General features: G+C 38.8%; 2 protein-coding genes across 4 annotated transcripts; one reads left to right on the forward strand and one right to left on the reverse strand.

The window, feature by feature from the left end:
• Positions 1-283: 283 nt before the first annotated feature.
• BRD10 (bromodomain containing 10) lies at positions 284-51,247 on the forward strand. 3 transcript variants are annotated; one of them, XM_060762292.2, is made up of 8 exons: positions 284-844; positions 19,877-20,077; positions 26,953-28,340; positions 33,084-33,160; positions 38,519-38,608; positions 43,119-43,234; positions 43,447-43,619; positions 44,178-51,247. In XM_060762292.2, the coding sequence occupies exons 1-8, from the start codon at positions 366-368 to the stop codon at positions 47,825-47,827; spliced, it is 6,174 nt and encodes a 2,057-aa protein (XP_060618275.2). In that variant the 5' UTR covers positions 284-365; the 3' UTR covers positions 47,828-51,247. The 3 variants fall into 3 exon arrangements, with proteins under 3 accessions (XP_060618275.2, XP_060618276.2, XP_060618279.2); XM_060762296.2 differs by lacking the exon at positions 284-844 and adding an exon at positions 12,148-12,231; XM_060762293.2 differs by lacking the exon at positions 19,877-20,077.
• Positions 51,248-53,568: 2,321 nt separating this feature from the next.
• On the reverse strand, positions 53,569-65,412 carry MLANA (melan-A). Its single transcript, XM_060762298.2, has 5 exons — positions 65,328-65,412; positions 58,997-59,091; positions 57,959-58,055; positions 55,751-55,855; positions 53,569-53,904 (listed from the first exon to the last, which is right to left on the reverse strand). Exons 2-5 carry the CDS (start codon positions 59,068-59,070, stop codon positions 53,836-53,838), a joined length of 345 nt encoding a protein of 114 aa, XP_060618281.2. The 5' UTR covers positions 59,071-59,091; positions 65,328-65,412; the 3' UTR covers positions 53,569-53,835.
• Positions 65,413-72,089: the final 6,677 nt, after the last annotated feature.

Below are 72,089 nucleotides of genomic sequence, written 5' to 3' on the forward strand. Positions count from 1 at the left end.
GAGATGAAGTTCACTGCGCCTGGAAGTGCTGGGGCATGCGCAGTAGATGCGTTGCTGTCGCTGCCTTTCCCCCTTTCCCGTCGCGGCTTGATGACGCAACCTCCAGCTGAGGCCCAAAACAACGCAACGGCTCGGGGAGAGGGAGAAGCGGCGTCGGCGCATGCGCAGTGGGGCGGGGAAGGCCCTCCGCCTCTCCGCTCAGTGACAGAGACAGGCAGGCAGGGCGGCGGTGGTGTCCCTTCAGTCCCGCCTTGAGGAAGGCGCCGAGGACCGGGGGACATGTGAGGGGAAGCGGGTCCGTGCGAGGGGAGAAGGAAGGGGTTCCGGGCCTCCTCCGGCTCCCGCAGGCCTCCTCCTCCCGGGGAATGAACCTCCCTCAGCCCCAGGAGGAGGAGGAGGACGGCGACGGCAAGGAGGGAGGCATGGAGGAGCAGGCCGAGGGCCCCGCCGCCCGCGGGGGGGAGCAGAGCCTGAGCCCGGAGCTGGAGCACGCCCACCGCATCCTCGGCGAGTTCCTGCTGGAGAAGCACCGGCCTTTGGCGGCTCCCTTCCTCGGGCCCTGGCCCCCAAGCGAGGCCTCCGCCTCTCCTTCAGGCCGCGAGCAGCAGGCGCCTCTCCTCCCCGCCGGGGAAACCTCGCCGCCGCCGCCGCCGCCCGGGATGGGCCTCCTGAGGATGGAGGAGAAGTTCGCCACCGGGCAGTACAGAGGCATCGCCGACTTCGTGGGAGACTTCCGGCTGATGCTGGAGGCCTGCTACCGGCTCCACGGCGTGGACCACTGGCTCTCCAAGCAGGCCCAGAAGATGGAGGGGATGCTCGAGCAGAAGCTGGCCCTGCTCTCCCGGTAGGCGCCCCGCTGCACCCGGAAACCTTCGGGACAACTTCGGCACGCCCTCCTGCTGTTTTGGACTCCCAACTCCCACAATTTCTAGGCTGGGTTACTGTGAGTTTTCTGGGCAGTATGGCCATGTTCCAGAAGCATTCTCTCTTGACGTTTCGCCCACATCTGTGGCAGGCATCCTCAGAGGTTGTGAGGTCTGTTGGAAACTAGACAAGTGAGATTTCTATATCTGTGGAAAGTTCAGGGTGGGAGAAAGAACTCTTGTCTGTTTCAGGCAAGTGTGGATGTTGCAATTGGCCACCCTGATTAGCATTGAATGGCCTCGTAGCTTCAAAGCCTGGCTGATTGCTGCCTGGTGGAACCTTTGTTGGGAGGTGTTAGCTGGCCCTGAGTATCAGTTTATATCATAGAGAGGTCATGGTAGGAAGACAAGGGAGGAGGACACTTTGGATTAGTCAAACTACTTAACCCTCTTACTACTGCTCACTGTGAGGCATTCTTAATTATTTGGTGTGAAGCATTCTTGCACTTCCAACAAGAGAGAGAGAGAGAGAGAGACATAAATATTAATCTTTGATGGCACAGGAGAAAAAATACAGATGAATTCTTCCTCTTTCTGTTGGAAACTAGGCAAGTGAGGTTTATATACCTGTAGAATGTCCAGGGTGGGAGAAAGAGCTCTTGTCTCTTGGAGGCAAATGTAAATGCTGCAAATTGCCACCATGATTAGCATTTAATAGCCTTATAGCTTCAAAGCCTGGCATGTTGCTGCCTCAGGGAATCCTTTGGTGGGAGCTGTCCCTGATTGATTCTTGTCTGGAATTCCCCTGCTTTTTGAGTGTTCCTCTTTATCTACTGTCCTGATTTTAGAGGTTTTTTTAAATACTGGTAGCCAGATTTTGTTCATTTTCATGGTTTCCTCCTTTCTCTTGAAATTGTCCACATGCTTGTGGATTTTGATGGCTTCTCTGTGTAGTCTGACATGGTGGTTGTGAGAGTGGTCCAGCATTTCTGTGTTCTCAAATAATATGCTGTGTCTAGGTTGGTTCATCAAGTGCTCTGCTATGGCTGACTTCTCTGGGTGAAGTAGTCTGCAATGCCTTTCATGTTCCTTGATTCGTGTTTGGGTGCTGCATTTTCAAGGCTATTCAATGCTAATTAAGGTGATCAATTGCAGCATTCACACTTGCCTCAAACAGACAAGAGTTCTTTCTTCTGCCCTGGACATTCCACAGATATATAAACTTCACTTACCTAGTTTCCAACAGACGTCACAATCTCTGAGGATGCCTGGCCATAGATGTGGGTGAAACATCAGGAGATAATGCTTCTGGAACATGGCCCGGGAAACTCTCAGCAATCCAGTGATTCGGCCATGAAAGTCTTGGACAGCCAGTAGGCTGTTAGGAATTGTGGTAGTAGGAGTCCAAAAAACTGGGAGGGCCAAAGTTTGCCCTTGCTTCACCAATCCAAAACTCCCAGGATTCTATAGCATTGAGCTATGACCTTCAAAGCAGTGTCAAGCTGAGACTACGTACATAAAATGTGTTTTTGGAGGTCTGCATATTGAATTGAAACAGTTTGGCTGTATTCTAAAACCATTATTGTGTGACTTCAATTTGTTTTGAACTTATTGGTGAGCCAAGGCGAACCTATCATAGAGTTATCTTGGCATGATTTGTCCAGAAGGCGTTTGGTGTTTTCATTGAGGTTGACCCTCTGACTTGCCCAATGTCACTCAGTAGGTCTCCATAGCTGAGTAGGGATTCAAACTCTGGTCTCCAGACTCATAGCCCAATGCTCAAAATGCTAGACTTCTGTAAATAAAATACAGTGTATATGTAATAACAGTGAGCTTACAAGAAAGAATTCAGTATTCAGCATTGTGATGAAAAATAAAACAAAACAATCCAATAAGACATAGTTAACTAAAACATAAGTATACATTACAGCAAATACCCTAAAAGCAATTTAAAATACAGTTACATTCAAAATGGCTGGCGGCGGTGTTCATTTAAAATGTATTGTGGCAGCCATATAGTACAAATGGGACTAGCCAGCATTCCAAGTGGTTAAAGTGTCTTAGTCCTCCACCTGAAATGCTCGAGGTCATCATAGGTTCGCAGGTGACTTGATGACACATACACATGCATATTGACAAAATAACATTTATGAATACAGTTAAAAAGAAAATAGGTGACAGAGAAAAATCATATTAAAGGAGAGATAGGAGCTGTCTATTAATGTACAGTATGCTTAAGGTCTCACTATAAAGTGATTTCTGAGGTGGGATTTGATTGTGCATGTGTGTATGCACGTCTGCATTATTGTGAACTGCTGTCAGGTCAACTTCTGGTGAACCCATGAATTGGAGACCTCCAAGTCACCATGTCATCAACAGCCCTGCTCAGGTCGTGCAGATACAGAGTCATTTGGAATATGGTCTTCCTCGTTTCTTACTGTATTCTACCTTGCCAAGTATAATTATCTTTTCTAGCTAGTCATTTCTTGTTATGCTATGATATAATATATATGTTCTTTTAAAAATTTAATTGGAATGTGTGATTTAAGACTACATCACATGCAAATTTACACCCTCCTCCCATTTCTATACACTTTTAAAACAGTTCATAGTATAAGTACCACAGAGCCCATAATGTGATCTGTGGTGTTTCATCAGTTAACTATATCAGAAGTTGGATAAATGGAGGGGAGCTGAAGCTGAGGAAAAATTGTCTTCTGAGCTCCTTATGTGCATGGAAATAGGAGAAAGGGCTTAAAAACATGTGGGATGGAATCTGTCGGATTTGCCCGTGTTGAATCATCTCAATGGGTGCTCCTATGGGAGGTCTCCTATGCTCTACTTCTTTTACAAAATCCTTCTGAATGAGTCAGGAATAGTATTTTTAAAAGTAATGTAATCTTAAGGTGGTGATAACTCAATTGTAAGCTATCACCACTTTGCTTTCACTGCATTTTCTCCTCACAGTCATCTAGGCTTTTGAAATTGTGAAATTGCTAGCTTTGTAACTTTTTTGTTCCCTTTTATCAACTATAGGAAGTTAGAACAGTGCTTTGGGTCTCTTCTAGAGTAAGGGGCTTGAGCAGGAAAACAAAGGATCCCATCGAAATTGTGTCATTCTTAAGAATGGTGCCTTGCACTTTCTCCAGACTGACAGGATTGCGAGAGAAAGTAAAGTATCTCATAGAAGCGGTGTCTTAAGAATGAGGCTTTGGGTCTCCTCTAAACAGATGGTTCAGCTAGAGGTGAAAAAGGAGGCGATCCAGTGAGATGGGGGCAAGTAATTTCTCCTTTAAAGATGGAATCCCATGCAAAGACAACAATTCTACATGCAAAAAAGACAATTTCCCCTGTTTCCCCTGCTCTGTCTGATGAAGACTTTACTGTACCCTATAATAGATGAAAGCAACTTTCCCAAATAACAGACAATTTTCTTTGGTTGTTAGACCATTTGGTTTGAAATCAGTTTGCTACTGGAATTGGAGAGAGGGTGATCGTTGTCTACAAGAATTAATCAGTGGTGTAAATAAATTCAAGAATTCATATAACAAATAACATCAACATGTATCTACAGGTGTCCCTTAAATGGCAGTATCTCTTATATGTGTCCTAATTCAAGAATGTTACACAAGGAAACATGTATGTGTGTGGTTGTATACATTACCACAAAGTACAGATGCTACTATATTTCATTTTTTATTTATAATATTTTCTAAATATCTAATGTGCACATACATTTTGATTCTTGCTTTTAATATTCTTGTTGCCCCCCCCCCCCCAAATACAAAAAGGAATGCATTAAATGATTTTCTTTAAAACTTGCTTAAGTAATCCATCAATCACTTTACTTATATCCCATTTTTCCCCAGGTGCTTTCCAATAAGCATGATATACAATAAAATACATATAGTTAAAAGCTTACAAAATTTAGATTAAATCAATATGTAGAACTGGTGAAGTTATTGATACCAATAATCAAACCACTAGTCTATTATAGAGGTCTTGTAGCTGGTCTAAATGCGCTCTTTGGTACATTATTGCTATTCAAATTTCTGTTTATCATTTGTTGAATTGTTGGAATGCATTCATCACAGTATGCAAGACCTGTACTAGGAAATCATAATAAATGAGGATAAAAAGCAGTATTGTGCCTACTTTGGTTGTCTATCTACACCGCAGAGCAGCAGAAGGTTGGTTAGAATTTCCTGCTAGATTTCAAGGTGATTTGCAGTATATCAGTGAAGGTTTTTAAAAATTTCCGTCTATCTAGTAGCAATAATTAGAAGAGCCTATAAATTTGACTTCTGAAAGTCTGAAGGGGGACCAATACTGAACTTTTTGTCCTAGACTGAACATATTGCCACAAGTACTTGTTTCTCTAATTATGCATGTCCAGTTTCCTGAATAAGTATTTTGCTCCTGGCTGATGGATATCAGAATTGTATGGTTAAAAAAATAGGTCTACAAATTCCTGCTGTACATGGTTGCGCTTGCATGTGAGCCACACATTTAGACCAGCGTGTGACTATTGTAACTATAGTTCGTTCATACAGAAAAGTAGATTTTTAAATAAAGTCTGAAGAAAGCTGTTTTCGATGGGTTTAATTGTAAATACGGACTAGAATCCAGACTTTATTAACCTCAGCCCAGGAGCTTCTTTCATCACTGAAAGATCCTTGAACCTTTGCACTGTTTCCAGTTGTAGAATGGAGAAGGAAATTATATTTACTAATTCCCACGATGTCCTGTTTGCTGCCTTGCAAATCTGCTCTTAAAAGTTGTGAGATGTTCCATAACAATAGTTTTAAACTCTACATCATGCTCATAACTGCAGCTTTGCTTAGCAATGAAATTTCCATATCAGTTCATTCATATAAATGTAGTTAGTTTATTGCTTGTTTCTTTCAGTTGAATAAATCTTTGCTGTGGAGATGCGGTCATATTTCAGACCTAAAAATGTAAAAGGGATCTGCAATAATAAATAATACATATCAAATTGGCCAAATAAATAGATGCAGTATTTTCAATTTCTTACCTTTTTAAAGGCACCAGAACTCTCTAAGAAGCAAAGGCTCAGACACATAGCTTTTCAGGAATACTAAAATTAACAATAATGTTCATCATTTCCTTAATACCCAGTAAAATGATTATTTGTTAAGATTAAAATTCTTTGTGCCCCATTTTTTTCCTGAAGTTTGATACCTATTTATTATTTATTTCTTTACTTTATTTATATACCGCTTTTCTCAGCCGTCAGGAGACTCAAAGTGGTGAACATCGATACAAAACATCACGAGACAAGTATAGGGCAATTAAAAACAATTGTAACATAAATCATTAAACATCAGAATAACAATCATTAGCGCCTCAACAGTAAAAGCAGAATCCAGTTTCATCATCCATTATTCCATTCCTATGTTCAATTACACTGTTTAATCAAATGCTTGTTCGAACAGCCAGGTCTTCACTTTCCTCCGAAACGCCAGCAGGGAGGGGGCCGATCTGATATCTGCAGGAATTTCTTTGTTCCCCATTTTTTTTTCCTGAAGTTTGATACCTAAAGCAGCTCACAACTTTTAAAAAGTATACAATTGAAAATGCACAAAAGATTAATATTAAAATTGAATTACATGTTACAATTATTAAAGCAATCCAGTCTAAATACCATGAAAACAAATAAAAAGCTGTTAAAAACAGTTTACTGACACCATGCAGAACCTCTTGCCCATTCTTAAAAGCTTTCTGTTTTTAAAGCCTGCCTGAATAAAACTTGCTGTTGTTGCCTTCCACCAGAAGGACAGCAGAGAGAGGAGCATTCCAGAGGGAGTTCCAGAGCCAAGGGGCAGCCAGCGAGAAGGCCATCTCTTACATTCCCACAACTGTACTTGCAGTGGCTATGGGACTGAGAGAAGGGCTTCTTCTTAGTATCTCAGGGCCTGGCCAGATCAGTACTGGGAGATACAATCTGCTAAATAGCCTGGATCTGAGCTGTACAAGGTTTTAAAGGTCATAGAATCATAGAATCAAAGAGTTGGAAGAGACCTCATGGGCCATCCAGTCCAACCCCCTGCCAAGAAGCAGGAATAAGGACCAGTTCCTTGAATTATAGTATACCCAGAAACAAACTGGAAGCCAATGGAACTGTTGCAATTTTACAATAATTTATTTAAAAATAAATAAATAAATGCACATAAAGCTTCAGGTGGATTTTAATGTAATATTCAAAACATTTTTGCAATTTACTGATACTTTCTGTTAACCTGAAGCACTTTTTGTTATTAGAAACAGTTTTTGTATTTAGACTGCATTTCAAAGTATTTTACACTTACTGATTTTATATGGATCTCTTCAGAAGTCAGTTCTGTTGAGGTCACTACCGCTTCTCTTAGGTACATGTGCCTAGGATTGTGCCTTCAAAACTAGCAGATGCAATTAAAATAAAAGTGCTAAATCAGATCCTCCATCCTCCTTGATTCAGGAGAATTTTCTCCCCATAAAATCTTCTCTCTAGGAATCTTTCCAGAAAATACAAATGAGTAATTACATCCAATCTAGTGAATCTAGTTAACTGAACCCATGTTCCCATTGCTGTTATGTAGCCAGTATTATTGAAGATATCAATTAATCCTTTCTAATATATTGTAGCTTGTATGCAAACATCTGTAGAATAGAATCAAGACTTGCTGCTATATGTTTTGTTCTGAATTACATTTGACCCTCCACATTCACAGATTCTGCATCAATGTACCCAACCATTCATGTCCTGAAAACATTTTTTTTTTAAATCCAAAAAGAAAACTTTGATTTTGCCATTTTATGTAAGGGACATCATTTTACTTGCACATTCTGGGCTTTGGTATCTTAGAACCAAATCCCATTGAATGTCAAGCATCCATTCTACAGAAAATATACCAAAATTATCATGATTTGTTGGCATTTGCAACATGTCAAACAATGTAATACATGAACAAGGACCTGTGATTTAGCTTGTGTATTCTAGTATGCTTGTGATGTCAGAGGTCAAAGCATCACCTACATAAAATGAAACAAAAAGGAATTTATTATATCTGGGACTATATAAAACGTTGAACAGCTTATGAATGCAGATGTAGGAAGTAAGCACAGTTTTGATCAAAGTCCATAATTTAGTTAGGAATGCTTTGTAGTCATCACATTCTTCATTCTAAAATAGCATATACAATACAAAAGAAAGGAAAAAAAATCCTTTGAGAAAGTGATGGAGGGGTTGATGAAGTCTGAATCCTTGTAATTTTGGTTATGTTATTTATCGGGGATTGGGGGGGGGGAGTGGACTTTTCTGCCCCCAAATTACCAAAACAACTGAAAAGGTATTGATTTTGCCAGCAATAACCCTTCAAAACTTCCAATGCCTTTAAATTGCCAAACATCTCAAAACCAGCCAAAAATGAAATTGACACCACTTCCTAGCATGTCAGACATGAGTGTAGCCCTTCCCCTTCTACAGTCATTCACCCTGACCTATATATTCAACCCTTGTACTGTTCAAAGCACTGCACACACAGAACTCAGTCTCACTGTCTATTCGTAGAAGAAGGTGATGCAAAACTGGCTTTCTTGCATTTCCTGATGGTTGTTTTCACTTCAGATAGTACCAAAACTCTTGACAACAGACCATTTTGATTGTGCTTGAGGAGGTGATGTGAAGAAGAAAGGGGAGGAAAGTCACCTTCCACCAGTCGTCTTCCATTGATGAATCTTGGAATTTTACCCATTATTTTTACAATTTTTACTGTTAGCTATGCCTGTATTGTTGCTTCCATGTTCTAAGAGTGAGATCATCTACTGGACTGATCATCCAGTAAATTTGAATCTGATGACCAGTACAATTCTAACTTTAAACTCAAATTTCTTACTGTAACATATAAAATCCTTTTTGTTCAAACAAATAATCACATCTACCAGGCTACCAGGAGATACTGAAATTACTCAACAGACAAATTTCAGTATCACCTGGTAACATGTCATCTCCCTATGTGTTGTCTAGCACTGTCATTAGATAATCTAAAATGGTAGGTCAGATATCATAATTCACATATAGCTTGTTTGTCATAATTAAAGAGAATGAGAAAACATTTATTTTTGAACATTAAAATAATATGTGGATTATTGTTTGAAGGTAAATAAAAACTTAAAGTGAGAACATTAAATATTAGTGGCTGTCTGTCATGAAAATAATAGTTTACATGTGCCGATAACTTTTGCACTATTAGTGTAACTTGTGTATCTTTCCAGAGATGGGACAAGATATCCCATAAACCACAGATAATTTAGCTAACATAATCCTGACAGTTGCAGTCCAGCCACTTCTGAGGGGGTGGATGGTTCTTGCCACTATCATGACTGGTGTGATTTTCCTAAAATAAATCAGGGGCGAGGGAGACAACATACATAAAATTTATCATTCCTCCTTTAAAGTGCTATGTGTTTTTAGTGGTGGGCCTTAACATGTTGGAAGCCTGCAATTTTTGATACAGGGGATATTCATTTAATATGCATGAATCCTCAATATAGATGTCAAGATACTCACTTCAGGCTGAAGAAGAGGACGATTAAACTTAAAATATAACCAAGATGGATCTAAGGATTTTGTTCTGAGACGTTTTCAATTATATAGCCAATCCCTCTAAATTACAACCCCCAAAGAAATTCTAAATGCTGAGATAACGTTTCTTCTCCACCCAAGTTCAACTCCAAAAATCATGACAACATTTGTTTGATCTCAACGATTGCAACAGTTCCTCTACCTACCTTCTGAAGATAACATACTTTTCTAAAATAAGATTTAAAAAAAACACACACACAATTGAAGTTACCCTCAGTTAACAATGCCTCTGACAAAGAAGCTCCTTTTTACATTTGCCCAGCGCTCTTGCTTTTCCTCCCTGTTCTCTTACTAGTTGGATTTTTTTGGCAGCATTACCATTAAGAGACTGGGGAAGGACAGCTGTAGAAACTATGCTTTTGGTGTCAGGTTGCAACAGCATGTTTTAAGTAAACAATACAATAAAGCAAAAACTGGGAGAGAATGGGATTCTGTTCTAGCCAGTTTTAGTGTAGTTATAGGTGCCTGATAGGTGAGGTAAACAGGTGCTGTTTGCAGAAACCTTTACTGAGTGTGGACAGGGGGGGGGGGGGAACAGAAAAAAGGAAGGCAATTAAGCTTGAATCTCTGGGTATTCCAATATATTATAGATGCACAGATCTGTAAATCTAGCCACCAGAGTGAAAATCATTTAAAAGTAGAGACTAGTGAAAGAAAAAATCATATCTGGATGCATTCTAGAAGAAGCCTTCATTCAATTCATTGTTAACTGATGTCAGGTTGACTTTGACCTAAAAGTGCAAGACCTCCAAGTCACCTCGAGACCTCAACAGCCCTGTTGATATCTTGAAGACTCAGGGCTCTAGCCTCCTTAATTGGGTCAATCCACCCGGAATGCGGTCTTCCTCTTTTTCTACTACCTTCTTCCTTACCAAATGCTATTGTCTTTTCCAGTGAGCAATATCTTCTCACATTATGACCAAAGTATAAAAGTTAATCATCTTGACTTCTAGGGAGAGTTCGGACTTTATTTGCTCTAATAACTATTTGTAGTTTTTAGCACTCCATGTTATCCACTTATTTACTATATTGATATCCCACTCTCTCTCACCCCAAGGAGGACTCAGAGCGGCTTACTTCCCAATTACAACATTTCAAAGGAGTTGATTTTTTAAATCTACCTTTGACAATTGTGCATATAAATTGAAATTACAATAACATGAACCATTCTCATTTTAGTATTCAGTTATATATTTTTACACTTCAGGCTCTTTGGTATCTTCATAGCTGCCTTTTCAAGTTCTAGCCTTGACGACATTCATCTGTTAACCATTTTAAATTATCTTTAATTTCTTTAGGAATGTTCTTTATGTTGTATTTTGGCATGATGGTTAGTTTAGAATTCTTCTTTATCTTTACTTTAATTTTTGATATTAGCAGTTCATGGTTTGTGCCTCAATCTGCTCCCAATCTTCTTTTCTGTAAGGAGAATGGAGCTTCCAATTTTCTGCTTCCAATTTTCTGTTTGATTTATTTTATTAGTCATTAGATGATGCTCTTTATACAGTCATAGATTTGGTTTCCAAAAAATTGTGTGTACTGTGAACAAATTGTTGCCCTGACAAAATCCAATCTTCTCTGTTTCTTGATCCTAACCAAAACTCTCATACAGTATATGTACCGTATTTGCCCTGCTTCTTACTTTTGCTTTCTAATTGTGTATGATTACCAACATGCCATGTCTTGGGGTGTGATTAACTTTCTTCTGGACTCCAGTGTAGAATCTCATTTTTTCTTCTTCTTCTTTTGCCTCTACAGTTGGAGGAAAAACTTGGATTATGGTAATATTGAGGGCTTTCCCCAAAGGGTTATTGATGTGCTTCAGTCAGCTGTTACACTATATCTTTTGGCTATCTTTATCCACTATTAATACCTCTCAATTTTGCTCTTAGGTTTTCATTTCCTGAACTGTGTAATTACCTGGCTCAAATTGTCCCATTCCTATGCAATTTAGCTTCCTGTTTCATGTTTCTCACATTTCATATTATTATAATATGTGTTGTAAAGCGTCACACTTTTCTTTTCTTCTGAACACATTAATAACTGAATGTCCTTATGGTATGAGTCCATTTGTATCACTAGGTACAGCACCAACCATCCTTTTCTTCTGATCTTCCCCTGTAGCTTGATGAGTGCTTTCCGATCTGGAAGTGTCGTCTTCTGATACTTACCAGAGACTGGCAGCCAATAACTGCTGGCACTTATCCATAGATCAACACTTTCAGTAGTGCTGTGTTAAGTGACATATGTCTCTAATTCATATAAGGCCTGATATTGTACAACCTATACAATGCAAAGTAACAGAGCATAAAGATAAAGATACATGTAGTGATGGTGACTTTCTCCACTGTGAGGTGATACTTCAACTTTACACTTGTTACCATTTGCCTAAACATTGTCCCATGCTTGATATGTGTGAGTGGGGAGGCCATGGGCAATGTGGGACACCTGGCAATTTTTGTCTGGCTCTTCTTTATCCTCTGTCCCTATCAAAACGGACAACGACTCACTGTGAGGACTGTAGATATTGTTTGCCTGTTTAGGTTGGAAAACCTTAGTTTATAAAGGCTTCCAGAGATGAGAACATCTGTTGTTTTTGTTTTACCTTGAAGGCCTATGACACCTCTTGGAAATATGGAACCCTTGTAAGACTTCTGTAATTTTGGATTAAGAGGCTATCTACCCATCTTCATACAGAACTTCCTGAGGAACCATACAATCCAGGTTTGCTTTGGCTCTACTTATACAAATCTTTTGAGCAGGAGGAGGGTGTCCCACAAGGCACCATTCCCAATGTAATGCTCTTCTCTGTATGATTTATGGCTTTGCATCACTGCCTCTTATTTTCCAAAATTCCCAGTTTATAGATGACTCCTCTAGTATGCAGTGGTTTTTGTTTTTGTTTTGTTTTTTTTTTAAAAAAAAGATATGTTAATCAAGCCCTTCATTTTGTATACTAATGTCCTGTAGTAAATTAATGTTTTCTTGAAGTAAGAGCACATACCTACCCTCTCCAGCTTACATACTGGCTTGGAAATGAAATAGATTCAGGGGCATATCTCAATACTATCAAACACTTAACTTCTTGAGGGTGATGCTGAACAAGTAGATTTCTCCCCCTAAATATACATGACTATAAAAGACAGAATGCTAAATTAAATGTAAACTCCAGCTCATGGAAATTGACTGAAAAATACACTGTATTATGTGCCTTATTTATTCTAAAATTCTGTCTAAAATTCTGTAGGGCCATCTGTCTGAAAATTGAACCCAATTCATCATCTGGAATTCAAATTGTGCCTTCCTATATATTGTACTTTGTCTCTGCAGATGGAGGAGTGGTGTTGATTTGCATGATTACTTGATGCAGCATTCAAATTTGTTCTGCTTATGGTGCTCACATGGATTGTAAGCTGAACATCATTTCTATACAGCTTTCCGGTATGTGGGCAGCGTAATAGACAAAAGTTTAGCTTCTGCCCAAATGAAGACACTAAAAACAAAACTTCCAGAAAGCGACATTTAAGACTAAGAATCTCCGTGTTAGCCTTATAAATGAAGAATCTGAGCAATTCCTGAACTTGTCTATATATTGAGAAAATCCTTGCCCAAAATAAACTTCAGCTTTATGCAGAATTCTTTGTGTAGTATCCGAAAGTCTTCCCCCAGCTATTTCTATTTTCTTAACTTAAAAAATCAAAAATATTTTTTTCCTAAATGTACACTAGGTGTGTTCACTACTTGACCTATAGTTAAAGTATTGATTTGCATTTTACATGGGATTTTCCAATTTATTTTATTTTGTGTCAAAAGCATTGCATAAATAAACAAGTATAAAACTGAAAAAATAGAGGAGGACTACACAAGCGGCTAAATAATTTTAGACCAAAAATGGGCAACAGCGACTGCTTAGCTTTAAACAGTTCTTCCTCTGTGCACAAGGCAGGGCATTGTGGGCAAGCATACAGATTCTGGGTTGTTTGTTCTGCTTCACAGTCGCACAAGGTGGAGGATTCTTCTAGGTAGTACCATTTAGCCAGGTTGTCTTTTGATCTCCCAACACCACTTCTGAGTCTGTTCAGGGACTTCCAAGTTACTAATTCTTGGTTTGCCCCTGGAAGCAGACCCTCCCTCATGGGGGGCCATCCAGTTGGGATTTCCTGGTTTAGCTGCCCAGAGGGATGCTCTTACCCATTAAGAAGAGTGGTGGTTCTCATGAAACTTTTCCTTGATTTGAGTCTACTGGGAGGAGGCTGATAGCCATGCAGTGAATGGCTTTCACAGGATTCAACCTTATTTCTCTTACAGTTGGCAGCAACGTCCAATCACACATTGGAAGGTGGGGGATGCCAGCTAGCTTAAAGAGTCTATCAACAGGTGTAGGTTTGAGGCATCCTATGATTATTCTACATGTTTTGTTCAGTTCTGTTGAAATATTGGAGAAAAAAGTGATTGCAATTCACATTTCTTTGTTTTTACAAAGTTCTAACAATTAAAACACCTTCTGGTTTGAAAGCAATAAAGCAATATAAGATTATTAACTATAAATTGGACAGGATCTCACAACAAAGAACTCTTCTGTAATTATTACCAATGGAAGAATATTTGTTCATTGTTGTGTAGAATCATTTGAACCGCTGCCAGATATGTCATGTGCTATCTCTGTAGTATACTGCTGAATTGCAAACCTTACCTGACTGCCAACCTGACAGTGCATTGACATCATGGGACAAAAACTTGTTTACTACTCAAGATCTTCTGATTTCAACATTGGTAGTTTGTTCCGCATGTTAGAGAAAAGACTTAATTATTTTGCCGAATAATCTCTATTTAATAATGCCCCCTCCACAGTGAGGCTGAAGGATCCCAGGGATTTTGATCTTTTGTCTGCCCAGCTTCCACCAACTCCAAGCAATTGCATTATAAACATTGTTTGCTGAACAATGATTATGCTGTAATTTTCTTGGCGTTTTCAACGCCAATAATATAGCATCATTTATCCAATTATTTCTCTCTAGCAGAAATAGCATGCATACACTCACCCATACAAATATAGGCTACCTGTTTTATGCAGTATATTTAATAATAACCTTGTTATTTGAATGTTAAACAAATCATCAGCAGGCTCAGGGGAGCCCCCAAAATATGCAAATATCCCCCCCCCCCCAAAAAAGCTTGCTAAGGCAGGAAAACCTTCAAAACAGTTCCAAGACTGAACCTGTTTCTTAGGTGCAGAATGTTGTCACATAATTCCTATATGATAGAGGTGGGCAACTGTAGAGGGGGAAGAAGGCAAGTTTTCACCTGCACATGCCTCCCTTAGAGGTTACACCAATGTGTGCAGACTCTCTTCCCTTCAGAAATTATTTTGACTGCAAAAGTCCCAAAAAGTCTTGCAGATACTCTATTGTCCTCAAGGCGACTGAAATTGAATCAGGAAATAAGCACCATTACTTCTAGTATTGTTTTCAGTCAGTTTTAGGGAGGGTTCCAAGTAGGTTTTTAAGATATGAAAGGATCTTATGCCAAATTCTTTGCATTTTGCAGCTGTTTTGTTGGTGGTGGTGAGAGCAAAAAAAACAAAAACAAACAAACAAACAAAAAACCCCAAACATTTTTTTCTTTATAAGTCTGGGGGTCATGGACCACAGTTTGCAGCCCACGAGCTGCAATTTGCCCACCCTTGCCATATTGTTGGTAGTGGGGAGACCAATTAAAATTTATTGTTCAATACATCCTGAGTAATGCAAACTTTTATATTAGAAGTCAGCTGAACTTGTTTAATGTTTCATAGAGAAGAAGCTGAGGCGATAAATAGCAAAATGGCAGTAACATTAAAGAAAGATCGCAAATTATTTAACAGCTAACATTGGAATTAAAAGCTGAGGTAGTTAAAACATATTGTATAAACACTCAAGAGAAACTCTGAGGCAAGATTTCTTTTGTAAGCCCCCAAACAAATGCTAAGGAGAAAGCTGACAATTTTTTCTGAAGTGAAATGTAGGTCAGCCTTTTTGTAGTTCTGATGTAAAAATCAATGCATAGAGAAGGTTACAGATGCAAAAACAGACAGCACAACTTGAAAGGAATTAGGACTCCCAAAAATCCTTAGCCAGCAAAATCACTCATAATGCCATCTAAGCAGGCACTTCCCGGAAAATACTTCAATGAAAGGTCCTGCTATTTATGGTTTGTAAATATGTAAACGTTCCTGTATGTAATACCAAAGAACAGTGTGAGTAAAAATGATTTCAGAGTTGTCAAAACACTTGCTATTGTACCATCATGAAAGAGAGAATTTCATGATATCAGGATTCTATATAAAGACTTTAAAAAACAGACAAAATCGGGGCTTTTCTATCCAGGTCCTGTGCTAATAGATCTGAGAAAGGGGCTATTGTTTTTATAAGAAAACATGTTTTGTGTGTAACTTGTTGAGCTATGATTGAGTTGTTAGGAGTGCTCATTGGCCTTCAGTTACATTAAATTCTTGGGCTTGGAAAAATATTGTGTGCATATTTAGGATCGTTTAGCTTGCCCAGATTTCTTTCACATAATTCTAATACAGTCCATAATTTTTGTTGAGATCTTCAGTGTGCTGATAACAAAACTATCGGTTTAAATCCAATGAGCAGTCCCAACTAGAGTGTACCCATTGTATCAATTGTTAAATGGTGACCTAACACTTATGCTAATCCCAGTGACGTAATAGGTTCTGTTCTACTTGGGGCTGACAATAGGATTCATGCCATTAATTGTTTGACTGGATTACTTTCTTGGCAAGCCAACTAGATACATGGCAGTCCACCTTTTTGTCTTCGTCTTAGTATGGTTGGAAATACTGATGGGCAGCTGAACTTTTGCTTTGATTACAATAAGGGGATGGTTAAGTGAGTCTTTTACTGTTTGTGTTTAAGAACTCGGGATTGAGAGAGAATGTTGCAGATGGAGAGAAGAAAATGTTCTCTTTGCTCCCAAATTTCACAACAGTATTGATGTATATGTCAGAAAGAAAGTTACGTTAGCTTATTTTCATGATTGCATAGATGTGTTATCAAAATTTATGATGACATCTTGGCATAACTATAATAGTATGTGTGTGGGGGTGTGAGTCATATTTTGGCACTAATTCTGTATCTCTGTCAATATTGAAAAATAATGCAAATTACAGTTTTTCTGTCTAGCAGAGAAGTCTATTCTGATAGATTTGTAGGAAAGTTTCTAAAGTGTATAAAGTGCAAAAAGAAATTAAATGGAATATATCAAAAGGGAGATTAGAGAATAAAGTACTTGATAAGCTTACAATCATAAATTAAATTACTGGATAAGAAATGTAACTCGCTTGTCTTCAGCTGTGTCTGTTAGCTTAATAGAGACTGCTGGCTGAATACAGTTCTGCATCCAACTGAAGCTTTCCTTAACTCTTACGTTTCTCATATAGAAATAGTTCATAAGTAACAGATGCATTATCATATTATTATGCAGTATGATATCTGTACTATATTCTTGCCCTTCCTATAATGATTTTCTTCCAACTTTATGAAGTTTGGGAAGTTAAAAGTGTGCCTTTTTCCATTGACCATAGTCAAAGCCAATCATAAACACAAGCATATGTTTAACATCCTGGAATACCGTAGTGATTCCTTGTCTACCAGCCTAGAAAATGAGCTGTCTCCTGACAGTAGTTCTTGCCCACACAATAATGTACTGTTAGTACACACGGGCAAGGAAATTAGAAATTTTCATATAAGGTTCTTTCAAGACTGTTATTGACGTATGTAAGTAGTAATTTAGTAACACTATACTATCAGATTGAATTCTTACATCATGGGAAACACAAGGTCTCACTATGATAGAAAGGTAGTGCTGAAACCATGATACAGAAGGATTGATTAAATAAAGGAAATCATTGCCCTAGGTTTGCAAGATTACCAGAGCTCCTGGAGATCTCTTGCTCATAGAAATGTCACAAGTTGAATCCAGCTTGATAGCAACAACAACAAAAATTATCAAACAGTAAGTGCTTAATTATAATGAAGACAAACATAATTTTTGAGGGATGTGAATAGGGTAATGATGCTCACAAAGCAAAAGTAGCAGTTAGTGGACACAAGAAGCTAAACCCCAAAATTGTACGTATATAGTCGATTTCCTTATTAAAAGGAGGAAAAAGCAATGGAAAAGGAGACTGTATTCATAGAAGGAAAATGTTTCCTATGTCTTCAAACAGGTCATTTATTTGTACAGTAAAAGCTTTGTGAAACTTTTGGCTGTTGCATGATAAACAGTATGAGAGCAATTGTGGAGAAAAAAGGTTCTTCTTTTTATTTTTTAAAATGAAAACAAGCAGTTATGTGAGAAAAATAACAGTGATGTCTGATAGGACTTCAAGGTAGCAAAACGTGGAAGCATTATGATTGCCCAGATCAAACGGTTCTTCATTAAAGAAGGAGTCGTTTGCATTTTAATAGGTATAATTGGAAGTAATGTGACTAAACTCCTGATAGCTAACAGTCAAAAACAAAAAACAATTCCCAAAGTCCCTGTATTTATTGTGACCAGTGTTTTTAAGCAAAGTATGAAACTGCTTTGTCAGAGGTATACTGCTAAAAGGTCTGTGTATGACTGATTTCAGAGTGCACAAACCTCCCCTTTGTCTAACCATGGCAGAAGAAGCACCAACCTTTCCAAAACAACCATACATTTCAAGAAATATAGGCACTTTGAGAATGTGTTGTTTTCTTGACTTTGCCTTTTTGCCACTGAATGGTCCCATGATCAGTCTGAAGATTTAATGAGCTATAAACTTAGAATGGATTCAAAAGGAGTTTTAAAATGTAAAAGTAATATATATAAAATTCACACTCTTCATGATTCTGTGCATCCGTCAGATGCACGATAGCAGAAAGCAATCCACATTATGGTTCTAGCTAAATGGAGAAAAACATTCCTCTCTCCAAACCTACTATCTCCTAATGAAATGAGAAAAGTTATCAATACATTTCCTTATAGGTGGGAGTGGCCTTCCAGAAATTTTTGAGTGAAACTCTTATTTTTCCTCATCATTGATTACATGGAATGAACTGTCACAAGTTGTCTTTTCCTGCTTTAAGGGAACAGCTCAAGGTGTTACTTGATTTTACAGAAAATACAGAAGAGCAGTTTTGTGTCTTAACACTATGCAATAGGCAGTCATTCCACTAATCCATAACACCCATCTATTGATGATTGAAATCATTCTTGTTCAGTGTTAAAATTAATTCAAACATTCTGATAACTAAAATAGGAATAGTAGTTTGCTTATGAGTTGTGAAAGATTGACTATTACAGATTAAAGAACCATCATTAAGGTGGTTTTAATTTTTTAAAAAGTATTGTAAGTCAAGGCTTGGTTTTGTCATCAAGGTCAGAGCATGGTTGGCCATTATGAATTAACTTGGACATTCTCTCCTCTCACACTCTGATTCCTTACCTTATTTTCTAGTTTGCATAAAAATGTTTACCGTGATATAGCAATTACCGAAACAAGCCACAACTATAGTAAATGACAGTTCGCCTCTAAATCAGAATTTGAAGATATAGATTGTAATAATGGTTAGATATACCAATGATCTAATGCAATTAAGTAAAATGAAATGATATGTAACTTTTAAAAAATCATCTAAATTCATCTAATTTACAAATTGATGTACTGTTGGATCAAAATACAAATGAATATCTATTATAAATGTTTGTGCTGCAAAAGCCACTGAAGCAGGAAGCAGGCAGTAACTTTTTTCTAATGCTATCTTGTTTAATATTTTCAGTGGACGTTGTCCATTACAGAGTGTCAATAAAAATACTAATCCTTGTCTGGAAGTTATTACTGTTAATACGGATTAAATATTGTAAATGCAGTAATACTTAAGGCACATCCTACATGCATTCTTTTGGACAAAGTCCTCTTAAATATAGTGGAAATTACTTATAAATGCACATGCATGTGGTTGCAATTTTAAGGTCTGTTTCAACAGGATTTTGATAATAAACAATATTTCTTGTTTCATATTGATATTTTTGTCTTTTTTAAAAATCCACTTATTTTATAAATGTCAAGAAGATATAATTGAAAATGGCATTATAAATTTGAGTTACCTCTTTAAAATAATATTGCTCAATTATAATGAAAAAAATCTGATTTTGCATATCAAATAACAGCATAAACCTAGACATTTTTTTAAAGTGATGACCACATTGTGCTATGAATGAAAAATACATACAACAATACAACTTGAAGAGTAGCCTTGTGAATTTCTTTTAAAATGTAGCTGTTGGATTACTGCTGGTCAGGAAAAATATGATTGTGCATTGATTTGGTTTTTCTTTCAAGGCATTTGAGAGAGAAGACAGCAATAGCAGTAACATCTAAAGGGTTCTATGGGCTGGAAGATGAGAAGGGAACAGCTTGTACTTCAACAAGGCGTCGTTCTACACCACGCAGTTTAGCAGGCTTGACCACAGGCGTGTTTGAATCCGTAATGGTTCAGGTTCTGAGACAGGAAGAACAACTGAGAGCAAAAGAAGAAAAGAGGTAAAAGGCAAAAGTGGATTGTTTTCAGCTATTATTTTTCTCTTTTTCCCTAAAGTTTTGCTCCTTTGGAAGATCACTCATGTCATAATTTCTGATTTAAAAGAATTTCTCACCAAAGGGTTTCTACTTTCTAGGCGATCTAGTATCCATACAGTTGTTGCTGTGAAATGTATTGCTCATTAAAATACTTTACAGTGAAACACTGGAATAATGTATTAATAGTAACACTCCAAGAATTAGTTATAGCATTGATAATTTAGACTAGAAAAGGTCTAACAATACTCTTCTTCTATATCTGCATATTCATGATTTAGGTTACATTCCATTATCACATTGCTATATAATTATGAAGCACATTGTCTTTTCACAACAGTTGAAGTTACTGATTCATAGCAAAGCATTTCACACTACTGGGAGAATATTTAATATCTCAATGCCAGGTGAATTTGATGGCTACTAATTCAGATATCAGCCCATAGTTGAAATTGCTTTCTTACTCTTAGTATCCTGAGTATTGTGAATGGTTCTTCAGTTCAGCTAAAATATATTACTAACACAGAGATGGGATTGCATCATTTGGGAGTAGGTGAGAAGGCAAAGAGAGAGTATGAAACAGGTGGTTTTCCTGATCTAATAGTTTTGTGTACTTTGAAAAGCTTCTAACATTGCTACTGAAGACTGCACAATTTATGAGAGCATATCAATAATGTATCCCTGGTCTACACATTTGATTAAAAAGGTATCCTCTCACACTTTTCATCCCAACTACAGTTACCCCCTAGCTATATGTGTAAATGAGATTGACACTATGTTGTTTTGGAAACTCAAGTGTTCAAATATTGAGAGTGAGTTTCAAAAGTACTCAGTTATGTCTTAGACTAGAAAGTTGGTAGGTGGATGCCAAATATCTTATGAGATGATTCATTACTTGTGTGCTTCAATGTTTGAAAGTTGTGAAAGTAATCCTTTCTTGTGTGAACTTGTCATGCTTGCAGTACAGATAAAAATATGATGGATGTTGATACAGGGAAGCAAATGGCTTCTTATTGTGTCCTCAAAGCAGGTTAGGCTTTGTTTTGCTTTCTGAAATTAGTAGCTGCATGGCAAGAATTCAGGTTGCACAAGGACAAAACTTTTCACATGGCGCTGTCATGTCAAAACACAGCTTATCCAGAGTAGCTGTAATTAATTCCAGTTAATGATTATACATTAAACTGTACTTTAAGATGCCAGTACTAATTGTTTTACAGTAAAACTGAATGTAATAAAATGAAAGGAATAGCAGGGGGAAGAGATAAGTAAACAGACATACTTTCTGTGCTTAATGTGTTCCTATCTTCAAAAATACATTGAAGACCAATAAAATATCTTCATGTCTTTGTTCTTGTGAAACAGTAACAGATGATTTTCATGCTATGCGTAAAAAAATCTATTGGGTCAAAGGAACGTTGAGCTCTTTTTCGCAACCAGGAAAGAATTTAGTGGGGTATCCATTTTTGCTGTCCCTATTTTTTCATGAAATTTGTGGACATGAAATAATGTAATCACTTAGTAAATAACCCATCTTTCAACCATAGATTGTTTATCTGACTTGAATAACAATTCATGGTTTAATGACAACCCCAGAATCATAAAAACTGGTTAAGTGTTTTTCTTTTATTTTTTTAGATGATTTTTATTGAGGGTTTTCTGGGGGGTACATCGAGAGAGTGTTAATCATCGACATATCTTAGAATAAAAGAAATATAGTGAAGGGCTGTGTTTTTCAAGTTTTATAGAATCAGAGTGGGAAAGAGGAAATGAGGGCCAAGTAAGAACCTTTGCTTGAGCTCCAGGGACTCATCTATGATTTAATATTAAGTTCAAACCTTGGATTGAATAATTGTCAGTTTTAAATGCATATATATGCATGTTTCTTTTTTTTCTTTTTTTTTTTGCAAATAAATTTTTATTAAAAGTATCATAGACTACAATGAAAGAAGGGGAATAATTTGAAGAGGATAGAAAAGTAGGAAAATTTCAACCACCCATCACCAAGACTGAGAAAGAAAAAAAAAAGAAAGAAAAAGAAAAAGAAATGACAAAAATGACAAAAATAATAAAAGAAAAAATAAATATGCATGTTTCTTGATATTCAGTACATTGGCAATAGAACAAGTAACTTGTGTAGGTTAACAAGATACAGATCTTAACATTTAAAATTTGTCATAAATTAATATTGATATATGTTATTAATATGCAGACTTCAACAAGCTCTAACATCATTTTAATGGTAATTTGTATCATTTTATTGTACCTGCCTTCTTATTTCTGTTCCCAATTGCTGTATATACTTGTGTATTAGTCGACCTCATGTATAAGTCAAGGGGCAGGGCTTGGGGTGTGCAAAATTATAGATTTTGGCATGACCCATGATGTCAAGGGGTCATTCTGCAGAGGGTAAAAGTGCCAGCACTATCTCACGAGCCAGCCACTCCTAGCTGCTGCCACCATTTCCTGCTCCAGAATTCAAAAAGGGGGAAAGTAATTCTGCTCAGCAGATACTAAAGTGGCCTGATTCCTCTTTTAAGCTTTCTCGGGGACTAAGCCTTTTGCCTTTTGCTACTTTACTCAAAATTTATTTTTATAAGAGTTAAATTATATTACTTACATAGATTCATAGATTTTTCACAGGACAATTTTACTGAAATTTCTAGATTTATACATGAGTATATACAGTAGTCACCTTATTTGTATTGTAGAGGAGAGAATTCAAAAGTATTAGTCCAATGTCATTAGGCTCAAAGTTTTCCTCCTTGCTGAGTCATTACCATGTTATAGTGATGTTCATGGAATATCTTGCAAGTTAACAGTTGATTCAAATTTTTACATTTTGAGGGACATGTGAAAGGCATTCATTTCCAATTATTTTCTCTGTTGGGAATATTCTTATTGCTGTTAATGGCACTCAAATCAACTTTGACTTATTGTGACCTTGTGAATGAGAGAACTTCAGACCACCCCATCATCAACCTTCAGATCTTGCAGATTCAGGGCCATGGCTTCTTGATTGAGTCTATCAATTCATCACTCCAGCTTCCTCTGATCCTATTACATTCTAACTTAGTAGATATTATCGTCTTTTCCAGTGAGTCATTTCATCTCATAATATGGCTCCCGGTGGCACAGTGGGTTAAACCCTTGTGCTGGCAGGACTGAAGACCGACAGTCCTGCAGGTTGCAGGTTTGAATCCGGGGAGAGCGCAGATGAGCTCCCTCTATAAGCTCCAGCTCCTCATGGGGGACATGAGAGAAGCCTCCCACAAGGATGGTATCACATCAAATCATCCAGGCATCCCCTGGGCAAGGTCCTTGCAGGTGGCCAATTCTCTCACACCAGAAGTGACTTGCAGTTTCTCCAGTTGCTCCTGACACGACAAAAAAATATGATATGACCAAAGTATGACAGACTTCTTTTAGTCATCTTGGCCTTTCGGCAAAAGTCAGGCTTGACATGCTTATTGGTCTATTTATTTGTCTTTTTGGTAGTCCATGATATGCATAAAGTAGCTTCCAACATTGCACATTTAAATAAAGTTGATTTTCTTTCTATCTACTTTTTTCTTTGTTCAGCTTTCACAACCTTGCATAGAGCTAAAAATATGATGGCATAGACAATCTATACGAATTATTACACCAGTTCCTTTATTATTATTCTAAATTCTTGTCTTCTTATATCTTGACAGTCTTCATTCTAACTGAGGCAAGGTGTGGAAAAATCTTCATTTATTTATGAATGTCTTGTTACGTTTCCGTGACTAGGAAATGTAGTCCCATACATCTAGAACAGTGGCTCTCAACCTGTGGGTCCCCAGGTGTTTTGATCTACAACTCACAGAAATCCTAGCTAGTTTACCAGATGTTAGGATTTCTTGGAGTTGAAGACCAAAGCATCTGGGGAACCATAGGTTGAGAATCACTGATCTAGAAGGCAACTATTTGTGGAAAGCTAGATTACTTTGGGAAATCATTGCTAGTGATTATAGTTATAAGTACTGTAAATATTAATGTCATGTTTGAATAAAACACATTAGGGTTGTTGTTTCTGTTTTCCTCCACATGTGCAATCCTGAATCAGTTTACATGATTTTATTTTAGTTACAAGCTTGGAAAACTGTGTGTGTATTTATTGTACACTTGGTAAGCAGCAGCCACCACCAACATTTTTGCAATATAATCATGTGAGCTGCTGTATGGCAAGTGAATATATTGTGTTCAGGAATCAATATAGACCATGATGCATGATTCAGGAAGCTTCATCTACTGAAGTCTTTTTCTTGCTTCTACAAAGCATGTTTCATATACCCTTACAGAGTACTCCTGCTGAAATGAAATGGAACTGGTTTAAACCAATTAGAGACTTTGCAGTAGGTAGGGCTAATGTTGCAATTAGGCAGGAGTTCCAATATTCCCAACAGAGGCTGATTGATCCCAAAATATGTGGAATACATGGGGATAGGATTGTCAATGTCCCAAAGAGGCAGGCATGTTAACTAACCTAGGTTAGCCCATTGTTTATCTCTGTGTTAGTTAACCATCTCTAATATAATATCTCTGAATCTGAAAACTGACATTATGTGCTATTTAATGAACTAAAGATCCAAACAGAGAAAGTTGATATAATTAGGCATCTGATGAAGTAGACTTAGTCTACAAAAGCATATGGTGCAACCATTTTTCACCCAATTAGAGGTGTTACAAGATCCTTTTACATACTGATCCAGATTAACAAGGCCATGTCTTAATAATAAAGATAAAGAATCCCAAAATATTATACTAAATATAGTCTCCTTGATGTTGTAAAATACTGTACTGTGTGATCAGATTTCCCATTAAATTTAATAAATGCTAAGAACTATCTTCATAAACTTTTCTTTCAATTGCCATTTATTCTTGATGACTTAAATATTACAGGTTGAGAATCTCTTATCCTGAATTCTAAAATCATCCAAAATTGATATAGTCACACTTTCTTTCCAGTGAACTATTAAACTATCAATTCCAGTATTGTCAAGATTAGCTGGAAGCAGCTACCTAGCATTTCTGACAAAAGAATCTGGAAGAATTGAGTCTGGAACTTTTTGCATGCAGGATATGCTCTCCACCATTAACCTTTGGTCCTCCCCCCCCCCCCCCATGTTCTCCTAAAATTATCTGAATTTTGTACTGGAAGCAGCATGTTGCATTCTTAGTCTTTTCCAGTATGTCACAATGCTGTATGCCACTGCCTCTATGTGGTTGCAGCTTGTTAGTGCTGCTGTTGTAGGAACTGAAGAAGTTACCAGGAAGTGGCACTGAATGCATTTATACTGGTTTACTGCAGATGTGGTGACATAGTTAAAATACCAGTGCAGCAGATCTGGGTATGTGAACTTGGCACTCCATCCCATTTCTGCCACGAGGAATTCCTCCTAGCATATCGCTCTGGCTTAGCAAGAGCACAGAGAGCACCAGGTCTTGATGTGGCTGATGCTTGATTGTATGTTTGAACAAAGCTGTGCACTAAGAAACAGTAGGAGCTGCAGTGCTCTGGTGCATACCGCTGAGAGACTCTTAAGATGATAAGCAGTGCAGCCTCACAAATAGAGAGTAATAATAAAATAATAATAAAACTATATTTTTAGATTGCACCTCTCTCCCAAAAAGGGACTGGGGGTAGTTGAGTCCATCAAGGGCACCTTGTGTAGTCCTGAGCTGAACCTACTTGCTGTGCTGCTGCAGGCTTATTAAGAAATAACATAAAGCCAGAAATAGAAATGAAATAAGAGTTCTGTGGCAAATATCAGATGGGGAATTAAATTTTTATTGCTTGAATCTAAAGTAAGGTAAAATGAAAAATGAAACATGTTTGCAATAGCCCGAGCTGGCAAGAATGTGCATTATGATATATCCTACTATAATAAATTTGTTCTTTCTCTTTTTATCATTTCATTTTTAAGTGTTACTTGAAAAAGCTTCTAGCATTTTAGAGCAATCAAGTCTTTTAGATGATGATGGCCTGTCCCGTCCCGTCCCGTCTCCCCCCCCCCCCCCCGAGTATGTAAAACAGTAACTTTAAAAGGGCTTTATGGACAACTCTCACTACTTTTTTAATTGGTTTTATTGGTTTTAACGGGTATAGATGTAATGTATTGCTGTTGATTGTTAAATTGTGTTATTTGTTTTATTGCTGTGGTATGTTACGGGCATCGAATTGTGCCTTGGATGTGTAAGCCGCCCTGAGTCCCCTTCGGGGTGAGAAGGGCAGAGTAAAAGTAAACCAAATAAATAATAAATAAATACTAGAGGTGTGCAATTCGGCCAAAAGCATCCCATTTCGCGGTTCATTGTCGGCTGACCCCTCATGCTGTTTACCGGGAAGTTACCTCGTGGGAGGGGTGTTGCCATTTTCATTTGGCAAAGATTTGAGCCATTGGCTACAATGGGAAATTTTAAAGGCTCAATCCTCAGTCATTTTAAGGCTTATGTGCATGAAACCTATCTCAGTTTCAGACCCCATTTACAACTGCAGGCCTGTCAAGTTTCAAAACAATTCACCAGTCTACTTATTTTTAGAATCATTTTAAGTTTTAACCATAACATTTTTAAAAATAAGACAAACTGCAAGAGAGGGTTCTGGGAATTTTAGTCACCGGTTGTGTCCATTCTCAGCCAATCAGAGATGTTATTTGTTGGAATTTTATACTTCATTATTGTTAAATTGTTCAATTTTCAGTTTTAAATCTTTTAACAACTAGGCATTTTCTTTTGTTTTGGGATACCATTTTTATTTACTTTGTTTCTTGTTTCTGTTTTAAATACTAAGCTGAAATTGCTTTTTATTTTTATTTTATTAGGCTTCGAGAGCAAGAAAGAAAAGAGGCAGAAGAAGCTAGTCAAAAAGAAATTGAAGAATGGGACAAGTCCCTGTTATCTCAAGCAGCACCTTACCGGATGGAAAACATGTGGGAAATTCCAGCAATTGGTCATTTCCTATGTTTAGCACAATATATTTTAAACTTGCCTGAAATAGTATTTTACGAATTGGAACGCTGCCTTTTGATGCCACAGTGTAGTGCTTTTTTGTCAAAAATAATGACTTCTTTATTGAGTCCTCCACACCGAAGAGCTACCTTGCATCGAAGGCCAAGTCTCCCTTACAGGGCTTGGGAAGCAGCACTTAGGCAGAAAGTACAGCAATGGTATACCGCGGTGGGACAAACTGATAACCCTGAAAGTTCTGCAGAAAAACTTGGTCTGTGTCCTCAATTTTTTAAAGTCCTTGGCGAAACTAATCCCTTGCAAGAAAGACCATTTCATGAACTCCCGTTTTGTCAAAAAGTATGGCTACTAAAAGGCCTTTGTGACTTTGTATACGAAACCCAAAAGGATGTTCAAGATGCAGTACTTGGGCAGCCTATTCATGAGTGCAGGGAAGTGATTCTGGGCTATGATTACTTAGAACATGCCTATGTTCATTTCCCACAGTTCTGTGGTGCCGATGTACGAATATACAAACAGAAGCCTTTTCGTGCTCCTGAATTTCCAGTTCCTCCCATTAAGGTGAAAAGGGTACCACGTATTAAATTAGAGAAAGTAAAATGTGAAAATACCACTAAAAGTAATGGAGAAATTAGTCCTACGGAGTTGTTATTTGAAACAAAAGTGGCACCTGGAAAAAGCATTTGTTCAGCAAAACCCCACTTGGACCTTTTGAATGTTGTACCAGAAAAAGACAAACCCAGCTGTGAAGAAAACATTCATAAAGACTGTGACTTTATGACAGACTGCTGTAAAGAAAATAGAGACAGGGCCATAGTTCCAGGAGAGAATGCTGGATTTGTGGGGCCTTTAAGCCCAGGAGAAATTCGGATTGTGGAAAATGGTGAAAAATGTGTTGAATCTTTAGTAGTGAAAACGGAGGCCACTCCATTAAAAGAGAACACTCTTAAAACCTGCCAGTTGCATGTGAATGGGAATCACTGTGACAATCCGGACATGAATTGCCACAGAGCTCCTAAAGATGTAACTCCAGACCTCTCTGTAGAAAACAAAACACTAAAGTTTAGTAAAATACGAGCAAAGAAGAAGAAAAAGAAGAAAAAGAAATTGAAAGATATTTTGAATGAAAGCCTTCAGCGAAAACGTGAGCTTCACCTCCAGTCACTGAAATCTTATAAACCTGAGATACAGAATAAGTTATTCCTGATGAAAAAGAAAGCAAAACACAAGAAGCACAAATCTGGTAAGGTGATTTGATGACAAGATGATTTGAATGATTCATGCTTTTGTTTGTGGATTTTAAAAGACACCAGAATTGACTGCCTTGTATTTGAAAACTATTTATTTGCTAAATCTATATTTTGTCTTTCCTTCAGTAAATGCTAGATAAGGTCAGTGGCTTTTCTATTTTCTACTTTATCTGTCGGCTGAGAAAGAGAGTAGATGGCTCCTGATCACCCACTAGGCTTTCATGTTTGGGGGACAGATCAAGACTTGGAACTGAGACCTCTCAATTTTTCATCCATATAAAAATATAAATATATACAGCCAGAAATGTGTCACATATTTCACAGTGACAACTCAAAAAGCTCTTCTGATATTTAAATGTTAGGATTACTTCTTCTAGTCTTGCTCATATATTGTAGTGGTAGCCACTGAAAAAAGATCTCTGTGTTCGCATTACAAAACTTAAAATATACAGAAATAAATAAATCTAGGTGTAATTGGGCAGTTATTTAGCTTGAGTCTTCACACTGGTACTTAATAGTAATATGTATCGCTTTGCAGATAGCACCTTTCAGTCATAGGTATATTATGTAGACTGGTGCAGAAGAAGTGTAGAGACAAGCACCCCATTCTCTTTTGTTCTTGCCTGATCCAATTCACCAACTGCCACAACTACATGAATGGTGTAGGAAATTAAGTAACAAATCTACTCACTTTCCATCTACTCTGAGCCTTAAGCACAAAGTCCGCTGGATACCGCATGGCACATTAATTTTTCCGCATCATTTTCTGTTGTAGATTTCTCTTTGTCTCAGAACCTATGATGTGTTAAATAAACTCAGCCCATCTTGCTAAACTTAAGCATAGCCCAGTCTTACTTTTGCCTGAAGATATGCACAAAGTCTTAACCATCCCTGCACTTCTGCTGGCACTTTGAGCCACTGCAAGCAGAACCTGGAAAAGTCATATTTGACTATAATGCCCATAATACTCCTGTCACTAGCCTTGCTGGCTAGCAGATTCTGCAAGGTGATGTCCAAGAAACATTCTTAAATTCTTCATCAATACTTTATGAAATTCATTTCTGTAAAAGATTTATTTTCAGTCAGTGTAACAAAGCTAGAAAAATCAGAAACTTGAAGACATTCTACTGTAAAGAATTCCAGAAGCTTCTGTATGTTTTTCATGCCTGTGTCAGTGTAGAAGTGGCATTGAATTCTTACATTGCCATTCTTCATTCATTAGTTTTTTTTAGAATGTTACAGTTTTATGTAGATTGATATAACTGTCAATTAACTCTTGGCACAATGAATTACTAGGAACTGCCTAAAGATATTGACAGGAAGCAATATCTGTCATAATAATCTGTATCCTTGAAAATATTCACAGCATCATTATTTTGGGTTGTTTCTAACTCATATGCTCTGAGCCAGTGACACAGATCCATCTCTTAAGGTATTATTTCAATCTTGGTTTATTGAATAGATGTCTAAAATATAAAGCTTTCTCACTTCAAACCCCGAGATTGTAAACCTTTGTGTGAGTGTTTTGCTGTCAAGGTTTATATAATTTACATGAAAATTATGTTTAGAATGTTTGAATATATACGTAAAGCAGTGTTATCGATAAATGTTCACTCAAGCCTAAATCACATAATTGAAGCAACATTAACATTATCTTTTTGAGAAATAATTCATGGTCCAAATACAACACAATGCCTTTATTTGAAGATACCATTTTTTTTGGTGGGTTTGCAAACTGTATTTTTGACTTAAATCAGATTTTTAAAGAAAACATCCTAAACTAAAATATTGAATTTATCTGCTGACATTTTTACTGTCATTGTAAATATACTGTTATCTCTCAACATTTGTGGCGTTAACCTTCGTAGATTTGATGGTTGCAGATCATTTATTGCTTTCTCGGCTGGTGCCGTATGGAAATTTTAATAGGGGCCTTGATTACACCAGTATCCGTCTTGAGATGTGTTACTTTAGGTCAGGCTTAGTCAGTGGCCAAATCTGTGGTCTCTAGGAGGAAGTCAAACTGATAGGTGGCCGGTCCTGGCGATTCACTGTTACCTCAGTGTATAAAAGGGAAGGGAAGGACAAAGAGAGAGAGTTAAACACACACACACATTCCCTTCCTCCCACACTTGCTCAGAGGGCCAGGAGAAAGGGTTTAGGAGGGGAAGCATGAGGAAGGAGAGTGTGTGTGTGCATTCCCCATGCATTCTTATTTGCTCAGGTGTGGAAGGGAATGGGGGAGTGCGAGAAGGGAGAGAAATTGGTGGGTCTCCAGGAAGGACAGAGGGAATTAGACAGAGAAGAGAGGAGAGCTCCGAAGATAGAGGAGGTGGGTGGATGGGAGTGGCTGTAGTATCCTGAGTACGGCAAGGACAGCAGGAAGGTACTATGGCTCCTCTTAATGGTGGCCACATTCCCCCCCCCCCCCCATCGCCCTGGAGAACACACACCATCTGCCCACTTCTTTCTTATTAAAATATTATTTCAATAACCAATGGCTTTAGTCTATTTGTTAGTATGGATCCATTGAATGATTGGACTGAGTTCGGAGGTACCAAGTTTCCCTTAGTTAACTGTGCTTATTGTAGATGAAAGTAATGCTTGGATTTAGGCCTATTCAACATTATGTTTTTATGAGAGATTTGTTATAATTTGTGATGTAATGATGCAGCATCTCCAGCTCGTCACAGGTAATAGCTATGTTATGAATGTACAATTTTATCCAAAATTAATTGAAAGAAGTTTTTTAAAGAAAAGTACAAAATTGTGTTTTGCTAGATGCTGCAGACTGCTTAAATGAGTAACAAAGTAAACATTTTGGGAATCAGATTTTCACAATTTTTAAAAAATATGTGTAGTAGTATTTGATTATTATCCAGGCAGATGGGACATTATCCAATTATGTTTTCTTCCACAACATACATAGCACCAAGTGGAGAAGTTTTTGAAATCCTATAAATCCTCTGGAGTTGGACCTAAATGGTAGACATTTTATATTTCTTATTATTTTTAAGAGTTGTCACTAATGGTTGGGACATAAATTCCATACTGTGTTTGTGTTGACTAAACATTTTCAAAGGTCACATCTACTCAAAACAAATGGTCTGCCTTAATTATAATGCATTCCAATGAAACGAATGCTGGGCTCCCCCCCTCTCCCCCCCAAACCTTTCTAGATATTTTCAAGATTTAGGATTTTCCAAGGATTTCATATATGACACATGTTCTGGCTACATAAGGACTTACATTTAGATAACTGAGTTTGCTTTTGGTATATATGCAATAACTATACTTATTTAAATAATATGGTATTATGTTTAGAATTGAAGGATTTTGTTATAGGTTCTGCATAAAAAGATATCAGTAGTTGTTGCTCCTGTCTCCCTTAGTTTTTAACAGTTTAATAGAACTTCCAGATACTTCCGGTGTGCATGCATATGCTATGTTATAGCAACTTTGAGAGAGAGAAACGATGAAAAAGAAGGCATACAAAAGAGAAAGGGTGATATTATTAACTACCGATTCATATAATATATGGCCTCTTGAAGGTAACTCCTCAAGGAAGGTGGTCCATCTGTAATTCACATGCCTTACAAGTGGACAAAAGGTCACTTGGACTCCATTCTGAGGGAAAGATGAGGTATACATTCAATCAAACAATCAATCAATGAAATATGCTTTTCACACAACCCTGTGGGTCGGAAGGATAGGTTTAATTGTTATTTTGGTGAACCTGGTACTTCCTTACAATTTTGTGACTAGTAGGGTTTCTTCTTGTATCCTTCCTATTTGCTCATTTAAAAAGTAAGTGTCTCAAAGTACAATTTTGCTTTTAGCATTAATCATGATTTTTTTTGCCTTGTTAATTGTGCAGATGTAGGGATTGGGGATGTTTCTGTTCCTTTGAGCCATAGACTTTGGCCAAATAACCTGTCTGATTTGATCCACATAGAAGCCTGTGATAGGGCAGTAGTAATTTATATGTATATGAGTAAGGTGTCTTCAAGTAAATTGGTGTAATCAATAATGTGGAATCTGTGTGGTTGGCTTGGAGATATTAATGATATAGTTTCTTATAGGAATTGTTTTTATTGTTTTGCTGATCCACAATGTTGAGATTTATAAAATATTATTTAAAATGTCTTGTAGTAAACCAGCATGAAATCCAGAAACCTAGATCAGCCATGTATTTAGGTGATGTAGCTCCTTCCCCCATCCGCCTTAAGAGCCAGTCAGTAGATCAAGGAAGTAGATCCATTCACAAGGCAATAACAGGTTATCTGCCTCCTACCAACAAAGAAGACAGTGACAAGGACTTGTGAAGAGTCCTGCTGTAGTTCTGTTTTGATGATAGCAACCTGCTCTCAGGTGGGAGGTGAACAGAAGCATCCTCCTTGTACCCCATTTGTCAGTGAGTGGGCCTCTTCCTCTGATCTAGCAGCTAACTCTTAAAGTGGATTGGGGTGGCATTTACATAGCTTAATAGTAAGACTGGGTAGTCTTAATACAGATTAGTTACTGTAACTTTTGATTACAAATCTGTAACTGCAGTATTGAATGCTGGTGGTCGTTTGTGCTTAATGAGACAGAGCCTCTGGGTGATAGAAAGACATTCTGAAAGACAGCTGTTGCCTGCTACAACTTGTTTTTACAGATCTTTTAAAATCTGCATAATTTGATTTTTAAAGTGCAGTTGTATTTATTTTACATATACAAATCTTTTTCCCTTCAAGGAAAGAAATCCATATCTAAAAAAACCATTATAAAGAAAAAAAAATCCATTACAAAACCTGCTGTTCCAGAATTTCAGGTAAATACCTTTTTGGTTGTAATGTTTTTTTAATTCCAATTGGTTTTTAGGCTGAAAGCAAAAAAGAAGGGAAAGCTGGGTTTTTTTTCAAATAGAGTAAATGATTAAATCAAAGGTGAAAGTATAATGAGTTGTTGGTGCTTCTCTAGTCCATTGTTTCAGGGCCCATTTGAAAGCCTCTTTACTCTTACTTGCAAAGCTGTCCTTGCATAATTGTGTTTTACACCCTCTTTCATAGCATAACACTGTGTTGTTGTTTTTTTTAACCAAAGATCATCAATTCTCACTGTACTGTTTCCCCTGCCCTCACTTCCTTTTTGTTGGTTTCTCTTTAATTTAAAAAATCAAGGAATAACAATAATATTGCATCGTGATATCACAGAATTGTTGCATTATTGCCTTTAAAATTAAAACTAGTAATAATACAGTTCCAAACCATCTAAAAAGATTTCAAGGGTGTAAATTATATGAAACAGAGCATAAAACACAGATATTCGCTTAGGGAGTCTTGTTTTCCTAAACCAAACAGTGGAAATAGTTTGAGTTTTCCCTGCTTGGAGTTTCCATGGAAATCCTCAGTCGAGAGACTAGGCCCGACCCACATCACATCCACTGTTTAATCATTATCTCAGTAAAGCAGAATGAGACATTCTGACTCAAAGTGGTTACTGAGGCATTGTAGGAAAGAAGGTCATTAAGAGATTATATCCAGCACGAAAAAGTTAATTCCCATTGACTCTGTATCGTAACACCAAGAGACCCATAATGTTGTATGACAAGGTCAAGGCAAAGGCACATTTAATCTGTCATTAATAATAATAATAATGATAATAAACTTTTATTTATACCCCACCACCATGTCCCATAGGGACTCAGGGCAGCTTACAAATAGCACACAATGGTGCCACACAACATATAAAATACAGTATGTGAACATTAAAATTGATAACACATTTAAAAACCAGACATATAAAATTAGCAAGAGCAATAAGTCAATAAACATGACAAAGTATGGATTACAAGATCCATGCAATCAATTTAGCCTTCTCTGGCTGAAGATATTAGGCTGGCTGTTATCCTAAACGTTATCAAAGGCCTGTTGAAAGAGCCAAGTTTTTAGTTCTTTCCAAAAGTGCTGTAGTGTGCGGGCTAGCCTAAGTTCTCTGGGAAGGGCATTCCAGTGCCGAGAAGGTCCTCTCCCTTGTCCCCACCAACCACAGTTGAGACAGAGGCAGGATGGAGAGGAGAGCCTCCCAGCAATGTAATGATAATTTATATAAATAAAAATGTAATGTTCGTTTGTGGGATTAACATAACTCAAAAACCACTGGACAAATTGACACAAACATTTGGATACAATACATGTATCAGATCAATGAGTGACCATCACTCAAAAAAAAAAAAAACACTGAAAAACACAGCGGAAGAGACTTAAAAAGCCAAAAAAATAAATAAATTAAAAATGCCTTACAACGCATGTGCAGATCCACATATATAAATGCAAATACACAAATATACACACACACACATACACACACACAAAATACATATACACAGACTGGGCCACAGCAACGCATGGCAGGGGACGACTAGTTCATAATGACAACTTTCTTCTTACATCCCGCCACCATCTCCCCGAAGGGACTTGGGACGGCTTACAGATGGCACAAAGTGCCTAAAAACAAACATAAAGTGAACACAATATAAAACACAATAAAATAAAACATAGGCAGCACATATAAAAACATCAATTTAGACTAATTAAGCTGTGATGTAAGAGTATGGTATGATAAGCACCATTGAATACAGTTGAGGTTTTTTGGAATAATAATAGATGTAATTAGAAGGACATAGTCTGCACATGAACCAGAAACTTTCTGGGCCCCTTTTTCACTAGAACCCAACATTATCCCCAAAGCCAGTTGTAATGTCTTTGCAACATATATGCAGGAAAACATACCAAGTAGCAATTTGCTTTTTGCTTGCTCTTTGGATTGTGGGTTAGCTGTGGTATTGTTTATTGACCATAAATGTACCAATACATTCTCAAAGGATTATTTTTACAAGTATATATTTTCTAAAATAAATATATACTTTGCCAATTAAGAACTTTAAAATGCTCTGCAGCTGTTTTCAGATCTTACAAATATCATACACATTCCAGTTATTACCTCCAGATCTTTGAAATATAAATCACTTCATCTCTCCCTTTACTAGTAGAGATTGGTGGATGAAGTAATCCAAAACCTTGTCACCATTCTCCTTATGGAGGCAGAGAACAAAAGCCAGGGATAGCTCCATCATGCTTGCCTATGCCAAGAAGCAGATAAAAGGCCATCCTCCTTCCAAATTTCCACTACCATGGATTCAGAGAGAGGGAAGCAGCAGCATATGTTTGACTTAATGCCCTCCGCTGTTGTCATTATCATGCCCTTGAGTTTTCTTTCTTGCTTAGATTGTAAATCTAAGGACAGAGAATTGGCAAATTAACTATTTGTAAACTGCTCTGAGAGCCTTTGTGACTGAAAGGTAGGTTGTAAATAAACTATGGGTCCCAATCCCAAATGAGGTCCCCTTAGCTCAGTGGTTGGGTCCCAAAATTTGTTATCAGTAAATGTTTGATTTTTATGCTTATTTTATATATTTGAGGTCATGTAAAATTTTATTGGACCAAAAGGGGACAATTGCTTTAGAGCAGAGCTTCTTACTTAAACATTTCCTTTCAGGACCTGAATGGAAATATTTAAGAAGCCCTGCTCTAAATTTCCACTCAGGACCTGAGTGGAAATGTTTAAGAAGACCTGCTCTATATCAATGGTCCTCTGATGGTTTTCAACCTAAAAAGCCTCAACCAGCATTAGCAATAGGAATTCTAGGAAATGAAGTACAAAGTCTGGGAATCACTGCTCTAAATAAATAAATAAATAAGTTATTCAACTTGTGCATAATGTAGGCACTATTTGCAATCATCGTCTTTTAGGTTAACTGTTTAAAATCATCTTTAGAACTTGATCAATCCAGTAATATGGATTGGATTGCCATCCAGTCATTAGTAGTGAAATTTTAGTCCCAAAGATTTTAGATGATGTTGATGATGGTTAGAATGACATCTTATTGCTCGGAATCATGCACTCATTTTTGGCCAGCAAATGCTTGGCTGTTACTTAAGACTGCAAGTACAACGGTAACCGGAAGTAGTGGGAATAGCAGAGCTATTGATTCGCCAATAAATTCCAGTGGAAGAAGAAGGTAACAGAATAACTTAACTACCATCCAAATCCACTTGTGAATCCTAACTTGGACAGGCCCATTGTTGATTCATTTTTGCTTTCTTAATGTTCAGCTGTGAACCTATATGGGCACTTCCTTCCTTTACTTTTCTTGGTAATTGTTGCAGCATTATGATGTCATCTGCATATCTGAAATTTTTGATGTGCTTTCCTTGAATTTTCATGTCTCTTTCCTCAAAGACGAGCCTTGCTTTATGTATATGTTCAACATACAAGCTAAATCAATAGGGTGATAAAATATAGCTTTGCCTGATCCCTTTTCCAATTGGAACCCATTCCACTTCTCTGTATTTGTCCTAATGATGACTTCTCATCCAGTGTACAGGTATGCATCAGGATGATCAAATGTTGTGGCATATCCATTTCTTTAAGAGCTATTCAACGTGTTGGACTGGATGGCACGTAAAGGCTGGTTTTGTTCTGATTTGGTGTGCTCCATTATCCAAGGTTGTTTTTTACTGTGATCCGTAGTGCTTCTTCTTTTCCTGAATCCAGCTTGGACATTTGCTAGTTTTCATGCCATATGTGGTAAAAGTCATTCATTCTTGTAGAATTTGCAGGTCCTGTGATTACTGCAATCCATGGTGTTTCCTTTCTTGGGAATCAGAATGTATATTGAGTATTTCTAATCTGTGGACCATTATCTTGTTTTCCATATTTTAATTAGAATTTGAGCAGTTTCTCTCTTCGTAGCTTGGAGCTATTCTTTTGGTGTGTCACTTCTTCCTGGTGATTCTCCCACCTTTTCTAAAGGTGCATTTTCATCAACCTATGGTTCTTCCTTCAATTAATTTTCATGATAAAATACATTAAAAGGGGGTTTGCCATTAATACTAATTAGTACTAATAAGTAATCCAAAACCTTGCCACTGTTCTCCTCATGGAGGCAGAGAAGAAAAGCCAGGGATAGCTCCATCATGTATGCCTATGCCAAGAAGCAGATAAAAGGCCACCCTCTCTGAAATGTCCACCCCCCACTGCTGCCCATTCAGTCTGCATCCTCAGCAAAATTCAGTCTGCCATGAGAATACCCACGGGTGGTGCTGCTACCATGAGCATAGCCTCTTGCCCCACAGAAGTGCAATCCCCTACTACAGAAAGGTAGTGCCTTGGTGGACATTCTGGAAGGCAATAACCTACATCATTGGATTCTGCACTAAGGATACTATTTTCAAATTATTTTAGTAGAAGTAACTCTTGTTAAAATTTTCTGAAGTTAAAATTAAAATATATATTTATATATTTCCTGTGACTGGCCTAACTGATCTAAATTGAATTATTAAATGGGAGCTGAACAAAATATAAAATAAGCAATACCTTTTTAAAATCTTTGTTTTTAAAACTCTAAATCAGGGGTCCTTAAACCAAGGCCCAAGGGCCGAATATGGCCCTCCAATGTCATTTACCCGGCCCTCGCTCATGGTCAACCTAAGTCTGAAACGACTTGAAAGCACACAACAACAACAACAACAACAACAATCCTATCTCATCAGCCAAAAGCGGGCCCACACTTCCCATTAAAACACTAATAAGTTTATATTTGTTAAAATTGTTCTTCATTTTAATTATTGTATTGTTTTTAAGTGGGTTTTTTTTTTGCACTACAAATAAGATATGTGCAGTGTATGATTCATTCCAAATAAGATATGTGCAGTGTATGATTCATTCATGTTTTGTTTTTGTTTTTCAAATTTTAATCCGGCACTCCAATCGTTTGAGGGACTGTGACCTGGCCCTCTGTTTAAAAAGTTTGAGGATCCCTGCTCTAAATGATTCATGTGTGCTCAGTACTTTCGGTACAACAATTCAGAATAATTTAAGCATAGTCAGCAATTTAAATTTCAAAGTTCCAGAACCATTATTTTCAATTTCATCACCAAAATCCATAAATCCTTTCTTCAGTCATTCAGAATAATAGTTCAAGCTTTATTAGACTGCAGTCCTAAGTATATTTACTTTCGAAATCACCATGGAATCTAGTAATGTCTACTTCTGAGTAAACATGCATGCCTGTTTTCTACACAAGATCTCTGCTTGATGCAAAATGCCTTTTTGACTCTGATTTCAGCTTATTTGCACTAATCTTGATGAACTCAGGGAATTAATTGGAAAAATTGAGAATGAACTCAAAGATATGGAGAATATCAAAAAGAAATCGGTATGTATTTAGATTATGTCTTACCTTTGTTTAATGTGCTAATTTCAAGTTGTGTTTCTGAGGATTATCTGTTGGTAACCTACATGCACAGTGTGAATCGTGGAAAATTTTTAAAATTTTCCATTTGGTCCCCATATTGGCTTTCAGTTATTAACTTGTGGGAAGGAAAACAATTGCATATCAGTGTTTGGGCATTGCCTCTAGGGCTTTTTTAGTCAAATATAACTTGTGACTAACAGCATAGACAAACACAGTTTGTCCCTCCCATTACTTTTCTCACGGCTCCTTTTATCAGGTGTTGCCCTTTCCTCCTGGTTTATCCAGTCTACGGAATTTAGAGTCAGGGATCACATCACTTCTATACCGTATCTTCCAAACTTTTGATACTCTACGAATCTTACCGTTTTGATTCTCACTCTGAATGAAGGGAAACTGTGATCTATCATCTAGTATTATAACAGCAACGTATGGCTTCATCACACACCTGGGACCTAGAGATGTCTGATGTGGACTTATAGTAAGTAACGGAAGACACGTTCTTACCCAACAAATCGTGGCATAACTAATGAGTTGCACCCAGTTGCAAGAATTGGGGTAATATTGTTAGAATGATCAGAGTCAGAAAATTTTATTCAAAGGTAAGTAACTATCCACAGCTATACATGGATTTTAACACTGCAAGTAATGTAAGTCATCTTGTAACTAGTGGTATATGGAAGGTTTTTAAAAAAATAGTTACAGTTTCGGAGAGAGACTCCTGCAACTTCTTCAGTTTCAGTTGAAACTAAAGATGTATTGAATGGGACAGAAGGGTATATTTGTGACAGAATTGATGCCCCAACCCAAAATGTTGAATAAGTATTGCATTTATTCTTTGCTGCGTATAATTTAGAATATGTGTCATAGTTTTATTTTGGGTTTTTTTGTTTGGTTTTTTTGGGGGGGGGGTTGTGTGTCAGGAGCAACTTGAGAAACTGCAAGTTGCTTTTGGTATGATAAAACTGGCCATCTACAAGGACGTTGCCCAAGGAACACCTTGCATGGGGATCTGGAGCTGACAGAGGGATCCACGCTCCCCCCTGATTTGATCCTCCAACCTGTCGGTCTTCAGTCCTGCCGGCACAAGGGTTTAACCCATTGCGCCACTGGGGGCTCCTATGTGTCATAGTACCATGGGATAGAATAGTTCAAAGTAAATTTAATGCAATCCACAATGGAACTGGTGCCACTGAAAAACTGGCAGTTATCATAGGATGTGAAATAAGGCTAAAAAGAGGTTTCTCGGAATTAAGCTCCACTGAATTCAGTGTAACTTTTCTCCCTTTGTATTATATTCCCCTCCTCTTGCCCCCACCTGCCTCTAAGCACTTTGGAATCTATACCAACAGTGTCTGCTTATTAACAAGACAGTATAAACACCCTAGTTAAATATTCACTTACAAGAGGCCTATATGATGCTCGTTTCCATTTCTAAACATTCAACTGTGCTTGAGCTTATTTTTTGCTTAACATTGCTGTGGATCCAGGCTCTCTATAATGTTCTCTCAAAGTAATAATTTTATTTATTTAACTACAGTATGTTGAATGTTTCTGCAGAAACAAAAAAAAATACTCAGAAATATAGAAAAAGTCAAATTCTTTTAGGTTCCTATCCTATATGAACTAGCCCGCAAGTAAGTCCCATTAAACTTTGTAGGACACATGCGTCAATTGCAAGGCCTGCGGGCCATACCGATGGATTTGTGATCAGTGGTACTTAAAATAGGTAGTTTTTAGAGGCCCATGTAAATTCTTTATATAGCTGAACAAAATACATGTCTTTAATAGTAAAAAAGCAAGAATATGGTTCATAACAATTACTTGTCAAATCAGAATGAAAGAAATAGGTACAGTATCAACTTGTATAAAATCTATCATTTAAAGTGATGTCAGAGAGCTTACAGGGCAAGCCACAAAGAGAAACAGTTTTAAAGGCACAATGGATATTTTTTATTTGTATTTTTCTTCCTTCCAAATATGCTTCCATATTTTCGCTTATTCCAATTTTTCTTGTGAAGTATGTGTGTGCATTTTTTTTACTTTTTTTTTTTTACTTTAGAGCAGGTCTACTCTAAAGTGTCCCTCTAGGTTATTGGGCCTCCAACAACCAGAAGTCTCTAGGAGCTTGTTCAATAGTTGGGAATTCTAGGAGCTGAAGCCCAAAACACCTGGATGGCCACAGATTATATAGGCGTGCTTTAAAGGAACGTTTATGAACTGTCTTCCTTTCCTTTCATAATACAGACACTACCCATGTAGGGGGACATGGGATGGATAAAGTGTTGCCCTCTACAGGTCATTAAATGCCATTTGCCTCACTGGGAATATAGTCCAACATTTGAAGGGCTACATTTGTCAATACCCATCCCAGCCTACATGTTCACATAGTTCACTCAACTATAAAAAGTGCATTCAGCTCTCTCGTGAGAGCAAACATCCACTCGTGCAACAAGACCTTCTCACCTCATTACCCCCTACAACAGAGCTTTCCATGTTAGTGTAAACGTGTCACACAATGAGAAAATCTTGGAAATCATATATATTTAAAAATATAAATGGAAGATTTTAATGGGATATGTTGTGTCCCCAAACATTTCGTTATTACAATGTATGTAGGTGACTTATAAGGGGTTGGTTTAACCTCTGATTTGCTAGCAAAACAGAATTACTGAATGTCTAAAAAGCGTGTCACTAACATAAAATGTTTGGAAAACTCTGCCCTACACCCTTTCAAAATCTGCTTCAGATTGTCTCCTGCCTCCTGGAGGAGATTTTGAGAGGGTTTTGAGAGCTGCAGAGTGAATTGTCTCTTCTGTATTCTCATGATAAAAGCTGTTTGTTAGCAGGATGGATTAATTGAATTCCATCCCCTAAACCTAAATGTTCTACTTAGAAAGACTTTCTTCTCATTAAACATATCTTTCTTGTGCAGCCGTTCAGCTTTATATATGATGAAATGTACTAGTCCACAGAAATGAATTATATGTTCATAGCAGTAGGTTTGATTTTCAAAGAACCGTAGGGTAGTCCTACAGTCCTTTAATTCCATTGCAAGGTAAAGACAATAAAAGCTAATACCTTAACTTCTAAGATGAATGGTGGTAGAAAGATTGCAAGCGGCTCATGTTTTACGTTAATGCTCATAAAAATTAACAATGGGCTTTTTAGCACCAAATTTAATTTCTCCTACTTTATGAATAAATTTGAAACTAAAGTATTACAAAACCCTTACTTTTACTTCTATATTTTAAATGTTCTTTTAATGTATCTGTCACATATAATATGATAATGTATGCTTCCTAGTCATAAATGGAACAATTTTTGTTGGGCAGTCTCAAAATGCAGACGTACAAACATCCGACTTACAAACAACTTCTAGTTACAAAAGGGCGAGGCAACAGGAAGCGAGAGAATATCTTTTTCAGCTAAGAAAATTGGTTTTTGGCACGTAAACTTAAGCCTTCTATTCAGTGACATTAGACTTATTATGAATATTTGTGCATAAATTATATTGCACACAAGTAGTCTTTTTGGATAACGAAGTAAAAAAAATTAAGAACTGTTAATGGGCCATAGTGGTGCAATGGGTTAAACCCTTGTGCTGCTGAACTGCTGACCTGAAGGTTGACAGTTCGAATCTGCGAGACAGGGTCTTTCAGCCCTAGTTCCTGTCAACCTAGCAGTTCGAAAACATGCAAATGTGAGTAAATAGGTACCGCTTCGGCGGGAAAAGGCAAATCGACGCTACAAGCAATCTTGCTGACCTTATGACCAGGAGGTAATAACGCAGGCTCCTTGTCTTGGAAATGGTCAAAAGAACCTCCCAGAGCCAGAGATGAGCACCGCCTCCAGAAGCCGGAAATGAAAGAAACCTTGCCTTTATTTGTGTTTGTATGTCTCATGTGATTGTAAAGGCATTGAATGTTTGCCTGTGTATGTAAATGCTGTCATCCACTCTGAGCCCCCTAGGGGAGAAAAGTGGAACATAAATAGAGTGTGTTGTTGCTGTTGCTGCTGTTGTTGTTGTTATTATTAACTCCTAGCAGAACCTAAAAGAATAAAGGATGTTTTGGGGTTGCCTACTTATCTGATGACTAACTTAAGTAATCTCAGAAAAGTAGTACATCTCAGAGAAGAAAAGGTACAGGCAGTTCCCAGGTTGGGTGGATTGGTGAGAAAGCTTCAGTGGAGACTCTTTGCCCCCATGATAACTCTTTTAGAAGTAATTTTCCCTTCTGAGGGATAAATATATCTGGCAAAATCAGTTTTTTCTCCTGTGTTAGTGTTTAGTTATAAAACTAAAACATAAAAAGTGTCTGATAATGTGGGCAATTAAGTACTGGTTAGAAAATAGAGGAAAAAACAAATTGGTAAATGTTTCCTGCTGCCCTAGTGTACAGATTTAATGTAAGACTGTACCATGATTAGATACAAATGTACTTCAATAATAATGGTATTTCCATATTTGTAGGGAAGGTGGTATCATCGAAAGCAGGCTGTAAAGGAACTACACTGTACTTTGATACGACTGCTAAATGAATTGTTACCATGGGAACCAAAACTCTTGAAGGCTTTTCAAAGGAACAGGTAATTAGTTGAGTCCTTTTGAATAATGTCAAATAATAAGAAGTCGGCACCAGTTATCCTACTTTGTAATTGCTGTACAGTTTGGACAAAAGCCTGATTTCCACACCTCCAGCTTTTAACCAGTGAAGGCTGGAGATAAAAGTGTGCTTTTTGTAGCATTTTCTTTTTTCAAAGCTGATGATTTTATTCCTATCTCTGATGTTCTGTTGAAGGTCTCGATTAAAGAAGGACTATGATGACTTCAAAAGGCAACCAGATCATGATAAATTTACAAGAGAACAGTGGACTAATGAGGATGGTGAAGTAAATACTGGCAAAGAAGTTTCCAGCATATTAACCAGTGACTCTTCAGAGCACACTGAGTTTCTGCAAAGGGATTACACCGGTAGGTACTTTTGCTAGTCACTGTGAGGAATGTGTTACTGTAATGCTTGTAGGTGGGTTCCTCAGTTAATCAACTGAAGAGTTTGAATGGTGGGAGCTTCCGTTGTTTTACGAATTAATCTAGTTTTGGGATGTTTTGAAAACAATTATAGAGAAGCCTTTCTTATCATTCAGGTTAAATATCCTTTATTCGAAATGATTGGAACCAGAAGTATTTTGGATTTCAGATTTTTTTTTCAGATTTTGGAATATTTTCATGTACACAGTGAGCTATCTAGTAGATAGGACCCAAGTCGAAACACAAAATTCTTTTATGTTCCATATATACCTCAAACACATAGTTCAAATGTAACTCCATACACAATATTTTTAATTTTGGATTGTTGAATAAGGGATACTCGGTATTGAGGACTTGTTAATTGACATATTATTTTTAAAACTTTAGTAGTACTATCAGAACTTCTAAATTGCATCAAAAGTAAATTTGATTTTGAAGCAGTAGTAAACCAGTAAGAGTTTAGCTTTTAAAAAACACTTTCTTCTTTGATATTTCTTCTAGATGTTATGAAACTGTCAGAAATGAATTTTGCTGCAGGAAAATCCAGACCACTAAAAAAAGAACTGACTTGTAGAGAAATCCAGAAGAGAGTGCCTAAACCTGTTAAACGTCAGTCTAAGCAAAGTAGTTGCCTAGATGACAGCACAATTGAGTTTTCACCAAGGAAACGGCTTAAATCAAGCACAAGCGATGCTACAGTCCATAGTATAGAAAATGACCTCTCAGTAGATGGTTGTTTGACTAAGCAAATTGAATCCTCATTTTCAGACTCAATGGACACAACAGATTCTCCAGCCTCAACACCAAACTTGATAAAAGGGACCAAACCCATCCAGGCCTTGCTTGCTAAGAATATTGGGAACAAAGTGACCTTAACAAGTCAGCTGCCACCAACTGTAGGCAGAAGCGTTTCTACTTCTGAAAAACTGATAATGACACCTAAAGGTATCTCCCCAGTCAAACCAGTGTTGCCCTGCCAGACCAATTCCAAGAATCCTTTACAAGTATTGTATAAATTGCCCGATGGCCAATGTGTGCCAATAGACCTGCAGAACAATTCAGTGAAGATTCAAGTGCAGCCTGTGGCTGATGGTAAAGCAGGAGAGAAGTCCACAGGAGAGAAAATCATGCAGCAAGTCCTCATTTTGCCCAAAAATTTCCTTATCCATCACAGAGACAGTAAAAGTGGAGGAAAAGAAAGCTCATCCTTGCAGCAAAAAGCTACTGAACAGCACAGCATCTCTCTAACCCAACCAACAACTATCAACACTACTTTAGCACCTGTGCTTCCAGCTTCATCTCACAATGCTGCTGCCACATTTTTGCCCAGCACAAACTTTAAAAATTTGACACAAGGGGATAGTACAGGCAACAGATTTTCAGCATTGCCTTCTATAACCCCCACAGGGAATATATTAACTTCACTGGTGAAAATGAGCCAAAGTGAGGCTACTAAAACTAAGACTGTAGTTTCAGCTGCCTCATCTCCTGTTGCTTCACCCACTGTTTCCTCAGCCGTTCAGACTCTGACAACCACACTACCGCAAAGTGTTTCTGCTTGCACCAGCAGTTCCTCGCCAAGATTAGCATCTCCACAAAAAAGTGCTGATGTTGGTGAAGCTAAACAAGAACTGAAAACAATCTGTATCAGGGATTCACAGTCAATCCTAGTTACTACGCGAGGTGGGAACACTGGGATTGTTAAGGTACAGACAAATTCAGACCAGATTTCCCCAAATAACTTAGCCCCAAATTCTGTTTTCACATACGCATCTCAGCTTCAGGCATTTTTAGTGCCGAAATCAACACAGTTGTCAAACTCTTCAGCTGTAACAACAGCCATACCTAGTTTCCCAGCACTTATTCAATCTTCTCCAACCACTCCTGCTTCCAATACATCTCTTCCTGCTGGTATAAATCAGGAAATGGGGAAAAACATTGCAGTTGCATTTGGGCAGCCTCTTAACAGTGGTGGCACCATGGGTCATGGTTCGCAAAAAACCGTACATGTATCCTCACCTACCTTCCTGTCTCCCATACCATCTAAAATTGTAATGCCACCAGCAGCAGCACCAAACAGCTCTGCTAATGCAGTCTCTCCAGGAAACATTGGTCAGAATAAAACATGCAATACTCAGCTTCCTTTGAGGAATCAACAAGTTAGTATAAATTGTACAAAATATCCAGTTACGCAGCCCGAGTCTCTGCCCATAAACAGTGGAACTGTGGTGAGTGGTGCTCAGATTCAGAAACTTATGTTGGTCACAAATCCTCCCCTTCTTCCTGCCTGTGGAACTGCAGGAGTGAATCTGATCCCTGCTTCAACATGCACTGGTACAACTGCACAGAAAGTGGTTTTCATTAATGCTCCACTTGGCAATATTCAGTCAAACACCACTTTAACTCCAGAATCGTTTAAACAGAGCTTCCCTTCTTCCATAGGCAAAACATATGTTAAAAGTGCAGAGCAGCCTCAGTTAGTCCTCATTCCATCTACTATGGGGACCTCAATAAAAGTAAATGCATCGCCAACTGTTTCTCAGATAAAAGATGTGAAAATAGGACTTAACATTGGTCAAGCCATTATAAATAGCACAGGTAGTGTTCAGAGTGTACCACCAATTAATATCATGCAGCCTGCAGCTTCAAAAGATGCAGAAGAGAAAAGTAGCCAGGGCATGATTTTGCCATTGCCAACATGTGGTGCTTTGGTTCCTTTACGTTCAGATTTGGCATGTCAGAGTGGTATGCCTGTCAAAGAGTCTCCAGTTGCTACCACAAGAGCAGCAGTTGCATCCACAGTAACAACAAACACGTGTTTAGAACCTGCTTCTCTGGCATTGAGTGGACCTACTACTGGAGCAGGGCCTACAATCTTGGCTGGTGGAATAGATACATCAACAAAAACGACATCCGTTGTAAACTCCCGATTGCGCCCCTCAAATGTTGGAAATACCATGGCGATATCGACTGTGAAAACAGGACACCTTTCTTCATCTGTTCTGATTTCAACTACTCAACCAGCAGCGTGTCATCCAAATTTAACACCTAGTTTTCAATTGCCAAGTACGGTTGCTTTGCCTGCAGCTGCGAATGGCGCCCCTCAAATGATGCCCACTGTCTCCCAGTTGCCAGGAGTCCCGTCAGCTGCACAGTGTTTGCCCCTTTCAAAAAGTCAGCCCCCTACATTGGTCCACTTTCAGCCACAAGGAGTTCCAGCCACAGTGCCAATAAATGGAAGTTCTCAAAAACCTCAAACGGCATTGCCCACGAATGCACCAAATACAGGCAAAGTCATTAGCGTTCCTAATGTAGTCCCCCTGCCTTGTCAACTGCTGCCTAATTTTGTAAAGCCAGCTCCTGTTTTCACATGTGCTCCTGGTGCCTCCACCACCCACACTGTTCCAGTTTCACCACCTGTAGGTAATAACCTGGGAGGGCAGTTGAATGAATCATGTATTCAACAGAAAATAATTATTAACACATGTACACCTTTGGCACCTGGGACTCAGATAATGATCAATGGCACTCGCTTCATTGTTCCACCTCAAGGGCTTGGAGCTGGCAGCCATGTTCTTCTCATCTCTACAAATCCAAAACTCGGGCCTCACGTAACACCTAATAATGGCCATGGGATTCAAGGTGTATCCCATGCTGTCCCCGCTCCCCAGAGAACTCCCCAAGTGTCTAGTAATACTCTAAGTTGGCAGCCCCCCAAGCAGCCTTTGAAAAGCTTTACCAAAATTGTTAATTCTCTTGGGACTACCAATCCGCTTCCGGTTGTGCACCCGACGCCACAAATCGTGAACAGTGCTACAAAGCCAAGCACTCCATCTTTTCCAACAACGCTGTTTACATCTTTGGCAACAGCCACCCCGTCTACTTCTGTAGCTAAGACATCTTTAGCTGCTGTGACTCACACTGGTAGCTCACAGCTACAAGGCAATACTCCGGTGCTGCATCTAGATACGTCTATCAAAAAGCTTATGGTGAGCCCAGAAGGGGCAATTTTGAATGCTATAAAAACTTCAACCTCAAAAACCTCTCCATCTTTCTCTGCTGACGTAGTTTCCACAAGCAAAAGTCCTGCTGCTGTCTTCCCTAACTTTTTGAACTCTACCTTAGGTGTACCTGACACAGCTGCATCTTGAACTTAAAGCAAATGAGCCGTTAACATGTTGGGGCATTCTTTTGTGTACATCCTTAATTTATAATTGTTTCTCTTTTTAAAAAAAATAAGCTCTTACTCTGAAACATACCACACATGGGGGTCATGTACATGGACCCAAAGCATGTGATGGCAATTTTGTATAGATGGAATCCGACAGAAAGGGAATTGGACTGTTTTGCATGCTACTCCGAATTCATGGGTTGAATGGAGTCAGGATCCTTCACATGTCATATGTGTTATTTGCCCAGGTTGCCATTAACTGCTCAAATTTCAGAGCATTTACGACATGCCCAAAGGGGTTTTGTGCAAAAGGCGGTAGTTGATATTTTAAAATGGCTTCATCTTAGATTGCAATTGTTTTGTGTTTTCCCTTTTAAAAAAAACATGGTTAAAAAAACACTTCTTATAATACTGTTCACACCTGTGCTTTTTGAAGGTTGGGGTTTTTTAGTAACGAAAGTGGCCAAGCAGGCCATCTGTTAAGACTTATTGCAGAAAGCAGTGTTTCAATTTTTGGTTACCACATTTACAGGAATGTGTTGCTTCTCACAGTTTAGACATATTCCTTCTTGTTTATAAACAGTACAGGTTTTCACAAATTTAATTTTTGTTGTTTTCCTTTTTTTTTTGAAAAAGCATATTTATGCATTGTAAAAAAAGCAGTCTATTCTGTAAAATTGTACATATCCCTGATTCCTTACCAGTATGTACTAAACTAAGTGTAAAAAGAACTACTTTGTCTTATTTATGTTTTGTTTACATAATGTATAGTTTTTTAAGTATTTTAGTAATTTTGGACAAGTGTACTGTTTAGCAATAATGCAGAAAAATCTGCATGTAATAATAAACAAAGTTGCTGTATATCTGCTTGATAATGCTATATCAGTGTCACCGTGAAGACATGAGACTTGATAGCCCAAGGTTATGTGCATCAATAAATTTAGGATAATGGGGGTCTTCAAAAAGATTCTGGGCCTAAGCACACTTACTAGGGAGACAAGTTCAGTAAAAACTAGTGGGGTTTGCTGTGAAGCAAATGAACCTACGGTTACAATTTTCCAGCCTAGCTGTTCTTTAAACTATTCCCCACAACTTCTAAAATTATAGCTGCCTGAACTAAATATGTTGTACCATTTTAGGTAGGAGAACAATTTTCATTAGGAAATGTATCATATATAATGGAACAGCTTTGCATTGATGTAAAAATATCAGTGAATTCATTCAAAGGTCAGGGTTGGCAGTGTTAGTCTTTGATAATAAGATGTGTGATCCAAACTGAAAATTGAAAACATTGTAGCAAGAACAGCAAACAGAATGAAGTCAGCTACAATTGATGTGAGCGGGAGAATTAGATAGTTGGCCCTATTTGAAAACTCAAAATGCTTCTTAAATTAATCAGAATCCTCAAAGAATGCTTACACTGTGTGAGGAGGAATAAGCAAAAGCACCAGCATGAAGAAAACAATGTGCCTGAATTTAAGTTTCTGAATGTGAAGATGCTGAGGAAAGTAGCAAGCACAGAAACCTTGATTTTCATAAACTTTTAATCTGAAATGTGAATTTCTTGTAGCAGTGGACTTAGGTCAGTGAAGCCAAGTCTTAAAACTCTTTAGGAAAGGTAGAGTTGTAAAAAAAACATTTGTTCACACTGTATTTGGCACATTTTAACTAAAGGAAGTTCAATTGAACTGACCTGAGCAGGTTTCTTAAAAAAACTGATGCTTTTGCATCTCAGATACCATACTAAACAATGTGCAGCAGCATATTCATGTTATGGTAGATGATTGTTGATAAATGTTTTCTGTTGTTAAGCATTATTAAAGATAAAAGAATTCTAGAGAATTTTAGGATGTTAGAGTGATTTGTCCCCAGAATAGTGATATAAACAATGTGATCAACCCATCTGAAAGGGAACTGAGATGTGAAGCCCCTGTTCAGAGATGAATAGGGACCCAAGTCAACAGAAGTTTCATGAATTAACCTTACTAGCTCTAAACTCTAGTAGTTGGGAGATTGGGTGGCACCTCCTGCCTTACGTTGAACATTAGTGTAGCTTGTTCTTTATTCGTTGAAATCACTTCCGACTCTTCCTGACGTCATGGACCAGCTCACGCCAGAGCTCCCTGTCAGTCGTGGCCACCCCCAGTTCCTTCAAAGTCAAGCCAGTCACTTCAAGGATACCATCCATCCATCTTGCCCTTGGTCAGCTCCTCTTCCTTTTTCCTTCCTTTCCCCCCAGCATCATTGTCGTCTCCAAGCTTCCCTGCCTTCTCATTATGTGGCCAAAGTACTTCATCTTTGCCTCTAATATACTTCCTACCAGTGAGAAGTAGGGCATTATTTCCAGGAGTATGGACTGGTTTGATCTTCTTGTGGTCCAAGGCACTCTCAGAATTTTCCTCCAACACCACAGTTCAAAAGCATCTATCTTCCTTTGCTCAGCCTTATGGTCCAACTCTCACATCCATAGGTTACTACGGGGAATGCCATTGCTTTAACTGTGCGGATCTTCATTGCCAGTGTCTCTACTCTTAACTATTTTATCAAGATTGCTCACTGCTGTCCTCCCATGAAGTCAATGTCTTCTGATTTCCTGGCTGCGGTCTGTCTGCTCTAATCTTTGTGCCTAGAAATACAGAATCTGTCACTGCCTCCATATTTTCTCTCTCTATTTCCCAGTTATCAATCAGTCTGGTTGCCATCATCTTGGTTTTTTAAATGTTTAACTGTAACCCAACTTTTGCACTTTCTTCTTTCACCTTGGTTAGAAGTCTCCTCAGCTCCTCACATTTGGCCATCAAAGTGGTATCATCTGTATACCTAAGGTTGTTAATGTTTCGTCCAGCAATTTTAACTCCAGCCTTGGATTTGTCACATGATGTGTTCCGCATCTTAATGGTGGGAAAATAAGCAGTATGTCACTGACATTTTCCCAGGTATTCATGTCTTCCGATATACTTACAAATCTGTATATCCCCTATAACTATTAAGAAAGATGTAACCACTATTCCATTAACATGTCACTTTCTATTTTTTATATAATGGTTGCTGTTTGTGGTGGTATTAAAAGTTTATTAAAACAATTCATCCCAAGTTAGTTGCTGGAAGGGAGAATTTTTCCCCCAAAGTGCCAAGGACTACTGCCCTATTTGTGTCTGTTGGCTGCTGTTGTTTCTTTCTTGCCTGGAAACTCACCATAGCAGCCAATGATTCAGGGACCATCCCTGGTATTTGGATAAGACTGCATTAGAAAATCCATAACATTGACTGTGAAACACATTTTCACTGCTGTTTACAACTATTCCCTAGCTGTTCCTGCTTTACGTTTTCTCAGAAAAGCACTATGTAATTGTAGTTGTGATTGCTATGCTTTGAAGACTTATTAAATTTGACTACTAGGGGTGTGGTGTGGATTTGGATTAATCCTGAATCTAAAACTAATTTGCATTGATTCGAGACAGGTTCAGGCAAAGTGGGAAGCCTCAAAAACTAACCGGATCAAAACATTTCTGAAGACACAGCTATTTGCACTTAGAGATGCAATATACTCTCAGTTAACTGAAAGTCAAGCAACCAGAATTATCAAGTAACTGGTAAAAATATTGAAGAAGTAATATTTTAAATAAAAAGCCGATTTTTACAATGCAGTAAAAGTGTTACATTAAGATACGTTTGTCTTTATTAAGCTTTTAATTACTGTATTTCAGTTTTAACATCAAGTCAATACAGAGTTTATAATATGGTATAGTATGGGGTATAATATTAGGTCTATTTTTAATACTAATTTTCAAGCAATCAAAAACTACATTTGTCTGGCATCTACCAATCTCCTTGGGGATTGGTAGACTGAGAGTTTACTGTAGTTATATTTACATTTCTCCCCAAGCTTTTGAAATAAAGCAGAAGGAGGCAACCTTAGTCCTAGAGATATTGTTGAATTGCAACTTCCATCTTTCTTCACCTTTGGCTAAGCTGCCTAGAGATAGTAGGAGTTCTCCAACCTGCCAAATTGAATGCAACCTGGAGAGAGAAGAAGAGGACTATATGATGTAAGCTAACTTCTAATCTAGGGCTGGGATTGTGCAGGCCTTCAGATGTGGCAGAACTGCAGCTTCTAGTAGCTGTACCCAGCACAGCCAGCAGTGGAAAATCAAAACATAATGGAGGATGGCATGGTTTCCGCCAGTATTCCAATTTTGGGCCTCATGTACACTGACCAGTTAATGCAAGTGGTGAGACAACAAAATCTCACAAAAGCACATGAAAGAAAGCCCTAGTGCTTTGTAGTTTGTGTAATCACCATTTAGGCCTTAAGATTGTCCCAGGATTTCCTATGGAATCATCTGCACAGCAGAACCGCTTTCTTCTATATCAGTTTGAAGTTGGGGTTAATGGTGGGTGCTCTATCCTGACTTGGGCTTGATCTTCTGATCGGCAAGATTTTTCTGCAGCACAGCGATTTAGCCTGCTGTACTAAGCCCGGCACAATCTACTTGATACAGTCTCCGTGGGGCATAAATATATTTTTTAAATAATTTCTTTAAAAATCAGGAAGCATGTTTAAAGGCAATATGCAAAGATTCCTTATGAATCATTCACTAGTAATAAAAACAATATTGCCAATTCAAAAATATAACCCAACAGTAATTCTCATGTTAACAGCGCTCCATGCAGTCATGCAGGCCACATGACCTTGGAGGTGTCTATGAACAATGCTGGCTCTTCGGCTTAGAAATTGAGATGACACCAACCCCCCAGAGTCGAACATGACTGGACTTAATGTCAGGGGAAAACCTTTACCTTTACCTAATTCTCATGTTTGATAGCATTTTTCAAAAGTTTAGTTTATTTCCAACTTTCTTCCGTGCACTAGTTGCAATTAGTATAATTGTCAGGGGAGAAAACCAAATTGAAATACTGTAGGCTCTCAGTTAACTGAAACTCAAGCAACTGGAACTCTCAAGCAACTGACAAAAAATACTTTAAATTAAAATTGAAATCAAAGGAAATGTTAGCAGAAATGTTCCATTAGGTTAGTCTTTATTGGATTTTAATTACTTTATTTCATTAGCAATACCTGGCAAATATGGAATTTATGGTATGCCACTTAACTGGGTCTACTGTATTCTAAATTTAATAATTGAGTTATAGTTGTGTGTATGGAATCTATTTATGCTATCTTTTTTCAAAGACCCTGTTAAGTCAAAGCCATACCAGAAGTGGTGGCATCAGACACCAAACAGAATCAGGTCACCTATAAATCCTGAAAAAGAAAGAGAGAGAAGATTGACTTCATAAGAGCATTAGGCTCTGGTGATACTTCCCACTGTGTTGCGTTTTGTGCTTGCTTTAGGCTCCTTCTGGCAAAATTCAAAACCTATTTTGTCATTTCAGTCTAATACACAACATGAATACCTGGAATTTCTACAATGCTAATTATAGTTTCTACTTAACTTGTTTAGTTTTCGGGTGATCATTTAGTTTCAGTTGTATTCTAAGACTATGTCAAGCTTGTGTTGTTCTAAATCATTCATGAGTGTGATTTGAAAAGAATAAGACACTTCATTTCATCAACCCAGCTTTTCTTTATGAAACTCTCAAATGGCAGATAAGCCTTGGAACATGAAGAAAATGGCACTGTGTGTTTTAGTAAAATAACCAAAAGAACAGTAAAATTCATGCAATACCGTTACTTTAAAGCATCATAGATTTCAGAAACACTTGTTCTTGTTCTTCAATATTTATTATGCTTGGTAGTTTTCCTTGTATATAATTTCCATTAAACTTAGGTTAAATAATTCCATACAAAGAATACAGCAAAGATGCAAAGGGTGTGTCATCAATGTCTTAAGGACCACATGCAATAGGGAACAACTGGGGTTTTTTTTTTTTTTTGAAACTAGTAATAATTACATGCATTTCAGGTACTGCTAGAAATTAATGGCAATGTATGCAATTAAACAGGTAGTGAATAGCTTTGTTCTAGTTTCATGGCACATAAGGCGGTGGCAATGGGTTGGTAGAGATCTTTTCATAAGCTGGTGGAGCATCAGGCACCTACATTAACAAAAGTTGGGTGATAAGAATCATATGAGAAATATTAACAAACTTTAATTACTTCTATTAGTATTTTTTCTTAAAGGTTTCCTGTCACTTTCATGGTCTTTTGAAAAAATAGTTAAGAACTCCCTTATGTTTTAATCTTAAAACTGATACTGTATTTGATATTAGATAAATATGTTTGCCGAAGAGCAGACTTACATGTAAATAAATTTGATCAATTCTAGATTAATCACACAGATTATTGTAACTAATGACATCAGTGGGACCAAATTTTTGCATAAGAGGACAAAATCTTGTCAGGAAATATGTTCAAGAGACTGCTGCAGGTAGGAAGGGACAGGTAGCCCTGCTTCCATTTGCATGCGTCTGAATCTCAATGTAATACCTGATTACATTGTTAATTTGTTAATTTTCTTCGGTATTACATATCACAACTAAGAAAGAGAAGGAACCAAGTTTTTTTCATTTAAAACTTAGCATAAAGTTTTTAAAAAGATGTGTGGTACACATGTGCATTTTGGCTGAACCTCGATCCATTTCTGCTTGCCTGTTTCTGATAGACCCATGAATCCATTTTTGCATGCCTCCCGAAAACAGGTGGGTAGCTGGGTAGCCATTTTTGTTCCACAGCCGAAAAATGCGGCTAGATCCAGCCCATTGGCAGCAATGGGGAACCTATGAGGCTCCCCATTTCATTCCTGGGACACCCTTGCCTTTTTTCCCTTTGAGGGATCCTGGATTCCAACAATGGGGTTAAGGAAGCAGACACAGCTTGCATAAGACACTCCATGATGTTCTTCGATTCTGATTGACCCAACAGGCAGGGCTCACAGGGAAACCCATTGAGATCAGCATGCAGCAGCCTCTGTGTGCCTCATGATGCCAAAGAGGGGAAGGGGAGCCATGATCAGCTGTTACGTGGGAAAATGTGATGGCTGGGCCCGTGCCATTATGGCTATCCAAACAAACTGGATTGGCCGAAGGGAACCAAACATTCCGAATCTGCACAAGCCCAATGTGTGGATGACTGATGTATAGCCAGCCTTCCACACTCACTGGGGTTACGGGTACAGGACTCCTTAAAAGTGAAAAATTCCATTACCCAAAAGAACATGTCTCTAGATATTTCTAGGTCTTCCAGCTTGACTCTATAGTCAGCTTCTGGAGGAAGTTGACCATAGAGTTGCACTGGAGAATTGAGAGATTCTTAGAAAGAACATTAGAATCAAATCCACAAAAATAAAACCTGCAGATGTGTAACATCAGACTCAATATATACTGGAATGTAAGGCACACAAATATGAAAATAGCACATTGTCCACAACAGATGCAGCAGTGGGTTCTGTAAAAACAATATAGATAGCAACATGCAGAAACACACCTACACAAATGTACATAGATGTAGCAACTCCACTTCCTAAAAATGTACAAAGTTACCTCCTGGTCACACATTTTAGCAACAACAATTTCTCTTTCAGGAAGAAAGATCTACTAGAACAGTTTGTCTGGCGGACTGAAACAAGATCTACTACCCACCCTTACTGAAATGATTGATTTTACAATTAAACTTTGAAGTCTCATATCAATCAAAATGCTCACTAAGTTCTCATGAAATTTAAGCACACACCTTCACAATATCCTTGAATTTTTGACATAATGTATTTTCTGGGAGGGCATACAAAGACCGATCATCTGTCCTCCAGTACAAACGTTTTAAGAAGAGTTTATTTAGCTACACTTTCTAAGAATGCCTCTCTAACAACATCTAGTTTTAGAAGAATTGCACTCTCTGGCCATCAGAAACAGCTTGACTAGATATAAGGAGAAAAAGTCCTCTTACCGCTTGGGTAAAGTTGCTGTTGTATTCCTGCAGACTTAGCTTGGAGCCCAGCAAGGCACTTTTACCATCTGATGTCTTCATAGTGGTCATTCTGAAGTTCTTACTCTGTAGCACAGGCAGAATGAACAGAAGGGAAGAAAAAGAAAAAGGAGACCAGAAAAAAAATGGGGACAAAATGAATTGGTTTTGCACATGAGTCTTACATCCAGAGAAAATACAATCATGCCCAGTAAAGTGGTCAGGCCACACTATTGATGTATTGATTCAATCACTCTAGCCCTATGTCTTCAAGATCTGAGCAGGACAGTTAACGACAGGTTCTTGGAGGCTTCTCATTCAAAGTGTTGCCAAAGATTGATGGGTTTTTTTCCATGTCAGGAGCAACTTGAAAAACTGCAAGTTGCTTCTGGTGTGAGAGAATTGGCCATCTGCAAGGACGTTGCCCAGGGGATGCCCCGATGTTTGATGTTTTACCATCCTTGTGTGAGGCTTCTCTCATGTCCCCACATGGGAACCTGGAGCTGATAGAGGGAGCTCATCCACGCTCTCCCCAGATTAAAACCTACAACCTGTCAGTCTTCAGCCCTGCTAGCACAAGGGTTTAACCCATTGCACCACCAGGAGATGTTGACTTGATAGCAAACAACAGCTTGCATCTGTGTTTATTGCTTATCTCTGTCTCTAATACCAGTTTCAAAACTCCACTGGCCAGAATGTTCCTTCCATTTCTTTTATGCACTCTATCCGACATTATTATTCATAAATAGGTAAGAAGCTCATAGGGGTGCCCTCTTCATATTGCATACAGTAGAGTCTCGCTTATCCAACATAGCCAGGCCAGCAGAATGTTGGATAAGCGAAAATGTTGGATAATAAGGAGGGATTAAGGAAAAGTCTATTAAATGTCAAATTACATTATGATTTTACAAATTAAGTATCAAAACATCATGTTTCACAACAAATCAACAGAAAAAGTTCAATACATGGTAACATTATGTAGTAATTACTGTATTTACAAATTTAGCACCAAAACATTGCAATGTATTGAAACAGCTGTTTTTCCAGGCGAGAGGCAGACTGCGTTGAATAATACAGAACGTTGGAGGAGTGAAGGTTCAATAATTGAGACTCTACTGTATTTGTGAGAGCGGGGATTTCCTTGTTCTGACATGGTACTACATGCCCCCTGCTGAAGCTAAGCGGGTTTGTGTATGTCTGAATGGGAGGCAACAGCAACCCTCATGTTGAACTCATGTATTATTCCATTATGGGTTCTATTACTTAGTAAGTCGGGTTTTTTGGTGACACTATCCACTATATTCATGCAGAACATTTTTAAATTGTCATGTATATTTGCATAACTCCGCCAAAGGTTTAACATTTGCCAGGGCTCAGCTCTAGTGTCTTGTTTCACATATCAAGGTTCAACCCATGAATATATGCAATAAGGGCATATTGGAGCCCCACTGAGCAGAATGTTTTTACTCAATGGGGCAGAATAATTAATGATTATTCATCACCAAGGGCCTCATCAGACTGAGGTTTTTCTCCATTTCTACACACTTCAGTGGGTTGCCCATGGAATTTTGTCACTGCAGAGTGTAAAAATGGGAGGATTTGAAAGGTGAGCAGGAATTCACACCTCTCCCTGGACATAGAAATGCTTATAAACAGAAAATTTTCCTTGGAATAGGAAGTGATGAATGTGCCCGTTTACACTCCATTGTGTGTGGGTGTTCATGTCGGCAGTCTGCTAATGTCCCTCAATGCTCCCTCTGTCACCATTAGTGGTTTTTAGTCTGTATGGGTCCCATTGAGAGAAGTGGTTTAAAAGTGTGCTGCTCTCCTTGAAATGGGAGACTATGTGAAGGGAAATGAAATTGATGGTTGAACTCAAAATTGGAGGAAGTGATCCCGTGTGACGAGAGTGAGCAAATTCTCCATTTTCTTTAACGATGGAACACTACAGAACACCACGCAAAGAAGATGCCTCCCTCCCCCCTGCCTTGTGGGATGAGGTCCTAGGTGTTCTTATGCATCAGTGATTAATGATTTCAGATCTGAAAAGGTAGATTGTAATGAGAAGACTTGAGTGTCCGCATGTTTTCTTTGAAATTAAGCACTGTCCAAAACTGGTGAGTCTAGCAGGCCAACTATAGCAATAAATACAATCCTAACCAGGGTAGTAATAAGCCAATGTATCCTTACCAAAAGGTTTCTATAACCTCTGCGCTTTTTATAATACCAACAGCCAATGAGCAATAAAGCTGCAAGAACCACAACAAGAAGTCCAATACCTGCAGCCCTGTTAAAAAAATGATAGAAAATCATTATGTAAAACATGTCTTTTTAGAGATGCCTTCAGTCTTTGTAAACATTAGACTGGGCATAAGTGTAAAATACTCAAATCGCCTATACACTAACACACTTATGGTGTTTACGTCTCATCAAAGTACAGACATAAAGATTTTTTTAATTTAAATAGAAAACTTGATATAACAAGCCGTAATACAAGGTGTCTCCTGTTTAACCAAAACAGTACAATTCCCATATCTGCAGAACCAATATACATGCTTTAGCTTATCCAGCTTTTCAGATATTCATTTAGGACCTCCTGTACAAACAACCTTTCTCAGTACACTTGTCATTTCTCCCATTGACAAATCAACCTCTGAGAGTATTCCTTGTGTTGTCAAACCACAATACGTCCCACCAGCTAATTGATTCCCCGGCTGGCAAATCCCTGCCTGTCATTTCCCCACAAAAGGGAATCCCTGCCTGGGGGCAGCAACATCAGCAGTGCTCTCAGCCAATTAGAGCACAGATTTTGCTCTCTGTATGTCTTGCTTTCTCTGTATGTTTTATACTTGCACACTTTGAGGTATCTGCTTGTACTTCCATGCCTTTTGACCAAACTGAATAAACCTCTGTGGCTTGGCTTCAACCTGGTGAGTGTTTCTTTGCCCATATGGTTTAGCTTGCGCTCACCAGGCACAGATCCTTTTACCCGCGGTCCTAATAATCCACAAAACTTGCCAGAGGAAACCTTATGGTTTCATGGAGCTAGCCACGATTCTGTGGTATTTCTGCCTCTGGTAACTAGACTATTTGTTAAAGAAATGATGTTTTCCATTAAAATTATAATTTGCTGTTAAAGAAGAATTCAGCATAGATTAAGAGAAAGGAAATCATATTTGAAAACAATCAGAAGGGTGTTTTAAAGATTCAAATTGATGCTCTGCTTACTCTTCTGTTGAAAGTGAAGTGAATTTCTTCCCTCGGCCAAAGCTGCCATCAAAATAATGATCTCCTCTGGGCATTTTGTTTGGCAGGGGTCACACCTGTGAACAAAGTTATTAACCATTCCATACAATACAATCCCATAATATTCTTCATATGCAAGACAAAAAAACAAGCTTAGCAGAGAGATTATACTGCTTATACGTAGCCATTGAAATAACAGAGATGCAGTAGGGCAAGGTTAGGGAATGTTTGGCCTCTCAGATTTCTGAGACAATCCCCCCAGTCTTTTACTATTGGCCATTCTAAATGTGGTTGATAGGAATTACTAACCAAACACCCGGAGAGGAAAGATTCTGTGTCTCTGTCATATGACTGGTTTTCCAAAACTATGTATGTATGAATATTTAAATATTTGACTAGGACTCAGAGCAATCAGCTCAAATTGCAGGAAAGAAGATTCCACCTGAACAATAAAAAGAACTTTCTGACTGTAAGAGCCGTTCAACAGTGGAACTCTCCGCTGTAGAGTGTGGTGGAAGCTCTTTCCCTGGAGGCTGTTAAGCAGAGGCTAGATGATCATCTGTCGGGGGTGCTTTGATTATGCTTTTCCTGCATGGCAGGGGGTTGGACTGGATGGCCCATACAGTCTCTTCCAACTGTGTTATTCTATGATTCTACAAGGGGCTGCTGATAAGTCTTTGGCTTTGTGTTCTTGTGTGTCTCATATATGTTTGCAACATTTTGTGTTTGTAGCTTATGGCAACAGTGATCTAGGCATGTGGGAAAACAAAATGGCGGAGTCTAAGGCTATATTTATGGCAAATGAGAGCAGAGGAGTGATAAAAATCCTGTTTCTGTAAGGAAAGTCCGCAAAGGATATTCATGGTGATCTGTCGCAGACATTGGGGGATCAATGCCCTTCATATTCTATAGTTAAGAACTGGGTTGCCAAATTTAAAATGGGCCACTTCATCACCAATGATGAGGAACGTCCTGGATGACCGAGAGTGGTTGTTGTTCCAGAGATCGTCAATGCTGTGCACAACCTCATACTAGAGAATTGTCGAATTTCAGCTAAAGGAATAGCAGACATCAAGGGGATTTCTCATGAACATGTTTGTGTCATTATCTATGAACATATGAACACGAAGCAGCTCTCTGCAAAGAGGGTCCCCAAATTGTTAGAAGTGTGTTGGTATCAGTGGAGAGTATGTGGAATAAATGTAAAGTTTCATCTTCCTATCCCGTTTCTTTCTGGGTAAAGCCAAAGATTTATCAGCAGCTCCTCGTATGTATATGGCCTGCCAGAAGAGATCCAGCAGCCAAATGAGCTGTTGGAATTTAAAACACAACAGAAGACCTATCTCTTCTGGGAGGCCTACCCAGGCAGTTTTTAGCTATGGATTTTAAATCTACATTCTATGTTTATTGTGTTTTAGTTTATGTTTTTCTGTATTTTTATATGTGTATTTTATAGAAATACTAGTTTGGGAACCCAGTGGTGCCTGGGTTATTAGAAGAAGGCATTGTTTGTTTTGGGATGTTAGGTAACATCACTGAAGTTTGGTCCAGATCCATTGTTGGCTGGGTTCAGTGCTCTCTGGATAAGGGTGAACTACAATTCTCAGATTCCCGGGGCAATCACCCCCAAACCCTGACAGTATTTGCAGTTGGCCATGTTGGGACTGTGTGCCAAGTTTGGTCCAGATCTGACATCAGCTGGGTTCAATGCTTTCTGGATGCAGGTGAACCACAACTCCCAAAATCAATGTCCATTTCCCCAAATCCCTACAGTATGTTCAGTTGTTCATAGGGCTTCTCTGTGCCAAGTTTGGTCCCAGGCAATCAGTATCAGTGAAGGTACTGCAAGTCCCATCATCCATGGCAAGTCCCATCATGGCAAGTCCCATCATCCATGGCAAGTTTGGTCCAGCTCCATCATTGACTGGGTTCACAATGCTCTCTGGATGTAGACCAAGTACAACTACTGTAAATCATGGTGAATTTCTCCCCAAAACTGTTGTTCAGTTGCTGATCCATTCCACTGTTTGTTATTTGCCATAGGAAAGGGTAGTAAAAAGTTAAGGAAGAGGCAGTGGGTGGGGTCATGCAAATTCCACAGCAATGGAGAGAGAAAAGAACCCTGGGATGTGGAAGGAAAACAGAACATCTAGGATGAAATTGTCCTCGCATGAAAGCCTTCACTTGGGTGGGGGGCAGTACGGTGTTTATGGAGGACACTGGCAGGGTTCGGGCTACATGTTCATGGTGCTCATTATAACCTGCATTGTCAGTGGAGGGAGGGACATGGGTGTCTCCTGCTCAGTGGGAACTATAGCTGTTTGTGGAGGCACCCCCAAGCACTTGCAGCAGGCAGCGACAGCACAGTAGCAGCAACTCCCTCCTCCTCTGCCTCTTCTTCCTCCTCTTCCTCAGAGGGCACTATTGTAGGGAAACCCAGGTCCACTGTAGGGATTTCCACTTATTGCGGGTGGTTCAGGAACATAACCCCCACGATAAGTGAGGGAACACTGTATTATGATAAGGTGTCATAGACAAAGGTTGGCTCTGCAGTGTAGAGTGAATGCAATTTGACATCCCTTTAACTGTCATGGCTCAACACTATGGAACCATGGGCTTTGTAGTTTGGTGAGGCACCAATACATTTTGGCAAAGAAAGCCAAAGGCCTTAATAAACTACATCTCCCATGATTCCATAGCACTGAGACATGGCAGTTAAAGTGATGTCAAACTACATACATTCTACAGAGTAAATACACCCCAAGATCTTAGTGGAGCACAGCCAACGGCCCTATGCTATAATTCTCAGTCAATGACTACAACCATTAATAGGTTGTAAAGGAGCAGTCTTCCGTCCCTTGTTTAGTGATGTGCAAGGGCAACCAGGTACACCCTTCTGGTCCACTTGTAGACAAGAGCAATTGTATGCTCAGAGGTTGTCTGGATTGGCCTTAAGTGCCTGGGAAAAGGCACGCACAAGGAAGTACTGAATGCTTTCTTGCACAATAAACATTAATCTTTTTGTGTATGATGTGTATGAACCTGTCAACTTATGGCAATCCCATGACTTTCATAGGGTTCTCTTAGGCAAGGAATACAAAGAGCTGTTTTTGCCAGTTCCTTCATCCGAAATATAGCCTACAGCTTCTATGTAACTGGAATATATCAGCATTGGCCAGCAACTGGATTCTAGCTGCAGAGACAGCCATTGGCTATGACATTTCAATGCAAAGTTCAATCGCATTTTTCAAAGGTCTACACACCTTTTAAAGGTCAAGATGTGTATGCTTATATTATGTAAAGCAACTTAAATATTCGAATTTGAAGAGGAGCCCCAGGTGGCACAGTGAGTTAAAGCACAGAGCTTCTGAACTTGTTTACCGAAAGGTCGCAGGTTCGAATCTGGGAAGCAGAGTGAGCTTCCACTATTAGCCCCAGCTTCTGCCAACCTAGCAGTTGGAAAACATGCAAATGTGCATACATCAGTAGGTACCGCTCCGGCGAGAAGGTAACAGCACTCATAGAATCATAGAATCATAGAATCAAAGAGTTGGAAGAGACCTCATGGGCCATCCAGTCCAACCCCCTGCCAAGAAGCAGGAATATTGCATTCAAATCCGTGCTGTCATGCCAGCCACATGACCTTGGAGGTGTCTATGGACTTAGAAATGGTGATGAGCAGCACCCCCCAGAGTCAGACATGACTCGACTTGATGTCAGGGGAAAACCTTTACCTTTACTTAATTTGAAGAAGTATAGCAAAGCGGAGGAACTCTCCCTGATGGAATTGGGAGGCGCTTTATATGGCTGTCCTAACATGGAATCTGGTAATTTCCCACACTTTCCCCTTTCTTAAAAAAGTGTATGGAGAGTGTATGCCTTGTTTTTAAGCACAGTAGCATTTCCATTGGGTTTATACTGGCATACTGGCACACGTTTTTTTTTGTTTTGTTTTTTCATGTTAGGGGCAACTTGAAAAACTGCAAGTTGTTTCTGGTGAGAGATTTGGCTGTCTGCAGGGATGTTGCCCAGGAGATACCTGGATGTTTGATGTTTTACCATCATTGTAGGAGGCTTTTCTCATGCCCCTGCATGGAAGCTGGAGCTTACAGATGGAGCTCAGCCCACTCTCCCCGGATTGGAACCGCAGACCTATCGGTCAGCAGTCCTGCCGGCAGAAGGGTTTAACCCATTGCACCACTTGGGGCCCAAGTGAAACAAGATTTGTACTTCTAAACATAATTGAAATGTTCACATGGCATTGTAACTGAAATCTTTGTCTATAGCCTAAGTGTTTTTGTACAGAAGATGTCACAAGTTTTGCCTTCAGTGCTGTTGCAGATTCAGCGGTAGGATCAGGTAGTGGGACCTTGTGCAGCTAATCTCACTTTCACCCTTTTACAGATGTTTAAACAGTAGTAGAAATATGACACAGATAGTCCACATGTGTGTGGGGTGTGTGTATGGATCCCCTGGGAAAAGCCATGTTTGGGGCAAGTAGATTATAGTTGCACAATAACAGTCTTCAAGAAGCAATTACTGTATTTCTTCACACATCTTCCCCATACAAGCTTCTCTAAAAAAGAGGGTGCGCCTTAGAACTGCGGGTGCTTTTGTGTCTTTTAAATAAAGCTTTTTTTCTGTTGGCGGTAAATAAATAAATAATAATCTTTAGTTGTATACCACTCTGTCTCCCCGAGGGGACTCAGGGCGGTTTCCAGCATAGAGCAAAGCATTCGATTGCCAACACAAAATCATATAAAATAACAATTATAGAACATAAACATATACTATTAAAATAACCACACACATTTAAAAGCTGGAGCACCCGGAAGCGCAGTGGGTCAAACACTTGTGCTGGCAGGACTGCTGACCGACAGGTCGGTGGTTCGAATCCAGGGAGAGCGTGGATGAGCTCCTTCTGTCAGGTCCAGCTCCCCATGCGGGGACATGAGAGAAGCCTCTCACAAGGATGGTCAAAACATCAAAACATCCGGGTGTCCTCTGGGCAACGTCCTTGCAGACGGCCAATTGTCCACACCAGAAGCGACTTGGAGTTTCTCAAGTCGCTCCTGACATGAAAAAAATTAAAAGCCAGTACCAATATTATTCCATCGGGCAAGATTGGAACTACCAATGGCCAAAATTCCAAAGTGGGCCTAGACAGCTATGAGAAGGCTAGTGCAACAAAGTCACATAGGGTCGGGAAGTGGATAAAGTGTGGAGCAGGGTCCTAGCTGATGGTCAGGGTAGAGCCTGGGGCTAATCATTTTCAAAGGACTGCTGGAACCACCAGGTTTTCAGGGCTAGTGGGATGTGGATAAAGTGCAGAGCAGAGTCCTATCTGATGGCCGGAGATGGGTCTGGAGCTAATCATTTTCAAAGAACTGCTGGAACCACCAGGTTTTAAGATCCCTTTGGAAGGAAGATAGTGATGAGGCTTGTCTTTTCTCCCTGGGGAGGGCATTCCAAAGGCAGGGGGCCACCACCGAGAAGACTCTCTCCCTCGTCCCCACCAACCGTGCTTGGGATGGTGGTGAGAGCAAGAGGAGGGACTCCCTGGCATATCTAAGAGTCTGCGCTGGTTCAGAGTTAGCAGAGATAGGAGGGGCCCGAACCATTTACTAAAATTAGTGTGCATCTTACAATTGATGGCATCTTAGAATCAAATACATGCAATAGTTACCCATTTTGTCATTGTAAAGCAAAATTTCACACACATTAAAATAAAATTACAGTCTCTAAATAACTGCCTGGAAACAATATGGTCCCCAAATACAGAACTTCATTATTTATGATCTAGAAAAAATAAAAATGCTGTAACGGCATACATTTTAAAAACTTTATTGGGTTTTAAGTTCTTCCTTCCCTGCAATTGTCTTATTTTTGTTTCTAATCCCACAATCAATACTTTCTAATATGTTTGTCATTTGTTTAAATAGACAAAGAAAATTAACTGTCCATATCAAATCAAATTGAATGGTTTAATCTGATTTCTGTGACTGCAATCTCAGAAACGCAGGGATAAACATATTGGCTGCAATCTTAACCGCTGTTACATGGCTTAAATCTGATTAAATGCAATGAGATTTGAATAGCCTTTGTGCAGTCACGATCTTCAATTTCCGCTAAGCATCACAACTGCAACTTCTGGTATGAATAACACACACACATTCAGTATCAAAAATTTAAAAGCAACACAAGAATAGAAATGCATTTTTTCATTAAATGCACCTTTTAGAGTCAAGGAAACACTAGCAAAGCAAAACCTTAATTTACTGCAGAAATCAAGAGCAAGGAATTTATGACTTACCTACTTACACAGATCCAGACTATGGCTGAGAGCTAAAAGTATCACAAGATTCCCTCCCCCTCCCCATTCTGTTTTGCTAACTTTTTTCACTTTTCCCTTGTGGACAAGCAAGCGCTCATGACTATCACGAGTCTGAATTCCTGGCAGCCCAGCTTTTGATCATGCTAATTGGCCTGAAATGCTAAATCCCAAGGAATGGCTTCTGTTCTTTTAGATTTCCCCATCCCTGTTGCCCCTTCACTTCACCTGGTTGCTTAAAAGTTTAGCACTGAATTTCTAGGAATTCCTGGAGGAAAGGTGGCTTTTCCAACTGATTTATGTGAGCAATAGAGTTCATGTGGTCCTCATCTTCCCAATAGAAAGGTCCAGTTCTCCAATGGACCTCGATTTATAGAAAGGCCAGTCCAATGGAATCTTTGTTTTCTTTTCTTTCTTCACTCCAAAGTCTATACTTATGATCTCTCGTTATCTTATCTTACATAAATATTTATATAGATAAGCAGGCTGATCTCCTAATCAGAGCTTGGAAGCATTATGGGGTGTTTGGGGGGGGGGGGGGGTCGGGTTGGATTATAAATGCCATAATCCTCTAGTCAATATGGCCATGTTGGTTGGCAACATTCTCACACATTGAACCCCCCCCCCCCCCCCAAAAGGTAATTTTTCCAAGCTCTGATGTCGAAAATCACTAGACATTATGCTAAGTAGGCAGAGTTAATATGTCTGGGGTTTTAAACAAAAACATACTAGGTATCTATATAAATAAACATGTAATATTCATTTCTGAGATTAACAGCACTCAAAAACCACTGGATGAATTGACACGAAATTTGGACATTACACCCCTAACAAACCAACGGATAACCATCACTCATAAACCCCTTCCAAAAAACAGCGGAAAGGACTTAAAAACCCAAAAAAGCTTAATGATGATACAGTGCATGCATGAAAATGACAGCTCCTAGCATCCCCTAGACCGGGCCCTTTGGGGGGGGGGGGGGAAAGGATGCTCCAAATGCACTGCTCCAAGTTGCAAGCTTGCTTCTCCTTGGATTTCTTTGAGAGCATCCCAATCTGTACTTATTTCCTATTTCCTATTCCTGGACTGCATCTCCCAGCAATCCTCCAGATAGATAAGATACATAGATTACATAAAGATAGTGGATAGGTAGATCAATCAGGAAGACTGCCAGGAGTTGCAGTTCAAGAATAGGTAGAGAAGGAAGAAGGGAAAGAAAGAAAAAGGAAGGTGAAGGAAGGAGAGAACGAAAGAAAAAAAGGGAAGGAAGGAGGGAAGGAAAGAGGGAGGGAGGGAAGAAGAGAAAGAAAGATAGAAAGAGGAGGGAAGGTTGTTCACAGCAACAGGTGGCAGATACAGCTCGTAATCAAATAATATTTAAAACTAGTTTTTATTATTCCTAGTATAAAAAATATACTAAGGATAATCAAGACAAGCATTGAAAACCAGTCTGATGCCGTGGTTTGAGAACTGGACTGTTGTTGTCGAGTCATGGCACCACCTCCAATAATTAATCTGGACCTTCAGGTTTATATACCCCCCCCCCCCCCCACCACCACCACCACTCTTGTTCCAACTCAATGTATTTTTAAATAGACCAACTGGCAAAGGCATCTCTTTTTCTGCAGCACATTCATTGGTGAGCACAGGGATCTGCTTTAGACTGCAAGTCTCTGCCTAGTTTGCAAGTAAGTGCTATGAAACCCAATGGACCTACTTTTCTGTGTATCTTAATGAGATGAGCCTCTCTGACAGGAATTCAGTGGGTCTTATTTCAGGCAGAAACATTTTTTAAGTTGGCATTTAATGTATAAGCAGGAGGGCTGCTGTTTTATTGATCTTTTAAATTCTTGCATATTTTAAATTTGTTTAAAATATTTTTCATGAAAGCGATTGTAATTGTTTTTAAATTGTATTATAAACTGATTTTAATTTACTATTTTTGGAAACTGCCTTGATTCCATCTAGGGAGAAAGGAAATATATAAAGTAATTAAAAAATATCTGAGTAGGAGCCTCCGGTGGTGCTGCGAGTTAAACCGCTGGGCTGCAGAACTTGTTGACTGAAAGGTTGGTGGTTTGAATCTGGGGAGTGGGGTGAGCTCCCACTGTTAGCCCCGGCTTCTGCCAACCTAGCTGTTTGAAAGCATGCAAATGTGAGTAGATCAATAGGTAACGATTCTGCGGGAAGGTAATGGCGCTCCATGCAATCATGCCAGCCACATGACCTTGGAGGAATCTACGGACAATACCGGCTCTTCAGCTCAGAAATAGAGATGAGCACCAACCTCCAGAGTCAATGGGAAACCTTTACCTTTTTACTATGCACACTTTTATGTTCGTGTTGAGTTTAGTAGAATCACAAACATCTTCAAATTGGCACATAATTTTGCACTATGCATTCAACTGCATGTCGAGGCTAAGCAGGGAAAGCACATAACATTCACCCTCAAAGTTTCCTTGCATTTTTCAGTTTAAAACCAATGCCAGTTTATTTTCTTCCCTCTCGGAATCAAATGCATCACTGCTTAGAGAAAACAATACAGAGCACCATAAAGGGGTTCTTTGTCAATATTAGCAACGCAGCTGTCACAAATAACCCACATGATGATAAGGCTTCTCCATTTACTTTGCATGTGTTGACTTAACATTCAGATGACTTAGGATACTAGATATCAAAGGTCTGCTGTTACTGTTGTAAGCAATGATGAACCCACTGTCAGTCTTACATGTCTTCAAGAGCCCCTGGTGGTGCAATGGGCTCCAGGGATGCCCAAACTGAGGCCTGAGGGCCTGCATGTCTGAAATGAAAGCGCACAACAACAACAACAATCCTATCTCATCAGCCAAAAGGAGGCCCACACTTCCCACTGAAGTACTAATAAGTTTATATTTGTTAAAATCGTTCTTCGTTTTAATTATTGTATTGTTTTTAAGTGGGTTTTTTTTACACTACAAATAAGATATCTGCAGTGTGCATAGGAATTCATTCATTTTTTTAAAGAATTATAATCCAACCCTCCAACATTTTCAGGGGCTGTGACCTGGCCCGCTGTTTAAAAAGTTTGAGGACCCCTAGGTTAAACCCTTGTGCCAGTAGGACTGAAGACAGACAGGTTGGAGGTTCGAATCCGGGAAGAGCGTGGATGAGCTCCCTCTGTCAGCTCCAGCTCCCCATGCGGGGACATGAGAGAAGCCTCCCACAAGGATGGTAAAACATTAAAAAAAATCCGGGCTTCCCCTGAGAAAAGTTGCAGACAACCAATTCTCTCACATCAGAAGAAACTTGTAGTTTCTCCAGTTAAAAGTCTAAGTAAACTATGTGCATCAAGCTAGTATCAAACTGGGGATCCTCAGATCTTTAGTCACACATGGCTACCAGAGAGAACAAGGAAAACTGCAAAAAGAACGAAAACAAAGGGAAAAGGATTAAATCCCTTTAAAAACACATGCTTAAGACTGGCCTCCCCTTTGCAGAGAGATTCAGTTGACCTTGTCATCCCTATCTTTTTTTTCGTGTCAGGAGTGACTTGAGAAACTGCAAGTTGCTTCTGGTGTGAGAGAATTGGCCGTCTGCAAGGACGTTGCCCAGGAGACGCCCAAATGTTTTGACGTTTTACCATCCTTGTGAGAGGCTTCTCTGATGTCCCCACATGGGGAGCTGGAGCTGACAGAGGGAGCTCATCCACGCTCTCCCGGGATTCGAACCTGCGACCTGTCGGTCTTCAATCCTGCCAGCACTAGGGTTTAACCCATTGTGCCACCAGGGGCTCCTCATCCCTATGCAGTGTGGCTACTGCTGTGATCTGAGAGGGACTACTAATCAGCATCTTTGCTGCATAAAAAGTATGCAATCTTGTGTGACAAACCTACATGCTGCAGCTGGCACACTAATGCTTGCATTCGAATGGGGTTCAGCTTGAGTTAGATGGAGTCACACTCCCCCCAAAAACACAGGCTCACAGTTTGGGGGTACTCCTGTATAATCCACGGGGAGGAAAACATTTTCTAAATGTATTGTGGAAAATCTAGCCATATTTGGGTGTTTTTTGAGCATATTATTTTAAGTTTTAGCAGTTCAGAGCAAGTCCCCAAAGGAGTGTGCCCACTGTGCTATCGCGTGCTGGGCCTATGATAGTGTCTGTTTACAGGACGCGCTTTCTGTATGCCCAACAGGATCCTGGGGTGCCTCAGCTAAAGGGTCCCTTAGGTTTACCAACACAAAGTTCTGTAGAGGCTCAAAAAAAGTTCAACAAAGTTCTTTATTAGGGCTTAAATCTCTGAACAAATGAATTAAATGCTTTATAATCTTGAAAAACTAGTAGCTTTCTCGATATGCCAACAAGGGACAGGCAACTGCTTGATAAACTGTTCCTTTCTTTCTTGGGGAAACCTTCTGACCCCTCCTTGGGCAATCTTCCTTTACCTAACTGGCGTGAGGCCCTTACTCCTGGCTCCAATCTGCTTTATGGATAGCCCGAGTGTCCCTTACCAGATAAGGTTTTCTGTAGATCTGCCAAGATGGTGTCCTTTAGATTTTCCAAGAAGGTTGTGGAACCATTCCTTTTGCCTAGCAAAGCTGGCTGTATTTCCCAGCAAAGCTGGCTGTATTTCTTTTTCCCCCAGCAAAGCTGTGGAACTGTACCTTTAGTCCCCAGCAAAGCTGTGAGAAATAAAGCCTTTTTGCAGGTTGGAGAAGAAGGCCACACATCTTGTCTGTTAGGCTCCAAGCTGTGAGATTGAACTAAAAGTCCCCCTTTCCCTCCAAACCTGGGGAAAGGGGTGGATCTCAAGGCTCTAATGATGATTGATAGGTTCTTGGCCCTATGATTGCAACCTGGGGAAAGCTACCCAATTGCAAAATGCATGGCCCAGATGAATTCAAACAAACTAACAGTGCAAGAAAAAGAATCAAATCTCCTGGAACAGCCGTGCCAGCACACCCACCCAACCCACACTTTCCCAACTCCCAGTCCCACTAAATAAAAAGAATCAAGAAAATAAAGGAAATAAAGGAAAATCAAAAAGATTCAATGCTAGAGAGAGGTCAAGCCAAGCCAGGCCAAAAAATAAAGCTGAAAGTGAGCGGCAAGGCAATCGAACTGAAGCACCTCTCTAGAGCCAGGATGCAACTGAGAGTAATGGAGGCACTTGCCCCATTAAATAGACACAGCTTGTGTAAGACACATCACAGTGTTCTTCTATTCTGATTGGCCCAACAGGCAGGGCTAACAGGGAAACCCTGTGCAAGCAGCACACGGCAGCCTCTTCGTGCCCTCGTGGTGCCAAATATGGGAGGAGGAGCTGTGATTGGCTGCTACATGGGCCCATTACAAATGAAAAGACGTGATAGCTCAGCCCCCACTGTTATGGCTATCCAGCCAGGCCAAACAAGCTGAATTAGTTGAAGGGAAGCGACTGTTCCAAATCCGTGCAGAAGGAATACTGAGCATAATAATAATAATAATAATAATAATAATAATAATAATAATAATTTTATTTTTATACCTCACCTCCATCTCTCAGGACGGCTTACATGGGGCCAAGCCCAACAACATAGTTAAAATGTAACACATGTAACACATTAAAATTTATAACAACAGTATAAAACAAAATAAAAAAAACATTATAACAATATATAAAAACAGCATAACAGCAATCCCTGCCATCTAAACACTTGGGTTAGAAATTGTGTTTTGTGTGTGGTGTGGGTTGCGATAGTGCCTCTTCAATGTACATAAAAGAAAAGCAATTGATCTGGAAAATTAAATGGCAGAAGACTTCTAGCTTTCTTCTCATCCTACTAGTTTTCTACAGGAAAGGCTTCTCATGATTTGATTTGTGGAGTTGCATGCATGCAATTATTATCCCGTTGTGTACACTGAGCTTAGTTTTTAACTGATACAGGCATATTACCTTATTTCTTAGACTCTCTAGAGGGAGCTCCAGTAACATATTACTCCACTATGATTGACATTTATTTAACATCTTCCCAATATGATGAAGACTTCAGACACTTCAAAGAAAGTAATTAACATAATAATGGTAAAAGATAAGAAGTAGATTGTAGCTCCCACATTCAATCAATCAAAAACATTATTAAAACATTTCCCCTTCATTTAACTTCATTGCCAGTGAGTACCTGTAATGCATAAACCAATAGTATAATGTTACATGTAATATGTAACTGTCTCCATAGTGCTTTCAAAACATTTGGCTATTCCAATCATCCCCAACCTGGATTCAATTAAATCTTCTCTATAAATCTTGAGTTGTGCTGGAGGACCTAGAGTTTTCTAGAGATTCTTTCTCCATTCAGATTCTGACTACTTAATTGTATTTTTCCTTGTGGATTTGATCCTTTCTCCATCTCTTACGCGGACTTTATTGCATTCTCCCTTAGCATTCACATGATCACTGGTCCTGAGGGCTCTTCCAGACAGGGCCTCTATCCCAGGATCTGATCTCAGGTTTCCTGCTTTAACCTGGATTATATGAGTCCCCACTGCCAGATAATCTGGAATAAACAGAAAACCTGGGATCAGATCCTGGGATATATGGCCCTTAATGGGATGGTCACCCTCTCCTTGGGCCCTTCCACACAGTCATATAACCCAGAACATCAAAGCAGAAAATCCCACAATATCTGCTTTGAACAGGGTTATATGAGTCCACACTGCTGTAAATTCCAGTTCAAAACAGAAAACGTGGAATTTTATTCAGCTGTGTGGAAGGAGCCTTAGT

Source organism: Anolis sagrei, chromosome 2, assembly GCF_037176765.1.
Source record: "Anolis sagrei isolate rAnoSag1 chromosome 2, rAnoSag1.mat, whole genome shotgun sequence".
Taxonomy (NCBI): domain Eukaryota; kingdom Metazoa; phylum Chordata; class Lepidosauria; order Squamata; family Dactyloidae; genus Anolis; species Anolis sagrei.

Bases quoted from the DNA above. Each gene is read 5' to 3' on its own strand.
- BRD10 (XM_060762292.2), top strand. From the start codon at position 366: ATGAACCTCCCTCAGCCCCAGGAGGAGGAGGAGGACGGCGACGGCAAG. The intron at 845-19,876 runs GTAGGCGCCCCG...TTTTCTTTCAAG, and splicing joins AAGCTGGCCCTGCTCTCCCG to GCATTTGAGAGAGAAGACAG. The intron at 43,620-44,177 runs GTAGGTACTTTT...TATTTCTTCTAG, and splicing joins TCTGCAAAGGGATTACACCG to ATGTTATGAAACTGTCAGAA.
- MLANA (XM_060762298.2), bottom strand. From the start codon at position 59,070: ATGCCCAGAGGAGATCATTATTTTGATGGCAGCTTTGGCCGAGGGAAG. The intron at 58,056-58,996 runs GTAAGCAGAGCA...TTTTTTTAACAG, and splicing joins ACTTCACTTTCAACAGAAGA to GGCTGCAGGTATTGGACTTC. The intron at 55,856-57,958 runs GTAAGGATACAT...CCTGTGCTACAG, and splicing joins GAGGTTATAGAAACCTTTTG to AGTAAGAACTTCAGAATGAC.